Source organism: Hypanus sabinus, chromosome 24 (genome assembly GCF_030144855.1).
Source record: "Hypanus sabinus isolate sHypSab1 chromosome 24, sHypSab1.hap1, whole genome shotgun sequence".
Taxonomy (NCBI): Eukaryota; Metazoa; Chordata; class Chondrichthyes; order Myliobatiformes; family Dasyatidae; genus Hypanus; species Hypanus sabinus.
The window spans coordinates 37,454,314-37,515,261 of NC_082729.1; the positions used below are offsets into that span (position 1 = coordinate 37,454,314).

Consider the following 60,948-nt stretch of genomic DNA (forward strand, 5'->3'; position numbering starts at 1 on the left):
TCAGTCCCTCTCTCTGTCAGGGGGAGATCTGCAATCTGACCGGTGTCTCTCAGACCATCTCGCTTGGAGGGAGATCTGTGCACTGACGGGGATCTCTCTGTCCCTCTCTGTCAGGGGGAGATGTGTGCACTAACCGGGGTCTCTCTGTCCCTCTCTGTCAGTTGGAGATCTGTACACTGACAAGTGTCTCTCAGTCCCTCTGTATCTGGGGGAGATCTGTACACTGACCGGTGTCTCTCAGTCCCTCTCTCTCTGGGGAGATCTGTACACTGACCTGTGTCATTCAGTCCCTCTCTCTCAGGGGGAGATCTGTACACTGACTGGGGTCTCTCTGTCCCTCTCTCTCAGGGAGATCTGTACACTGACAAGTGTCTCTCAGTCCCTCTCTCTGTCAGGGGGAGATCTGCAGACTGACCGGTGTCTCTCAGACCATCTCGCTTGGAGGGAGATCTGTGCACTGACGGGGGTCTCTCTGTCCCTCTCTGTCAGGGGGAGATCTGTACACTGACCGGTGTCTCTCAGTCCCTCTCTCTCTGGGGAGATCTGTACACTGACCTGTGTCATTCAGTCCCTCTCACTCAGGGGGAGATCTGTACACTGACAAGTGTCTCTCAATCCCTCTGTATCTGGGGGTGATCTGTACACTGACCGGTGTCTCTCAGTCCCTCTCTCTTGGAGAGAGATCTGTGCACTGACATGTGTCTCTCAGTCCCTATCTCCCAGGGGGAGATCTGTACACTGTCTGGGGTCTCTCTGTCCCTCTCTCTCAGGGGAGTTCTGTACACGGACCGGTGTCTCTCAGTCCCTCTCTCTTGGAGGGAGATCTGTACACTGACCGGTGTCTCTCTGTCCCTCTCTCTCAGAGGAGATCTGTACACCGACTGTTGTCTCTCAGTCCCTCTCTCTTGGAGGGAGATCTGTATACTGACCGGTTTCTCTCAGTCCCTCTCCCTCAGGGGAGATCTGTACACTGACCGGTGTCTCTCAGTCCCTCTCTCTCAGGGGGAGATCTGTACACTGACAAGTGTCTCTCAGTCCCTCTGTATCTGGGGGAGATCTATACACTGACCGGTGTCTCTCAGTCCCTCTCTCTCTCAGGGGAGATCTGTACCCTAACCGGTGTCTCTCAGTCCCTCTCTCTCAGCGGAGATCTGTACACGGACCGGTGTCTCTCAGTCCCTCTCTCTCAGCGGAGATCTGTACACTGACCGGTGTCTCTCTGTCCCTCTCTCTCAGGGGAGATCTGTACACTGACAGGTGTCTCTCAGTCCCTCTCTCTCTCAGAGGGAGATCAGTACACTGACCGGTGTCTCTCTGTCCCTCTCTCTCAGGGGAGATCTGTACACTGACAGGTGTCTCTCAGTCCCTCTCTCTCTCAGAGGGAGATCAGTACACTGACCGGTGTCTCTCAGTCCCTCTCTCTCAGGGGGAGATCTGAACACTGACTGGTGTCTCTCAGTCCCTCTGTATCTGGGGGAGATCTGTACACTAACTGGAGTCTCTCAGTCTCTCTCTCTTGGAGGGAGATCTGTACACTGACAGGTGTCTCTCAGTCCCTCTCTCTGTCAGGGGGAGATCTGTGCACTGACCGGTGTCTCTCTGTCCCTCTCTCTCAGGGGAGATCTGTACACGGACCGGTGTCTCTCAGTCCCTCTCTCTTGGAGGGAGATCTGTACACTGACCGGTCCTCCTCAGTCCCTCTCTCTGTCAGGGGGAGATCTGTGCACTGACTGGGGTCTCTCTGTCCCTCTCTGTCAGGGGGAGATCTGTGCACTGACCGGTGTCTCTCAGTCCCTCTCTCAGGGGAGATCTGTACACTGACCCGTGTCTCTCAGTCCCTCTCTCTGTCAGGGGGAGATCTGTGCACTGACCAGGGTCTCTCTGTCCCTTTCTCTCGGGGGAGATCTGTACACTGACAGGTGTCTCTCAGTCCCTCTCTCTCTCAGAGGGAGATCAGTACACTGACCGGTGTCTCTCAGTCCCTCTTTCTCAGGGGGAGATCTGAACACTGACTGGTGTCTCTCAGTCCCTCTGTATCTGGGGGAGATCTGTACACTAACTGGAGTCTCTCATTCTCTCTCTCTCAGGGGAGATCTGTACACTGACCGGTGTCTTTCTGTCCCTGTCTCTCCGGCGAGATCTGTACACTGACCGGTCCTCCTCAGTCCCTCTCTCTGTCAGGGTGAGATCTGTGCACTGACTGGGGTCTCTCTGTCCCTCTCTGAAAGGGGGAGATGTGTACACTGACCGGAGTCTCTCAGTCCCTCTCTCTCAGCGGGAGATGTGTACACTGACAAGTGTCTCTCAGTCCCTCTCTCTGTCGGGGGAGATCTGTACACTGACTGGTGTCTCTCAGGCCCTCTCTCTCTGAGGGAGATCTGTACACTGACCGGTGTCTCTCAGTCCCTCTCTCTCAGGGGGAGATCTGTACACTGACCGGTGTCTCTCAGTCCCTCTCTCTCAGGGGCAGATCTGTACTCTGACAAGTGTCTCTCAGTCCCTCTCTCTCAGGGGAGATCTGTACACTGACAAGTGTCTCTCAGTCCCTCTGTATCTGGGGGTGATGTGTACTCTGACCGGTGTCTCTCAGTCCCTCTCTCTCTCAGGGGGAGATCTGTACCCTAACCGGTGTCTCTCAGTCCCTCTCTCTCAGCGGAGATCTGTACACGGACCGGTGTCTCTCAGTCCCTCTCTCTCAGGGGAGATCTGCACACTGACCGGTGTCTCTCTGTCCCTCTCTCTTGGAGGGAGATCTGTACACTGACCAGTGTCTCTCTGTCCCTCTCTCTCAGAGGAGATCTGTACACTGACAAGTGTCTCTCAGTCCCTCTGTATCTGGGGGAGATCTATACACTGACCAGTGTCTCTCAGTCCCTCTCTCTTGGAGGGAGATCTGTACACTGACAAGTGTCTCTCAGTCCCTCTGTATCTGGGGGAGATCTATACACTGACCAGTGTCTCTCAGTCCCTCTCTCTCTCAGGGGAGATCTGTACACTGACCGGTGTCTCTCAGTCCCTCTCTCTCAGCGGAGATCTGTACACGGACTGGTGTCTCTCAGTCCCTCTCTCTCAGGGGAGATCTGTACCCTAACCGGTGTCTCTCAGTCCCTCTCTCTCAGCGGAGATCTGTACACGGACTGGTGTCTCTCAGTCCCTCTCTCTCAGGGGAGATCTGCACACTGACCGGTGTCTCTCTGTCCCTCTCTCTCAGGGGAGATCTGTACACGGACCTGTGTCCTCTCTGTCCCTCTCTGTCAGGGGGAGATGTGTGCACTGACCGGGGTCTCTCTGTCCCTCTCTGTCAGTTGGAGATCTGTGCACTGACCGGTGTCTCTCAGTCCCTCTCTCTCAGGGGAGATCTGTACACTGACCGGTGTCTCTCTGTCCCTCTCTCTCTGGGGAGATCTGTACACTGACAAGTGTCTCTCAGTCCCTCTGTATCTGGGGGTGATGTGTACTCTGACCGGTGTCTCTCAGTTCCTCTCTCTCTGGGGGAGATCTGTACACTGGCCGGAGTCTCTCAGTCCCTCTCTTTCAGGGGGAGATCTGTACACTGACCGGTGTCTCTCAGTCCCTCTCTCTCAGAGGGAAATCATTACACTGACCGGTGTCTCTCAGTCCCTCTCTCTCAGGGGAGATCTGTACATTGACCGGTGTCTCTCAGTCCCTCTCTGTCAGGTGGAGATCTGCACACTGACCGGTGTCTCTCTGTCCCTCTTTCTCGGGGTTGATCTGTACACGGACCGGTGTCTCTCAGTCCCTCTCTCTTGGAGGGAGATCTGTGCACTGACGGGGGTCTCTCTGTCCCTCTCTCTCAGGGAGATCTGTACACTGACAAGTGTCTCTCAGTCCCTCTCTCTGTCAGGGGGAGATCTGCAGACTGACCGGTGTCTCTCAGACCATCTCGCTTGGAGGGAGATCTGTGCACTGACGGGGGTCTCTCTGTCCCTCTCTGTCAGGGGGAGATCTGTACACTGACCGGTGTCTCTCAGTCCCTCTCTCTCAGGGAGATCTGTACACTGACAAGTGTCTCTCAGTCCCTCTGTATCTGGGGGAGATCTGTACACTGACCGGTGTCTCACAGACCCTCTCGCTTGGAGGGAGATCTGTGCACTGACGGGGGTCTCTCTGTCCCTCTCTGTCAGGGGGAGATCTGTACACTGACCGGTGTCTCTCAGTCCCTCTCTCTCAGGGAGATCTGTACACTGAGAAGTGTCTCTCAGTCCCTCTGTATCTGGGGGAGATCTGTACACTGACCGGTGTCTCTCAGTCCCTCTCTCTCTGGGGAGATCTGTACACTGACCTGTGTCATTCAGTCCCTCTCTCTCAGGGGGAGATCTGTACACTAACAAGTGTCTCTCAGTCCCTCTGAATCTGGGGGTGATGTACACTGACCGGTGTCTCTCAGTCCCTCTCTCTTGGAGAGAGATCTGTACACTGACAGGTGTCTCTCAGTCCCTATCTCCCAGGGGGAGATCTGTACACTGACTGGGGTCTCTCTGTCCCTCTCTCTCAGGGGAGTTCTGTACACGGACCGGTGTCTCTCAGTCCCTCTCTCTTGGAGGGAGATCTGTACACTGACCGGTGTCTCTCTGTCCCTCTCTCTCAGAGGAGATCTGTACACCGACTGTTGTCTCTCAGTCCCTCTCTCTTGGAGGGAGATCCTGTACACTGACCGGTTTTCTCTCAGTCCCTCTCCCTCAGGGGAGATCTGTACACTGACCGGTGTCTCTCAGTCCCTCTCTCTCAGGGGGAGATCTGTACACTGACAAGTGTCTCTCAGTCCCTCTGTATCTGGGGGAGATCTATACACTGACCGGTGTCTCTCAGTCCCTCTCTCTCTCAGGGGAGATCTGTACCCTAACCGGTGTCTCTCAGTCCCTCTCTCTCAGCGGAGATCTGTACACGGACCGGTGTCTCTCAGTCCCTGTCTCTCAGGGGAGATCTGCACACTGACCGGTGTCTCTCTGTCCCTCTCTCTCAGGGGAGATCTGTACACGGACCGGGTGTCTCTCAGTCCCTCTCTCTTGGAGGGAGATCTGTACACTGACCGGTGTCTCTCAGTCCCCTCTCTCTGTCAGGGGGAGATCTGTGCACTGACCGGGGTCTCTCTGACCCTCTCTGTCAGTGGAGATCTGTGCACTGACCGGTGTCTCTCAGTCCCTCTCTCTCAGGGGAGATCTGTACACTGACCGGTGTCTCTCTGTCCCTCTCTCTCTGGGGAGATCTGTACTCTGACAAGTGTCTCTCAGTCCCTCTGTATCTGGGGGTGATGTGTACTCTGACCGGTGTCTCTCAGTTCCTCTCTCTCTGGGGGAGATCTGTACACTGGCCAGAGTTTCTCAGTCCCTCTCTCTCGGGGAGATCTGTACACTGACCGGTGTCTCTCAATCCCTCTCTTGGGGAGAGATCTGTACACTGACAGGTGTCTCAGTCCCTCTCTCTCTGGGGGAGATCTGTACACTGGCCGGAGTCTCTCAGTCCCTCTCTTTCAGGGGGAGATCTGTACAACTGACCGGTTGTCTCTCTGTCCCTCTCTCTCTGGGGAGATCTGTACACTGACAAGTGTCTCTCAGTCCCTCTGTATCTGGGGGTGATGTGTACTCTGACCGGTGTCTCTCAGTTCCTCTCTCTCTGGGGAGATCTGTACACTGGCCAGAGTTTCTCAGTCCCTCTCTCTCGGGGAGATCTGTACACTGACCGGTGTCTCTCAATCCCTCTCTTGGGGGAGAGATCTGTACACTGACAGGTGTCTCTCAGTCCCTCTCTCTCTGGGGGAGATCTGTACACTGGCCGGAGTCTCTCAGTCCCTCTCTTTCAGGGGGAGATCTGTACACTGACCGGTGTCTCTCAGTCCCTCTCTCTCAGAGGGAATCATTACACTGACGGTGTCTCTCAGTCCTCTCTCTCAGGGGAGATCTGTACATTGACTGGTGTCTCTCAGTCCCTCTCTCTGTCAGGTGGAGATCTGTGCACTGACCGGTGTCTCTCAGTCCCTCTCTGTCAGGGGAGATCTGCACACTGACCGGTGTCTCTCTGTCCCTCACTCTCGGGGTTGATCTGTACATGGACCGGTGTCTCTCAGTCCCTCTCTCTTGGAGGGAGATCTGTGCACTGACGGGGGTCTCTCTGTCCCTCTCTCTCAGGGAGATCTGTACACTGACAAGTGTCTCTCAGTCCCTCTCTCTGTCAGGGGGAGATCTGCAGACTGGACCGGTGTCTCTCAGACCATCTCTCTTGGAGGGAGATCTGTGCACTGACGGGGGTCTCTCTGTCCCCTCTCTGTCAGGGGGAGATCTGTACACTGACCTGTGTCTCTCAGTCCCTCTCTCTCAGGGAGATCTGTACACTGACAAGTGTCTCTCAGTCCCTCTGTATCTGGGGGAGATCTGTACACTGACCAGTGTCTCTCAGTCCCTCTCTCTCTGGGGAGATCTGTACACTGACCTGTGTCATTCAGTCCCTCTCTCTCAGGGGGAGATCTGTACACTGACAAGTGTCTCTCAGTCCCTCTGAATCTGGGGTGATGTACACTGACCGGTGTCTCTCAGTCCCTCTCTCTTGGAGAGAGATCTGTACACTGACAGGTGTCTCTCAGTCCCTATCTCCCAGGGGGAGATCTGTACACTGACTGGGGTCTCTCTGTCCCTCTCTCTCAGGGGAGTTCTGTACACGGACCGGTGTCTCTCAGTCCCTCTCTCTTGGAGGGAGATCTGTACACTGACCGGTGTCTCTCCGTCCCTCTCTCTCAGAGGAGATCTGTACACCGACTGTTGTCTCTCAGTCCCTCTCTCTTGGAGGGAGATCTGTACACTGACCGGTTTCTCTCAGTCCCTCTCCCTCAGGGGAGATCTGTACACTGACCGGTGTCTCTCAGTCCCTCTCTCTCAGGGGGAGATCTGTACACTGACAAGTGTCTCTCAGTCCCTCTGTATCTGGGGGAGATCTATACACTGACCGGTGTCTCTCAGTCCCTCTCTCTCTCAGGGGAGATCTGTACCCTAACCGGTGTCTCTCAGTCCCTCTCTCTCAGCGGAGATCTGTACACGGACCGGTGTCTCTCAGTCCCTCTCTCTCAGCGGAGATCTGCACACTGACCGGTGTCTCTCTGTCCCTCTCTCTCAGGGGAGATCTGTACACGGACCGGTGTCTCTCAGTCCCTCTCTCTTGGAGGGAGATCTGTACACTGACCGGTGTCTCTCAGTCCCTCTCTCTCTCAGAGGGAGATCAGTACACTGACCGGTGTCTCTCAGTCCCTCTTTCTCAGGGGGAGATCTGAACACTGACTGGTGTCTCTCAGTCCCTCTGTATCTGGGGGAGATCTGGTACACTAACTGGAGTCTCTCAGTCCCTCTCTTTCAGGGGGAGATCTGTACACTGACCGGTGTCTCTCAGTCCTCTCTCTCAGAGGGAAATCATTACACTGACCGGTGTCTCTCAGTCCCTCTCTCTCAGGGGAGATCTGTACATTGACCGGTGTCCTCTCAGTCCCTCTCTGTCAGGTGGAGATCTGCACACTGACCGGTGTCTCTCTGTCCCTCTCTCTCGGGGTTGATCTGTACACGGACCGGTGTCTCTCAGTCCCTCTCTCTTGGAGGGAGATCTGTGCACTGACGGGGTCTCTCTGTCCCTCTCTCTCAGGGAGATCTGTACACTGACAAGTGTCTCTCAGTCCCTCTCTCTGTCAGGGGGAGATCTGCAGACTGACCGGTGTCTCTCAGACCAACTCGCTTGGAGGGAGATCTGTGCACTGACGGGGGTCTCTCTGTCCCTCTCTGTCAGGGGGAGATCTGTACACTGACCGGTGTCTCTCAGTCCCCTCTCTCTCAGGGAGATCTGTACACTGACAAGTGTCTCTCAGTCCCTCTGTATCTGGGGGAGATCTGTACACTGACCGGTGTCTCACAGACCCTCTCGCTTGGAGGGAGATCTGTGCACTGACGGGGGTCTCTCTGTCCCTCTCTGTCAGGGTGAGATCTGTACACTGACCGGTGTCTCTCAGTCCCTCTCTCTCAGGGAGATCTGTACACTGAGAAGTGTCTCTCAGTCCCTCTGTATCTGGGGGAGATCTGTACACTGACCGGTGTCTCTCAGTCCCTCTCTCTCTGGGGAGATCTGTACACTGACCTGTGTCATTCAGTCCCTCTCTCTCAGGGGGAGATCTGTACACTAACAAGTGTCTCTCAGTCCCTCTGAATCTGGGGGTGATGTACACTGACCGGTGTCTCTCAGTCCCTCTCTCTTGGAGAGAGATCTGTACACTGACAGGTGTCTCTCAGTCCCTATCTCCCAGGGGGAGATCTGTACACTGACTGGGGTCTCTCTGTCCCTCTCTCTCAGGGGAGTTCTGTACACGGACCGGTGTCTCTCAGTCCCTCTCTCTTGGAGGGAGATCTGTACACTGACCGGTGTCTCTCTGTCCCTCTCTCTCAGAGGAGATCTGTACACCGACTGTTGTCTCTCAGTCCCTCTCTCTTGGAGGGAGATCTGTACACTGACTGGTTTCTCTCAGTCCCTCTCCCTCAGGGGAGATCTGTACACTGACCGGTGTCTCTCAGTCCCTCTCTCTCAGGGGGAGATCTGTACACTGACAAGTGTCTCTCAGTCCCTCTGTATCTGGGGGAGATCTATACACTGACCGGTGTCTCTCAGTCCCTCTCTCTCTCAGGGGAGATCTGTACCCTAACCGGTGTCTCTCAGTCCCTCTCTCTCAGCGGAGATCTGTACACGGACCGGTGTCTCTCAGTCCCTGTCTCTCAGGGGAGATCTGCACACTGACCGGTGTCTCTCTGTCCCTCTCTCTCAGGGGAGATCTGTACACGGACCGGTGTCTCTCAGTCCCTCTCTCTTGGAGGGAGATCTGTACACTGACCGGTGTCTCTCAGTCCCTCTCTCTGTCAGGGGGAGATCTGTGCACTGACCGGGGTCTCTCTGTCCCTCTCTGTCAGTTGGAGATCTGTGCACTGACCGGTGTCTCTCAGTCCCTCTCTCTCAGGGGAGATCTGTACACTGACCGGTGTCTCTCTGTCCCTCTCTCTCTGGGGAGATCTGTACACTGACAAGTGTCTCTCAGTCCCTCTGTATCTGGGGGTGATGTGTACTCTGACCGGTGTCTCTCAGTTCCTCTCTCTCTGGGGGAGATCTGTACACTGGCCAGAGTTTCTCAGTCCCTCTCTCTCGGGGAGATCTGTACACTGACCGGTGTCTCTCAATCCCTCTCTTGGGGAGAGATCTGTACACTGACAGGTGTCTCTCAGTCCCTCTCTCTCTGGGGGAGATCTGTACACTGGCCGGAGTCTCTCAGTCCCTCTCTTTCAGGGGGAGATCTGTACACTGACCGGTGTCTCTCAGTCCCTCTCTCTCAGAGGGAAATCATTACACTGACCGGTGTCTCTCAGTCCCTCTCTCTCAGGGGAGATCTGTACATTGACTGGTGTCTCTCAGTCCCTCTCTCTGTCAGGTGGAGATCTGTGCACTGACCGGTGTCTCTCAGTCCCTCTCTGTCAGGGGGAGATCTGCACACTGACCGGTGTCTCTCTGTCCCTCTCTCTCGGGGTTGATCTGTACACGGACCGGTGTCTCTCAGTCCCTCTCTCTTGGAGGGAGATCTGTGCACTGACGGGGGTCTCTCTGTCCCTCTCTCTCAGGGAGATCTGTACACTGACAAGTGTCTCTCAGTCCCTCTCTCTGTCAGGGGGAGATCTGCAGACTGACCGGTGTCTCTCAGACCATCTCTCTTGGAGGGAGATCTGTGCACTGACGGGGGTCTCTCTGTCCCTCTCTGTCAGGGGGAGATCTGTACACTGACCTGTGTCTCTCAGTCCCTCTCTCTCAGGGAGATCTGTACACTGACAAGTGTCTCTCAGTCCCTCTGTATCTGGGGGAGATCTGTACACTGACCGGTGTCTCTCAGTCCCTCTCTCTCTGGGGAGATCTGTACACTGACCGGTGTCTCTCCGTCCCTCTCTCTCAGAGGAGATCTGTACACCGACTGTTGTCTCTCAGTCCCTCTCTCTTGGAGGGAGATCTGTACACTGACCGGTTTCTCTCAGTCCCTCTCCCTCAGGGGAGATCTGTACACTGACCGGTGTCTCTCAGTCCCTCTCTCTCAGGGGGAGATCTGTACACTGACAAGTGTCTCTCAGTCCCTCTGTATCTGGGGGAGATCTATACACTGACCGGTGTCTCTCAGTCCCTCTCTCTCTCAGGGGAGATCTGTACCCTAACCGGTGTCTCTCAGTCCCTCTCTCTCAGCGGAGATCTGTACACGGACCGGTGTCTCTCAGTCCCTCTCTCTCAGGGGAGATCTGCACACTGACCGGTGTCTCTCTGTCCCTCTCTCTCAGGGGAGATCTGTACACGGACCGGTGTCTCTCAGTCCCTCTCTCTTGGAGGGAGATCTGTACACTGACCGGTGTCTCTCAGTCCCTCTCTCTCTCAGAGGGAGATCAGTACACTGACCGGTGTCTCTCAGTCCCTCTTTCTCAGGGGGAGATCTGAACACTGACTGGTGTCTCTCAGTCCCTCTGTATCTGGGGGAGATCTGTACACTAACTGGAGTCTCTCAGTCTCTCTCTCTCAGGGGAGATCTGTAAACTGACCGGTGTCTTTCTGTCCCTGTCTCTCCGGCGAGATCTGTACACTGACCGGTCCTCCTCAGTCCCTCTCTCTGTCAGGGGGAGATCTGTGCACTGACTGGGGTCTCTCTGTCCCTCTCTGTCAGGGGGAGATCTGTGCACTGACCGGTGTCTCTCAGTCCCTCTCTCAGGGGAGATCTGTACACTGACCCGTTTCTCTCAGTCCCTCTCTCTGTCAGGGGGAGATCTGTGCACTGACCAGGGTCTCTCTGTCCCTTTCTCTCGGGGGAGATCTGTACACTGACCTGTGTCTCTCACTCCCTCTCTGTTGGAGGGAGATCTGTACACTGACCTGTGTCTCTCATTCCCTCTCTCAGGGGAGATCTGTACACTGACCCGTGTCTCTCAGTCCCTTTCTCTGTCAGGGGGAGATCTGTGCACTGACCGGATCTCTCTGTCCCTCTCTGTCAGGGGGGATCCGTACACTGACCGGGTTCTCTCTGTCCCTCTCTCTCAGGGGAGATCTGTACACGGACCGGTGTCTCTCAGTCCCTCTCTCTTGGAGGGAGATCTGTACACTGACCGGTGTCTCTCAGTCCCTCTCTCTGTCAGGGGGAGATCTGTGCACTGACCGGGGTCTCTCTGTCCCTCTCTGTCAGTTGGAGATCTGTGCACTGACCGGTGTCTCTCAGTCCCTCTCTCTCAGGGGAGATCTGTACACTGACCGGTGTCTCTCTGTCCCTCTCTCTCTGGGGAGATCTGTACACTGACAAGTGTCTCTCAGTCCCTCTGTATCTGGGGGTGATGTGTACTCTGACCGGTGTCTCTCAGTTCCTCTCTCTCTGGGGGAGATCTGTACACTGGCCAGAGTTTCTCAGTCCCTCTCTCTCGGGGAGATCTGTACACTGACCGGTGTCTCTCAATCCCTCTCTTGGGGAGAGATCTGTACACTGACAGGTGTCTCTCAGTCCCTCTCTCTCTGGGGGAGATCTGTACACTGGCCGGAGTCTCTCAGTCCCTCTCTCTCAGGGGGAGATCTGTACACTAACAAGTGTCTCTCAGTCCCTCTGAATCTGGGGGTGATGTACACTGACCGGTGTCTCTCAGTCCCTCTCTCTTGGAGAGAGATCTGTACACTGACAGGTGTCTCTCAGTCCCTATCTCCCAGGGGGAGATCTGTACACTGACTGGGGTCTCTCTGTCCCTCTCTCTCAGGGGAGTTCTGTACACGGACCGGTGTCTCTCAGTCCCTCTCTCTTGGAGGGAGATCTGTACACTGACCGGTGTCTCTCTGTCCCTCTCTCTCAGAGGAGATCTGTACACCGACTGTTGTCTCTCAGTCCCTCTCTCTTGGAGGGAGATCTGTACACTGACTGGTTTCTCTCAGTCCCTCTCCCTCAGGGGAGATCTGTACACTGACCGGTGTCTCTCAGTCCCTCTCTCTCAGGGGGAGATCTGTACACTGACAAGTGTCTCTCAGTCCCTCTGTATCTGGGGGAGATCTATACACTGACCGGTGTCTCTCAGTCCCTCTCTCTCTCAGGGGAGATCTGTACCCTAACCGGTGTCTCTCAGTCCCTCTCTCTCAGCGGAGATCTGTACACGGACCGGTGTCTCTCAGTCCCTGTCTCTCAGGGGAGATCTGCACACTGACCGGTGTCTCTCTGTCCCTCTCTCTCAGGGGAGATCTGTACACGGACCGGTGTCTCTCAGTCCCTCTCTCTTGGAGGGAGATCTGTACACTGACCGGTGTCTCTCAGTCCCTCTCTCTGTCAGGGGGAGATCTGTGCACTGACCGGGGTCTCTCTGTCCCTCTCTGTCAGTTGGAGATCTGTGCACTGACCGGTGTCTCTCAGTCCCTCTCTCTCAGGGTAGATCTGTACACTGACCGGTGTCTCTCTGTCCCTCTCTCTCTGGGGAGATCTGTACACTGACAAGTGTCTCTCAGTCCCTCTGTATCTGGGGGTGATGTGTACTCTGACCGGTGTCTCTCAGTTCCTCTCTCTCTGGGGGAGATCTGTACACTGGCCAGAGTTTCTCAGTCCCTCTCTCTCGGGGAGATCTGTACACTGACCGGTGTCTCTCAATCCCTCTCTTGGGGAGAGATCTGTACACTGACAGGTGTCTCTCAGTCCCTCTCTCTCTGGGGGAGATCTGTACACTGGCCGGAGTCTCTCAGTCCCTCTCTTTCAGGGGGAGATCTGTACACTGACCGGTGTCTCTCAGTCCCTCTCTCTCAGAGGGAAATCATTACACTGACCGGTGTCTCTCAGTCCCTCTCTCTCAGGGGAGATCTGTACATTGACTGGTGTCTCTCAGTCCCTCTCTCTGTCAGGTGGAGATCTGTGCACTGACCGGTGTCTCTCAGTCCCTCTCTGTCAGGGGGAGATCTGCACACTGACCGGTGTCTCTCTGTCCCTCTCTCTCGGGGTTGATCTGTACACGGACCGGTGTCTCTCAGTCCCTCTCTCTTGGAGGGAGATCTGTGCACTGACGGGGGTCTCTCTGTCCCTCTCTCTCAGGGAGATCTGTACACTGACAAGTGTCTCTCAGTCCCTCTCTCTGTCAGGGGGAGATCTGCAGACTGACCGGTGTCTCTCAGACCATCTCTCTTGGAGGGAGATCTGTGCACTGACGGGGGTCTCTCTGTCCCTCTCTGTCAGGGGGAGATCTGTACACTGACCTGTGTCTCTCAGTCCCTCTCTCTCAGGGAGATCTGTACACTGACAAGTGTCTCTCAGTCCCTCTGTATCTGGGGGAGATCTGTACACTGACCGGTGTCTCTCAGTCCCTCTCTCTCTGGGGAGATCTGTACACTGACCTGTGTCATTCAGTCCCTCTCTCTCAGGGGGAGATCTGTACACTGACAAGTGTCTCTCAGTCCCTCTGAATCTGGGGGTGATGTACACTGACCGGTGTCTCTCAGTCCCTCTCTCTTGGAGAGAGATCTGTACACTGACAGGTGTCTCTCAGTCCCTATCTCCCAGGGGGAGATCTGTACACTGACTGGGGTCTCTCTGTCCCTCTCTCTCAGGGGAGTTCTGTACACGGACCGGTGTCTCTCAGTCCCCTCTCTCTTGGAGGGAGATCTGTACACTGACCGGTGTCTCTCCGTCCCTCTCTCTCAGAGGAGATCTGTACACCGACTGTTGTCTCTCAGTCCCTCTCTCTTGGAGGGAGATCTGTACACTGACCGGTTTCTCTCAGTCCCTCTCCCTCAGGGGAGATCTGTACACTGACCGGTGTCTCTCAGTCCCTCTCTCTCAGGGGGAGATCTGTACACTGACAAGTGTCTCTCAGTCCCTCTGTATCTGGCGGAGATCTATACACTGACCGGTGTCTCTCAGTCCCTCTCTCTCTCAGGGGAGATCTGTACCCTAACCGGTGTCTCTCAGTCCCTCTCTCTCAGCGGAGATCTGTACACGGACCGGTGTCTCTCAGTCCCTCTCTCTCAGGGGAGATCTGCACACTGACCGGTGTCTCTCTGTCCCTCTCTCTCAGGGGAGATCTGTACACGGACCGGTGTCTCTCAGTCCCTCTCTCTTGGAGGGAGATCTGTACACTGACCGGTGTCTCTCAGTCCCTCTCTCTCTCAGAGGGAGATCAGTACACTGACCGGTGTCTCTCAGTCCCTCTTTCTCAGGGGGAGATCTGAACACTGACTGGTGTCTCTCAGTCCCTCTGTATCTGGGGGAGATCTGTACACTAACTGGAGTCTCTCAGTCTCTCTCTCTCAGGGGAGATCTGTACACTGACCGGTGTCTTTCTGTCCCTGTCTCTCCGGCGAGATCTGTACACTGACCGGTCCTCCTCAGTCCCTCTCTCTGTCAGGGGGAGATCTGTGCACTGACTGGGGTCTCTCTGTCCCTCTCTGTCAGGGGGAGATCTGTGCACTGACCGGTGTCTCTCAGTCCCTCTCTCAGGGGAGATCTGTACACTGACCCGTTTCTCTCAGTCCCTCTCTCTGTCAGGGGGAGATCTGTGCACTGACCAGGGTCTCTCTGTCCCTTTCTCTCGGGGGAGATCTGTACACTGACCTGTGTCTCTCACTCCCTCTCTGTTGGAGGGAGATCTGTACACTGACCTGTGTCTCTCATTCCCTCTCTCAGGGGAGATCTGTACACTGACCCGTGTCTCTCAGTCCCTTTCTCTGTCAGGGGGAGATCTGTGCACTGACCGGATCTCTCTGTCCCTCTCTGTCAGGGGGGATCCGTACACTGACCGGGTTCTCTCTGTCCCTCTCTCTCAGGGGAGATCTGTACACGGACCGGTGTCTCTCAGTCCCTCTCTCTTGGAGGGAGATCTGTACACTGACCGGTGTCTCTCAGTCCCTCTCTCTGTCAGGGGGAGATCTGTGCACTGACCGGGGTCTCTCTGTCCCTCTCTGTCAGTTGGAGATCTGTGCACTGACCGGTGTCTCTCAGTCCCTCTCTCTCAGGGGAGATCTGTACACTGACCGGTGTCTCTCTGTCCCTCTCTCTCTGGGGAGATCTGTACACTGACAAGTGTCTCTCAGTCCCTCTGTATCTGGGGGTGATGTGTACTCTGACCGGTGTCTCTCAGTTCCTCTCTCTCTGGGGGAGATCTGTACACTGGCCAGAGTTTCTCAGTCCCTCTCTCTCGGGGAGATCTGTACACTGACCGGTGTCTCTCAATCCCTCTCTTGGGGAGAGATCTGTACACTGACAGGTGTCTCTCAGTCCCTCTCTCTCTGGGGGAGATCTGTACACTGGCCGGAGTCTCTCAGTCCCTCTCTTTCAGGGGGAGATCTGTACACTGACCGGTGTCTCTCAGTCCCTCTCTCTCAGAGGGAAATCATTACACTGACCGGTGTCTCTCAGTCCCTCTCTCTCAGGGGAGATCTGTACATTGACTGGTGTCTCTCAGTCCCTCTCTCTGTCAGGTGGAGATCTGTGCACTGACCGGTGTCTCTCAGTCCCTCTCTGTCAGGGGGAGATCTGCACACTGACCGGTGTCTCTCTGTCCCTCTCTCTCGGGGTTGATCTGTACACGGACCGGTGTCTCTCAGTCCCTCTCTCTTGGAGGGAGATCTGTGCACTGACGGGGGTCTCTCTGTCCCTCTCTCTCAGGGAGATCTGTACACTGACAAGTGTCTCTCAGTCCCTCTCTCTGTCAGGGGGAGATCTGCAGACTGACCGGTGTCTCTCAGACCATCTCTCTTGGAGGGAGATCTGTGCACTGACGGGGGTCTCTCTGTCCCTCTCTGTCAGGGGGAGATCTGTACACTGACCTGTGTCTCTCAGTCCCTCTCTCTCAGGGAGATCTGTACACTGACAAGTGTCTCTCAGTCCCTCTGTATCTGGGGGAGATCTGTACACTGACCGGTGTCTCTCAGTCCCTCTCTCTCTGGGGAGATCTGTACACTGACCTGTGTCATTCAGTCCCTCTCTCTCAGGGGGAGATCTGTACACTGACAAGTGTCTCTCAGTCCCTCTGAATCTGGGGGTGATGTACACTGACCGGTGTCTCTCAGTCCCTCTCTCTTGGAGAGAGATCTGTACACTGACAGGTGTCTCTCAGTCCCTATCTCCCAGGGGGAGATCTGTACACTGACTGGGGTCTCTCTGTCCCTCTCTCTCAGGGGAGTTCTGTACACGGACCGGTGTCTCTCAGTCCCTCTCTCTTGGAGGGAGATCTGTACACTGACCGGTGTCTCTCCGTCCCTCTCTCTCAGAGGAGATCTGTACACCGACTGTTGTCTCTCAGTCCCTCTCTCTTGGAGGGAGATCTGTACACTGACCGGTTTCTCTCAGTCCCTCTCCCTCAGGGGAGATCTGTACACTGACCGGTGTCTCTCAGTCCCTCTCTCTCAGGGGGAGATCTGTACACTGACAAGTTTCTCTCAGTCCCTCTGTATCTGGGGGAGATCTATACACTGACCGGTGTCTCTCAGTCCCTCTCTCTCTCAGGGGAGATCTGTACCCTAACCGGTGTCTCTCAGTCCCTCTCTCTCAGCGGAGATCTGTACACGGACCGGTGTCTCTCAGTCCCTCTCTCTCAGGGGAGATCTGCACACTGACCGGTGTCTCTCTGTCCCTCTCTCTCAGGGGAGATCTGTACACGGACCGGTGTCTCTCAGTCCCTCTCTCTTGGAGGGAGATCTGTACACTGACCGGTGTCTCTCAGTCCCTCTCTCTCTCAGAGGGAGATCAGTACACTGACCGGTGTCTCTCAGTCCCTCTTTCTCAGGGGGAGATCTGAACACTGACTGGTGTCTCTCAGTCCCTCTGTATCTGGGGGAGATCTGTACACTAACTGGAGTCTCTCAGTCTCTCTCTCTCAGGGGAGATCTGTACACTGACCGGTGTCTTTCTGTCCCTGTCTCTCCGGCGAGATCTGTACACTGACCGGTCCTCCTCAGTCCCTCTCTCTGTCAGGGGGAGATCTGTGCACTGACTGGGGTCTCTCTGTCCCTCTCTGTCAGGGGGAGATCTGTGCACTGACCGGTGTCTCTCAGTCCCTCTCTCAGGGGAGATCTGTACACTGACCCGTTTCTCTCAGTCCCTCTCTCTGTCAGGGGGAGATCTGTGCACTGACCAGGGTCTCTCTGTCCCTTTCTCTCGGGGGAGATCTGTACACTGACCTGTGTCTCTCACTCCCTCTCTGTTGGAGGGAGATCTGTACACTGACCTGTGTCTCTCATTCCCTCTCTCAGGGGAGATCTGTACACTGACCCGTGTCTCTCAGTCCCTTTCTCTGTCAGGGGGAGATCTGTGCACTGACCGGATCTCTCTGTCCCTCTCTGTCAGGGGGGATCCGTACACTGACCGGGTTCTCTCTGTCCCTCTCTCTCAGGGGAGATCTGCACACTGACCGATGTCTCTCTGTCCCTCTCTGTCAGGGGGAGATCTGCACACTGACCGGGTTCTCTCTGTCCCTCTCTCTCGGTGGAGATCTGTGCCCTGACCGGTGTCTCTCTGTCCCTCTCTCTCACGGAGGTAGGGGGAGAGGAGGTGATCTATACAGTGAACATTTTTTCTCATGATCGTTTGTGGTTTCTGTTCGACCCAGCAGCAGATGCAATTTGTCGGCTCTGCTGTAATCCTTACCGACACAGGTCCCCTGTTGACTCATCGAGAAGCCGTCCTTGCAGGACCCTGCTGTCTGTACGCAGCGGAACGATCCTTCGAGATTGACGCACCTATCGTGGCCGGAGCAGTTGTGAGCCCCTGAGGCGCACTCGTCCACATCTGTCCGATGTGGTGGGGGTAGGGTGCGGGAGTGGGTATGGGGGGAGAGGCGGGGAAGAGTGGTAGGGAAGGGGTATTAAAGATTCAGAGGAAAGAAGAGCATTATTTTCACACGGACATTGTAACAAGCGGTAAAACGTGTTGTCTTGTCCCCAGGCAGCGCATTCCATACCCCACCACACTCAGACCTCTGACATCCACCCCCTCATACTTCCCTCCAATCACCTTAAAATGGTGCCACCTCGCATTAACCATTTCCACCCTGGGATAAAGCTGCTCGCAATGTATCCTAGCCATGCCTTTTATGGTCTTGTACACCCCTATCAAGCCACCTCCCACTTCAAAGAGAAAAGTCCTAACTCATTCAACCTATAAGACAAGCTCTCTAATCCAAGCAGCAGGCTTGTACATCTCCTCTGCACCTTCTCTAAAGCTTCCACATCCTTCCTATAACGAGGAAACCAGAACTCAACACAATACACCAAGTGTGGTCTGACCAGGGTTTTACAGAGCTGCAACATTACCTCACAGCGCTTGGACTCAATCCCCTGATTAATGAAGGCCAGCACACCGTACGCCTTCTTTACCACCTCCTTGACTTTGGGGGATCGATGGAAGTGGACCCCAGGATCCCTCTGTTCCTCCACACTGCTGTCATTAACCCTGTATCCGCCTTCAAATTCACCCTTCTGAAGTGAATCACCTGACACTTTCCCGGGTTAAACTGCATCTGCCACTGCTCAGCCCAGCTCTGCTTTCAGTCTGTGTCCTACAACAGCCTTCCACACAGTCCACAGCCCCACCCACCAACCTTCGTGTCATCTGCAAACTTACTAACCCACCCTTCCACCATCATTCAAGTCATTTATAAAAATCACAAAGAGCAGGGGTCCCAGAACAGATCCCTGTTGAATACCAGTGTCCCCCCACCTCCAGGCAGAATACACTCCTTCAAAAGTACAAAGTTCCAAGCAGGTTTGTTATCAAAATACATCTATTTCAATACACACTACCTTGAGATTCATTTTCTTGCAGGAATTCACAGTGGATCAAAGAAATGTAATAGATTCAAATGCATTCAAGAGCATTCAAAGAAGCAATGCCCTAAAGACGGCGAACTGTGCAAATGCAATAAAGAAATGATTATCACAGAGAACAGGGGTTGTCGAGTCCATAGGTTATGAAATCAAGTCATTGAGGTTCCAGTGACGTCATGGTAACTTAAGTCACTAGCTCCTCCTGAAAAATGCGTATTAAGCCCCATTATCCCATCAAATATAATATTTTTTGAAAAATATTTGAACTCAAAAGAGGAGCAAGAATGGGGAAAAGCAATGGAAAACAAGTGACTCTGCTGAGCCTGCGTCCGAGAGGAGTGCAGCGAGCAGCTCTCCGACCCGAGGCGGCTGCCGGGCCTCGTTCAGGCGAAGCGGCGAGTATCTTCGAAATCCTGAAGGAAATAATGGAGGTCCAGAAAGATATAAAGCAGCAGCTCCGTGATATTAAGGCAGAGCTCGCCAGCGTTAATCAAAAGATAGCAGTGGCAGAGACACGAATCGAGAAGGTGGAAGATCGCGTTCAAAACGTGGAAAGGATACTGAGCAAGACAATCAAAATCATACATCACCAAGAAGGTAAACTGCCTGATCTGGAGGGAAGATCACGGCGGAAAAATATCAGAATCTACAACGTTGCCAAAGGAGCGGAGGGCTCATCTATGATGGAGTTTGTCGGAAAGTTACTGCGGGACGTGCTGGATATTCCCCCGGTTATGAAGCTGGAAGTCGAAAGAGCCCACCGCGCGTTAGTCCCAAAACCTACCCAGGATAGAAAGCCATGCTCAATAATAATTAAACTCCTGCGGTACAGCACCAAGGCACAGATTCTATAAAGGGCCTGGAGTAAGAAGTGTTTTACGACGATAGATTAATATATTTCGACCAAAATTACCCCCTCCACACCCCCCGCGGTCCTGCAGAAACGAAAAGAACACTCTGAAGTAAAGCGAGTACTAAAGCAAAACAAGATTAGATTTCAAACTTCATACCCTGCTAAACTTCGAGTGTTTTATGATAACGGGACGCAGTTGTACCAGACAGTGAAAGAAGCGACTACAGACATGAAAGCCGGGGGTTGCCCGAGACGGGAGGAGGCCGAGAGAAATATATCAGGAAGAGACCGGGAGTTTCCCGAAGACAGTCCTCACCCCCTCCAGAAGAGCCATAAGGTCTGGCTAACTTCAAAAATGTTGAGAAGTGAAACGGAAGCAAAAGTACACTGTGATATACCTATCTCGAGAAATACGTATTATAATGTGGATTTTATATTATTTAGTTGTTATTCTTCATTCGCTCACTTACTCCTTTTTCCCCACCAAAATGAGAATATATATATCTGTACATATATGTGTGTGTGTGTGTGTATATATATAAGGAGTACACAGGGAAATCTTTACTGTGTAATGGATTTGTTCACTGACTTTTATGAATACTGTAGTGGGGACCCTCAATTCACAAGTAGGAGGGTTATCCCGCACAGCTAGGCATTTCCTCCAGCTCAACGCAGAGTCATCTATGAGAGACCTCAGCCTTGGAATCACACGTTCGTTGCCATTTTTGTTGTTATTTGCTTTTCTTGGTTCTTACTTGTTCAGGGAGTAGATCGATTAAGTTTTATTCTAATTTCAATGATACATTGACAGATAAATACAGATGGCTAAGGACAAGGTAAAATTCGTTTCTTTTAATGTCAATGGGCTATCAAATCCAATCAAACGTAAGAGAATTTTACTCATTTTGGAACAACTTGACTCATACTGGGAAAAATGGCTTAACTACATAATGCCTCATAGGCCTGATTTTATTCTCACAAATCAATGAATCTGTTGTTTAAAAAAAAGATCACTCCCTACTTGTACATAGTTCTTTCCTTTTGCTTGTTTTTTCTTTCCACTCTTTTCTATGAGTGTATACCTCAGATAAATGCTTTGTGGAGATTTGTGATATACATGATTATATGATATATAGGTACAATGTCTGAAATACATCTTATGGAAATGTTTGTTTGATGATGAACTTCAATAAAAAAATAAGTTACAAAAAAAAAAGATCAGTTTAGTGTTGGGATGAGTGAAGTTATCCACACTCACTCAGGAGCCATAAGGCATTGGAGCAGAACCAGGCCATTCAAACCATCGACTTTGTGCCATTTACTATCTCTCTCAACCCCATTCTCCTGCCTTCTCCCCGTACCCTTTGATACCCTGACTAATCAAGAACCTATCAACCTCTGCTTTAAGTATACCCAATGACTTGGCCTCCACAGCTGTCTGCAGCGATGAGTTCCACAGATTCACCACCCTCTGGCTAAAGAAACTCCTCCTCATCTCTGTTCTAAAGGGACGTCCCTGTTTTCTGAGGCTGTGCCCTCTGGTCCTGGACTTCCCCCATTAGACTCTCTCCACATCTGCTCTATCTAGGCATTTCAATATTTGGTAGGTTTCAATGAGATGCACACCCCCAATTCCTCAAAAACCAGCGAGCACAGACAGAGTCATCAAACACTCCTCATAAATGAATTAACCCTTTCAGTCCTGCGATTCCCTGGACCCTCTCCAATGCCAGCACGTCTCCTCGTGGACAGGAGGCTTGAAACTCTGACTGCGGTCTGACCAGTCTCCTGTAAAGCCTCAGCATTTCCATTCCTGAACATAGTGGAGTAGTCCTGATTCCCGAATCCAAGTTGCCCTGGATCCCGTGCCTCCCAAATTTCAGAATGGCGGAAGTTTATCACGTTGTGGGAAGGGGACGGCGGGAGCTTTACGAAAGGCTTTGGGGGGGGGGGGGGGGGGCGTGCATTACCTTCACAGGACGTTCCGTCTGCCAGCAGCTGATAACCCGGCAAGCAGGTACACACGTGGGAATGTCCGAACGGAGAGCAGATATGGGAGCAGCGAGCCTGCCCTGGGAACACGACATCAGTCATTAAAAATGCGCTACCCTGCCACGGGGAGGAGGGGGAATGGGAATGAGTCAAACCCCCAACCCACGAAAATCCCCGCTTTCACATTCCGAGGAGGCCCTTCAATTCCCGATAGACAGCGAGGAGGGGGCGAAGAGGGAGGGAGGGCAGGCAGAAGGATGGGGCAAATGGAGGGTTACCACAGGAGGGGCAACGGGGAAGGGGTGGGATTGGGGGACGAGCTGACCTTACCTGCACAGACATCTTCCTCCCCTGGTGACAGACCCCCTTGTCCTCTCTCCCCTCCTCCTCTGCCCGCCTCTGCCAGGGAGAGAGATTCAGTCACTGGCACACAACCATATCATGGCCGAGACGATGGCCCTGGGCTCCACCCCCTCCTGATGGGGGCTGAGTGGGGTAGGGGGTGGGGGAAGATACCTCCTCTTGATTCTGGCTGCCGCACCCACTCAGCCTGAGACACACGAGGGCTCACTAACGGGCTGAGAGGGAGGGGATTTCGCCCAGGGAATGGTGGGGGTCTGGCCAAAGAGCTTCAGGTGACCCCATGCTCAGACCGGACGGCTTGAGTTAGGAGGACAGAGTGGGGCTGATTTCCCTGGAGCGAAGATGGGGGTGGGGGAACTGTACTGGGATGCATTAAATCAAAAGGGGCAAAGGTGAATGGTTGGTCACCACATTTTCCCCTAGTGTAAGGGAGTCTGATAGGGTGGACAAGGTGTATAGGGTGTGCTGGCCTTCATTAATCGGGGGATTGAGTTCAAGAGCTAAGAGGTAATGTTGCAGCTCTATAAAACCCTGGTCAGACCACACTTGGACTGTGTTCAGTTCTGGTCAATTCATTATGGGAAGACTGAGGAAGATTTAGAGAGGGGGCAGAGATTTACCAGGATGCCGCCTGCATTAGAGAGCTCGTCTTATGAGGAGAGGTTGAGCGAGCTTGGTCTTTTCACTTTGGAAAGGAGTATAATGAAAGGTAACTTGATGGAGATGTACAAGATGGTAAGAGTGGAATGAAAGGGTTAATACAAGAGGGCATGTTGATTGGAGGAAAGTTTGGTTTTTTTCACACAGAGTGGTGGGTGTGTAGAGCACCCTGCCAGGGGTGGTGATAGGGGCAGATACTTTAGGGACATTTTAAAGACTCTTAAGACACCTGGATGATAGAAAAATGGAGGGTTATTGGGAGGGAAGGATAGATTAGTCTTAGAGTAAGTAAAAGGGTTAGTACAACATTGTGGGCCGAAAGGTCTGTACTGTGATGTCTGGGTCACACAACCCTGTCCCCATACCGCGGGCCTCCAAATAAACACAGCCCCTTCCCGCGTACCTTCTTGTCCTGCCTACCTCCAGGACGGGCCCCTCCCTCTCCCCTCACCCCCTCACTCACCTTCTGACACTCCCTCCTGCGGCCACCTTGCCTCCCGACGGTTCCCGGTTGAGGAGGTCTTGTCCGGGCGCTGGTCTCCGGAGGGGCGTGGGTCGGCCCGACGGCGGCAGCAGGCAGAGGCGGCCTGCGAACAGGCGGCTCCGAGCCGATGGGGCCAGTCGCAGGGCAGACCGCGAGAGGCCGAATCCAGGCCAAGCCAGCAGCACTTGCAGCAGCGCTAGCAGGGGGAGAGATGGGCTGAGTGGCCAGACATGCCTTGTTCCACCTCTATACCCTTTGCTTTCCAGGCCCAGCCCAGGGCAGGGAGAGAGGGAGTGAGGGGTAGGCTGGAGGTAGAGGGAGGGGGAAGAAACAGGAAATGAGAGGTCGGAGGAAGGGAGGAGGAGGAGGAAAGGAGGGAGGGGCGACAGAGGGGTCAATTTTGTGTTTTATATTTGTAATTAATTTAGATCACTTTGTAGAGATTTGTTGTCACTTTGATACCGGTCTTTTTCTGTTGATCAGTATAAAAAAAACTAATTAAATCCACTGTAACTCAATGTTGTAAAACAATAAAACATGAACATTTCTGGGGGTGGGGGAATACTTTTTATCGGCACTGTACCCTAACTGAACCCCAGCCTGTACAGTACTGGTCGGGACCACAGCCCTGATCACCTCCCCCCGCCCCCCGCCGTGGGCACTGGAGCTGGGGCGAGGTGCGGGGAAGGGGGCTCACCTTAAATGAATCTGATCCGCAGCCTCCTGTCTCATCCCGGAGACAGCGGTCCCCGCTCTGCGCGGCCTCCACGCCCGCCCGGCACCTGGCCTCGTCGAGCGCCGACAGACAGCACAGCTCCTGCAGCTCCCTGGGTGGGTGACCCACAGTCCGGAGCAGAAACACGTCCAGTACAGCGGGGAGAGGCAACACAGACCCGGACACGAGCACACACTCACAGAGCGCGCTCACATGGACACACTCAGACAAGTGAATGGCACACTCAGGCTTATGCGCGCTGAAATTATATTCTCACACACGTATGTCATCGCAAACACTGACATCACACTCACGCGCAGATTTCACACTCAGACGTTACACTGTCACACACCTACATTACCCGCTATTAGACGTAACATGCAGATACACAATCACACACACTGAGACACATAGATCCTCACACACACTGAGACACACACATTCTCACACTCAGACACACACATTCTCGCCGAAACACACTCAAGACTCCCACAGAAACGCAGATCCCCGTGCCAAGACCAAGGGTCTTACAGGAAAATACTCAGATATTCACAGATTCGGAGAGGCGCGCAGACACGCTCACGTACACACAACAGACAAATAAACAGAGATACACCCGGGAACAAGCACCGAGTTCCGAGGGGACACGTACACATTCTTAAACACTGGACTGACAGCTACAAGCAGGGATGCGCAGGTGGACCTCCACACGGATGTGTAGTCGCATGCACACACATTCTGACAGCACCAGTGAAGCGAAGGAATTACCTGCAGAGCTCCGAATCCGCCGGGGGGGCCGACTCCCTGGGGCACTTCCCGTCTGCGGAGGCCCGGCGCCGTCCGGCGGTACAGCAGGAGGTGAGGGACTCCGGGAGTCCGGCTGAGGAGAGGAGGGCACAGGAAAGCTCGGATCGCAAACGACCCGTTTCACTGTCAGCTTCGGAGTACGTACGGGGAGTGAGTGTGAATTCCAATCGGAAAGCGGTGGGAGCCTGGAGCAAGCCCAGAGGCAGCGGTAGAGGCAGATACCATAAGATTTAGGAGCAGAATTAGACCATTCGGCCCATCGAGTCTGCTTCACCATCGCCGATCCATTTGCCTCTCAGCCCTATTCTTCTGCCCTCCCCCTGTAATCGTTCACGCCCTGGCCCATCAGTCTCCATTTTGTACACACACAATGACCTGCGGCAACAGATCCCACAGATTCACCACCGGCTGAAGAAATTCCTCCTCAATTCCGTTCTAAATGAACGTCCTGAGGCCGCGCCCTCCGGTCCTGGACTCCCCCGCCATAGGAGACATCCACAGGAGACTTTCAATGAGATTCCCCCTCATCCTTCCGAATTCCTGCGAGAGTGACTCATACCCCTGAACCACCTCGGAACCCTCTCCAAAGTCGGCACAGACTTTCCAGAGTCAGGGGCCCAAAGCTGCCCACAATACTCCAAGTGAGCCCATGCCGGTACCTTATAAAGCCTCAGCATTAAATCCTTGCTTTTCTGCCTGGTCCTCTCGACACCATATAGGTGGGGATCAAGTGGAGGGGGAGATCTGGGTTCCTTAAGGTTGTTATAGCCGGGGGTGGTAATGGGGACAAGCTCCCACTACCTATTAAATGCCCCCAATGGCGTACGTCTCAAACAGCCTCTGACAACCCTCTAGCCCCTGGCCTTCATGTGTGGCTCAGCAGAACAGTTTCTACTGGCAGGAGAAGGGGCAAAGGCTGGTTAGTGGCGCCTTCAAACCCGTCACTTCGGGCAGACGGGGCTCGTCAGCCGCGGTCGGCAGCTCATCGAAGGAAACTCTGATCTCAAACCTCCGCCACCTTGCCGCTATACCCACTCACGGGGAATGTTCAGGGAGCAAACCCCGAGGGGAAAATCCAGAGCTAGAGTCTCTAATACTCTTCAACGCTGACGGGCAACTCCGCGACGCCGCTGGTGCCGAACTGTATCGGCCTCTGCCGTTCCTTTGGATGCGCGGAGAGGGGGAGCCCGCTACACGGGTAATAGCTTGCTCTCTGTACCGCCCTGCCCTGGCTTGTGTACCTCGTAGACAACTGGGACACAACATCCATAGCTGACCATGACCAGGTCATCGTGCGCAGGCAGAACAGATTTAGCTAAATTAGCAGGGTTCCTAGCACGTACGTTGTGGGCCGAATGGCCTTTTCCTGCGCCGTACGTTCATGTTAAAGGGACAAGCTCAGATGGGAATCTTATTTGGTGCGAACGGGACGTGTTCTGTGCTGTACGAGTTGAGAGACTGTACTTGCTGTAGTTTAGAAGAATGAGGAGGGAGATCGCATTGAATATCAAAAGACTTAGAAAGAGTGGACATTTAAAGGAAGCTTCCTATAGTTGGGAGTCTAGGATCAGAGGGCACTGCCTCAGAATAGAAGGACGTCCCTTTGAAACAGAGATGAGGAGAAATTTCTTTAGCCAGAGGGTGGTGAATCTGTGGAATTCATTGTCGCTGACGGTCGTGGAGGCCGAGTCACTGGGTGTATTTAAAGCGGAGTTTGATAAGTTCTCAATCAGTAAGGGCGTCGAAGGTTATGACACTAAATCAGGGCCGAATGGCCTAGTTCTGCTCCTGCGTCTCATGGAAGGGTGGTTGGGGAGATCCACAGATCCCAGAGTCAGGAAGTTTCTCCTAAACCCAAGGCAAGAGTCGGCCGTGGGTCTCGTGTCCCAGCTGCTTACATGATGCGCAAGCCAGGGCGGTGCAGTATGGAGACCAAGCTGCTGCCCCCTCTCCCCCCTCCACATAGCAGAGACCGATGGAGTTTGGCCCCAGCGGCATCGCAGGAGTTGCCAGTCGGCCTTGAACTCAGCGCAGGACTGTCTTCGGGACTCCGGTTCTGGGCTTTTCCACCAGGTTTATACCTGAAGCTTTCCCCACGAGCGGGTGCAGCCGCAGGGCAGCTGGCGTTTGAGATCAGAGTTTTCCTTCTCCTGGCTCAGCTGCCAACCGCGGCTGACGAGATCCATCTGCCCGAAGCGACTGGCTTTAAGGCGCCAGTAACCGGCCTCCTGTCAACAGAAATGGTTCCACCGGGCTTAGTAGCTGAGACACGTAAAGGTTGTCAGAGGCTATTTGAGACACACACCATTGGGATAGTGAGAGGTCATCCCCACTACCTCCCCCACCTATGACAATCTCAAGGAGTTTATCTAACCCCAGCCCAATCTGATGTCCCTCTCCCCAATCTTCCTCATCAGATGCCTCCTCCTCCTCCAACTGCAACCTCAGCTGACCCTTCAGAAATGATGGAAGGTTTGACCTGGGGTGATCAGGAGTACAGAGAAGGTTCACCAGATTGATTCCTGGGATGGCAGGACTTTCATATGAAGAAAGACTGGATCGACTAGGCTTATACTCACTGGAATTTCGAAGATTGAAGGGGGATCTTATTGAAACGTATAAAATTCTAAAGGGATTGGACAGGCTAGATGCAGGAAGATTGTTTCCGATGTTGGGGAAGTCCAGAACGAGGGGTCACAGTTTAAGGATAAAGGGGAAGCCTTTTAGGACCGAGATGAGGAAAAACTTCTTCACACATAGAGTGGTGAATCTGTGGAATTCTCTGCCACAGGAAACAGTTGAGGCCGGTTCATTGGTTATATTTAAGAGGAAGTTAGATATGGCCCTTGTGGCTAAAGGGATCGGGGGTATGGAGAGAAAGCAGGTACAGGGTTCTGAGTTGGATGATCAGCCATGATCATACTGAATGGCGGTGCAGGCCGAAGGGCCTACTCCTGCACCTATTTTCTATGTTTCTGTGTTTCTATGATCCCACCAGAGGCAGGCTCCGCACTCTCATTTCCTACCCTTTGCGGTATGAATGAGCCCCAGCTTAATGTGGCTGTCGCAGAGACAATCCAGGAGTAAAAGCCAGCCTCCCCAGTCCCCCGTTACCTCTCTCACGGGAGACTGCCACCTGGGCAGGGTCTGCCTGCTTCTTCTCCAGCCTCGTCTCCTCCCCGTCTGCTCTGGCCGTCACCTTGGAATCTGCGGCTGGAAACACACGGTCAGCTCACCCCGACCCCTTTGTTACGAATGTCTCTCTCCTTCCCTCCCCACACCCCATCCCCCTCAGCGGCCGCCCTTTCTGCCTCTCCGCCCCACAGAACAACACAGCACAGACCCTTCGGCCGTTGATATTGAGTCGATCCTTCAGCCTACTCCCAAACCAACCTAACCCTTCCCTCCCACAGAGCACTCCATTTTCTATCTTAGCTGCCTGAATAAGAGGCTTCTAAATGACCCTAATGTATCTGCCTTTACCACCATCGTGTTCCATGCAAACACCAGTCTCTGTGTGAATAATAAAAACCACCTCTGACATCCTCTTCCCCGATCACTTTAGAATTATTCCCCCTGATATTAGACATATCCTCCCTGGGAAAGCGTCTCTGCTATCTTTTCTATTCTATCAAGTCACCTCTCGCCCTCCGTCACTCCAAAGAGAAAAGTCCCGGCTCACTCAACCTCTCCTCTTTTAAGACCTGCTCTCTAATCCAGACTGCATCCTGGTGAATCCCCTCTGCACCCTCTCTAATACAGACAGCATCCTGGTGAATCCCCTCTGCACCCTCTCTAATCCAGAGAGCGTCCTGGTGAATCTCCTCTGCACCCTCTCTAATCCTGGCAGCATCCTGGTGAATCTCCTCTGCACCCTCTCTAATCCAGGCAGCGTCCTGGTGAATCTCCTCTGCACCCTCTCTAACCCGGGCAGCATCCTGGTGAATCTCCTCTGCACCCTCTCTAATCCCGGGCAGCATCCTGGTGAATCTCCTCTGCACCCTCTCTAATCCCGGCAGCACCCAGGTGAATCTCCACTGCACCCTCTCTAATCCAGGCAGCGTCCTGGTGAATCTCCTCTGCACCCTCTCTAATCCAGACAGCATCCTGGTGAATCCCCTCTGCACCCTCTCTAATCCCGGCAGCATCCTGGTGAATCCCCTCTGCACCCTCTCTAATCCCGGCAGCATCCTGGTGAATCCCCTCTGCACCCTCTCTAATCCCGGCAGCATCCTGGTGAATCCCCTCTGCACCCTCTCTAATCCCGGCAGCATCCTGGTGAATCTCCTCTGCACCCTCTCTAATCCCGGCAGCATCCTGGTGAATCTCCTCTGCACCCTCTCTAATCCCGGCAGCATCCTGGTGAATCTCCTCTGCATCCTCTCTAATCCCGGCAGCATCCTGGTGAATCCCCTCTGCACCCTCTCTAATCCCTGCAGCATCCTGGTGAATCTCCTCTGCACCCTCTCTAATCCCGGCAGCATCCTGGTGAATCCCCTCTGCACCCTCTCTAATCCCGGCAGCATCCTGGTGAATCTCCTCTGCACCCTCTCTAATCCCGGCAGCATCCTGGTGAATCTCCTCTGCACCCTCTCTAATCCCGGCAGCATCCTGGTGAATCCCCTCTGCACCCTCTCTAATCCCTGCAGCATCCTGGTGAATCTCCTCTGCACCCTCTCTAATCCCGGCAGCATCCTGGTGAATCCCCTCTGCACCCTCTCTAATCCCGGCAGCATCCTGGTGAATCTCCTCTGCACCCTCTCTAATCCCGGCAGCATCCTGGTGAATCTCCTCTGCACCCTCTCTAATCCCGGCAGCATCCTGGTGAATCTCCTCTGCACCCTCTCTAATCCAGGCAGCATCCTGGTGAATCTCCTCTGCACCCTCTCGAACCCGGGCAGCATCCTGGTGAATCTCCTCTGCACCCTCTCTAATCCCGGCAGCATCCTGGTGAATCTCCTCTGCACCCTCTCTAATCCCGGCAGCATCCTGGTGAATCTCCTCTGCACCCTCTCTAATCCCGGCAGCATCCTGGTGAATCTCCTCTGCACCCTCTCTAATCCCGGCAGCATCCTGGTGAATCTCCTCTGCACCCTCTCTAATCCCGGCAGCATCCTGGTGAATCTACTCTGCACCCTCTCTAATCCCGGCAGCATCCTGGTGAATCTCCTCTGCACCCTCTCTAATCCAGGCAGCATCCTGGTGAATCTCCTCTGCACCCTCTCGAACCCGGGCAGCATCCTGGTGAATCTCCTCTGCACCCTCTCTAAAGCTTCCACATCCTTCCTAACATAAGGCGGCCAGATACTCCCAAGTGTTGTCTAACCGGGCTTTTTTGAGCTGCCCTCTCTCCAAAATCTTCTCCCTCCCACCCCAACTCTTGAGTTAATACCCATCTAATTGTGTCCCCCATTAATTTCTCTTAATGAATTCCCAATACTCTCTATAAGGACACCCTCCCCCCAATTCTGGACAACGCCTGTCCCTTCTTGTGCCCCTTCACCGCCCCTCTGTAATTACAAACTTAAGCCTCACCTTACAAAATCTTCTCCCTATCCTTCCTTGCCCTCACCTCCACCAGACGTCACCCGTATGTAATCATGTGAACCCCCCCCCCCGTGTTTCCCTATTTCTTCATCCCTTCCTGCACAATACTCTTTTAATTAGCACTCTCTTCCCCTCCTTCCATTGTGTATTCTGTATTCACAATTCATTCCCTCCATTCATCTCTCTAATGGTGCCCCTCCCACAACATCCAGAATCTTCTCCACACAACCCCCCCATCGGTCTTGACACCCGTCCATAATAATAACCTTCAACCACGTCTTCTCCGCACTCACCTCCAGCCGCCTCAGCTGCCGGCTGCCTCTGGTCACTGGGGACCGGCCCATCATCGCCCCGTTGGCCCCTGCAGCCGTGGTCCGAGGCACAGGAGAAGGAGCCAGAGGCGAGACAATGGCACAGGGTGCAGGGGTCGGGTCGGAAAGAGTGCCCGACGGGATGGAGCCGCCCTCCGCTGAAGCAGCCCAGCAGGGCGCACCTGGGGCAGCCACCCCGGGGACGGTGGACCCGGGCGCAGTTTTGGGGAAGAGGGAGACAGGGGACGGGGCTGTCGCAGGCGAGTTCGCCCCCTTCCTCCGGGCACCGGCAGAACGCGCCGCGGGAGCCAGAAGGGAAGGACGCGCCGGCGGGGACAGTCCCCCACTGAAAGCCAGCCCGCAGGCACTCGTAATAGGCGAGGCCCCGGCAGGGGCAGCCCCTCTGCAGGCAGCGGGAGCAGCACTCGCCGTCCTCCAGCTTCTCCTCAATGCAGCCCTGCAGTTCTGCGCACTCCACCCCTGTGCAGTCCAGCCCCGCCTGGGCCGACGACAGGGCTAAGGCGGCGCACAGGAAGATCCCACTGCGCAAGGAGCTCATTGTTTGGTTCCAGGAGGGGATCTGCAGGGAGAGAGAAGAAGATTGTCACAAACAGTCCCAGAGAGAAATTCCCTCCACACCGACCCATCACACACTCCCGGGGTCAGACACAGAGTGAACCTCCCACCACACCGTCCCATCTCACACTCCCGGGGTCAGACACAGAGTGAACCTCCCACCACACCGTCCCATCTCACACTCCCGGGGTCAGACACAGAGTGAGGCTCCCCCCACACCGACCCATCACACACTCCCGGGGTCAGACACAGAGTGAGGCTCCCCCCACACCGACCCATCACACACTCCCGGGGTCAGACACAGAGTGAATCTCCCTCCACACTGTCCCATCTCACACTCCCGGGGTCAGACACAGAGTGAGGCTCCCCCCACACCGACCCATCACACACTCCCGGGGTCAGACACAGAGTGAAACTCCCCCCACACCGACCCATCACACTCTCCCAGGGTCAGGACTAGAGATCACTGTTATGTTTAGTAAGTTCTAAACATTAAAGTAATTTAGAGGAAGACACAACAGTCGGAAAATGCAGGTATAACCTCGTTTATTTTAAGCGAGGCACGCACCTATCACGCGGCAGCGCGATGACGTATAGAATTCGCATATTTATATGTATAAACTGTAATGAATTACTTAAAGAACAAGATTACTTAATCAACCAGCATATAGACAAGATTACTCAAATATCTGCGATATTAAATTCACAACGCTCCCTTTCAGTAACTATAAACTCCAACTGAGTAGTGAAGCATCTCAACTATTTATATAGTATACTGTGGCGACCCATTTCCTGGCACATCCGAACCGGCTCACAATTAGCCAGCGTTCCGGCTAAGGAAGATAGCCTACGGGGGTTTGCGAGCACAGAGGTTTGGAGCCTCTGCGCCACGGGGGGCAGGTTGAGGGAGGCTTCAAAGTGAGGCTGGGGATTTCGAATAAAGTTTTTCCTTCGACTGCAGTTACCGACTCCGTGTCGTAATTTTAGCGCTGCTTGTAGCACACCGCTACAATTGGTGACCCCGACGGTCCAAACGATTTTTGGACCAGAAATGACCGACGCCGCCTCTATTCATGCGGTTTCGTTGAAACTGCCGGGTTTCTGGACACAGCGCCAGGACCTATGGTTCCAGCAAGCCGAAGCCCAATTCCACGTTCGCCAGATCACCTCAGAAGACACCCGCTACTACTAAGTGGTGAGTTCCCTCGACCAGGACACAGCGGCCCAGGTCGCGGAGTTCGTACAGTCGCCCCCGGCAGACGGCAAGTACACGGAATTCAAAGCCCTGCTCCTCAGGACTTTCGGACTCTCACGGCGCGAGCGGGCTGCCCGTTTACTGCACCTGGATGGCTTGGGCGACAGACCTCCATCGGCTTTAATGAATGAGATGTTGTCTCTGGCCGACGGACACACATGCCTCATGTTTGAGCAGGCATTCCTGGAGCAGCTGCCCGAGGACATACGCCTGCTGCTGTCCGACGCGGATTTCAGTGACCCCCGGAAGGTGGCAGCCCGGGCGGACTTGCTGTGGAACGCCAAAAAGGTGAGCGGGGCGTCCATCGCACAGATCACCCAGCCACGCTCCCAGCAGCAAACCAGTCCAGGCCCGGCCGCAGAGCCCGCTAACCCCCGGCCCAATGAACACTGGTGCTTCTACCACCAGCGGTGGGGTGCAGAAGCCCACCGTTGTCGCCCGCCCTGCAAGTTCCCGGGAAACGCCAGGGCCAGCCGCCGCTGATGGCTACGGCGGCTGGCCATCGGGATAGCCTCCTGTATGTGTGGGACAGAAGGTCGGGTCGCCGGTTTTTGGTCGACACTGGTGCCGAGATCAGCGTTTTACCTCCGACGAGTTACGACACCCGCAGAAGGGCACCGGGTCCCCCCCTGAGGGCCGTGAACGGCAGCACAGTAAGGACCTATGGCACCCGTCAGGTGCAGCTACAGTTCGGCTCCAGCCAGTTCACGTGGGACTTTACACTGGCCGCCGTAGCCCAACCGCTTCTGGGTGCGGATTTTTTGCGGGCTCACAGCCTACTGGTCGACCTGCCCAGGAAGAGACTGGTCCACGCCGGGACCTTTCAGACGTTCTCCCTGGGTGCAGCCCGGTTGCCAGCCCCTCACCTCGGCTCCATCACGCTGTCCGACAACGACTTCACCAGGGTCCTGGCGGATTTCCCATCGGTTCCGGCACCGCAGTTCACGGCAGCCATGCCCCGACACGGCGTACAGCACCACATCCCGACCCAGGGACCACCCCTCCACGCCCGTGCTCGGCGGCTCCCCCCGGACAAGCTCCGACTGGCGAAGGAGGAGTTCCAGAGGATGGAGGAATTGGGGATCATCCGGCGGTCTGACAGCCCATGGGCCTCCCCCCTGCACATGGTGCCCAAAGCGACGGGAGGCTGGAGACCGTGCGGCGACTACCGCAGGCTGAACGAGGCTACAACACCGGACCGCTACCCTGTGCCGCACATTCAGGACTTTGCAGCAACCCTGCACGGCGCACGGATCTTCTCCAAGGTAGACCTCGTCCGGGGATACCATCAAATCCCGATGCATCCTGACGACGTCCCCAAAACGGCTCTCATCACTCCGCTCGGCCTTTTTGAGTTCCTCCGCATGCCGTTCGGCCTAAAGAATGCCGCACAGACATTCCAGCGGTTAATGGACGCGGTGGGACGGGACCTGGACTTCGCATTCATCTATTTGGACGACATCCTCATAGCCAGCAGCAGTCGTCAGGAGCATCTGTCCCACCTCCGTCAACTCTATGCCCGACTGAGTGAGTATGGTCTTACAATCAACCCCGCCAAATGCCAGTTCGGACTCGATACCATTGACTTCCTGGGCCACAGGATTACTAAAGACGGGGCAACCCCTCTGCCCGCTAAGGTAGATGCGGTCCGCCTCTTTCCCCGACCCACCACGATCAAAGGCCTTCAGGAATTCGTAGGTATGGTCAATTTCTACCACCGCTTCCTCCCTTCAGCTGCCCGGATCATGCGCCCCCTGTTCGCCCTGATGTCGGGTCCGAGCAAGGACATTACCTGGGACGAGGAATCCGCCGCCGCTTTCGTTCAAACGAAGGAAGCTTTGGCGAATGCCGCAATGCTAGTACATCCCAGAATGGACGCCCCTACCGCCCTCACAGTGGACGCATCCAACACGGCAGTCGGTGGGGTGCTGGAGCAACTCATCGCAGGTCGCTGACAACCCCTGGCGTTTTTCAGCAAACACCTGCGGCCACCCGAGCTCAAGTACAGTGCTTCCGACCGAGAACTGTTGGCGCTCTACCTGGCAATCCGGCATTTCAGGTACTTCCTAGAAGGTCGGCCCTTCACCGCGTTCACGGACCACAAACCGCATACCTTTGCGTTTACGAAAGCGTCCGACCCCTGGTCGTCCCGCCAGCAACGCCACCTGTCCTACATCTCTGAATACACGACGGATGTCCGGCACGTCTCGGGTAGGGACAATAACCATATAACCATATAACAATCACAGCACGGAAACAGGCCATCTTGGCCCTCCTGGTCCGTGCCGAACCCTTAATCTCACCTAGTCCCACCTACCCGCACTCAGCCCATAACCCTCCACTCCTTTCCTGTCCATATACCTATCCAATTTTACCTTAAATGACACAACTGAACTGGCCTCTACTACTTCTACAGGAAGCTCATTCCACACAGCTATCACTCTTTGAGTAAAGAAATACCCCCTCATGTTTCCCTTAAACTTCTGCCCCCTAACTCTCAAATCATGTCCTCTAGTTTGAATCTCCCCTACTCTCAATGGAAACAGCCTGTTCACGTCAACTCTATCTATCCCTCTCAAAATTTTAAATACCTCGATCAAATCCCCCCTCAACCTTCTACGCTCCAATGAATAGAGACCTAACTTGTTCAACCTTTCTCTGTAACTTAAGTGCTGAAACCCAGGTAACATCCTAGTAAATCGTCTCTGCACTCTCTCTAATTTATTGATATCTTTCCTATAATTCGGTGACCAGAACTGCACACAATACTCCAAATTTGGCCTTACCAATGCCTTGTACAACTTTAGCATTACATCCCAACTTCTGTACTCAATGCTTTGATTTATAAAGGCCAGTGTTCCAAAAGCCCTCTTCACCACCCTATCTACATGAGACTCCACTTTCAGGGAACTATGCACAGTTATTCCTAGATCTCTCTGTTCCTCTGCATTCCTCAATGCCCTACCATTTACTCTGTATGTTCTATTTGGATTATTCCTGCCAAAATGTAGAACCTCACACTTCTCAGCATTAAACTCCATCTGCCAACGTTCAGCCCATTCTTCTAACCGGCATAAATCTCCCTGCAAGCTTTGAAAATCCATCTCATTATCCACAACACCTCCTACCTTAGTATCATCGGCATACTTACTAATCCAATTTACCACCCCATCATCCAGATCATTTATGTATATTACAAACAACATTGGGCCCAAAACAGATCCCTGAGGCACCCCGCTAGTCACTAGCCTCCATACCGATAAACGATTATCCTCCACTACTCTCTGGCATCTTCCATCTAGCCATTGTTGAATCCATTTTATTACTCCAGCATTAATACCTAACGACTGAACCTTCTTAACTAACCTTCCATGTGGAACTTTGTCAAAGGCTTTGCTGAAGTCCATATAGACGACATCCACTGCCTTACCCTCGTCAAAATTCCTCGTAACTTCTTCAAAAAATTTAATAAGGTTTGTCAAACATGACCTTCCACGCACAAATCCATGCTGGCTACTCCTAATCAGATCCCGTCTATCCAGATAATTATTAATACTATCTCTAAGAATACTTTCCATTAATTTACCCACCACTGATGTCAAACTGACAGGTCTATAATTGCTAGGCTTCCTTCTAGAACCCTTTTTAAACAATGGAACCACATGAGCAATACGCCAATCCTCCGGCACAATCCCCGTTTCTAATGACATATTAAAGATCTCCGTCAGTGCTCCTGCTATTTCTACACAAACTTCCCTCAAGGTCCTGGGGAATATCCTGTCAGGATCCGGAGATTTATCCACTTTTAAATTTCTTAGAAGCGCCAGTACCTCCACCTCTTTAATTGTCATAGGTTCCATAACTTCCTTACTTGTTTCCCACACCTTAGACAATTCAATATCCTTCTCCTTAGTGAATACCGAAGAGAAGAAATCATTCAAAATCTCTCCCATCTCCCTCGGTTCCACACATAGCTGACCACTCTGATTCTCTAAGGGGCCAATTTTAACCCTCACCATCCTCTTGTTTTTAATATAACTGTAGAAACCTTTCGGATTTACTTTCACCTTATTTGCCAAACCAACCTCGTATCTTCTTTTAGCTTTTCTAATCTCTTTCTTAAGATTCCTTTTACATTCTTTATATTCCTCGAGCAATTCCTTTACTCCATGCTGCCTATATCTATTGTAGACATCCCTCTTTTTCTGAACCAAATTTCTAATATCCCTTGAAAACCATGGTGCTCTCAAACCTTTAACCTTTCCTTTCACCCTAACAGGAACATAAAGATTCTGTACCCTCATAATTTCACCCTTAAATGACCTCCATTTCTCTATTACATCCTTCCCATAAAACAACTTGACCCAATCCACTCTCTCTAAATCCCTTCGCATCCCCTCAAAGTTAGCCTTTCTCCAATCAAAAATCTCAACTCTAGGTCCAGTCCTGTCCTTCTCCATAATTATATTGAAGCTAATGCTATTGTGATCACTGGACCCGAAGTGCTCCCCAACACATACATCTGTCAGCTGACCTATCGCATTCCCTAACGGGAGATCCAACACTGCCCCATCTCTAGTCGGTACTTCTATGTATTGTTGCAAAAACTATCCTGCACACATTTCACAAACTCTAAACCATCCAGCCCTTTTGCAGAATGAGCTTCCCAGTCTACGTGTGGAAAATTAAAATCTCCCACAATCACCACCTTGTGTTTACTACAAATATCTGCTATCTCCTTACACATTTGCTCTTCCAACTCACACGCCCCATTAGGTGGCCTATAATACACTCCTATCAGTGTTACTGCACCTTTCCCATTCTTCAATTCCACCCAAATGGCCTCCCTAGAGGAGCTCTCTAATCTATCCTTCCAAAGCACCGCCATAAGATTTTCTCGGACAAGCAGTGCAACACCTCCTCCTCTGGCCCCTCCTACTCTATCACACCTGAAGCAACTAAATCCAGGAATATTTAGTTGCCAATCACACCCTTCCTGCAACCATGTTTCACTAATAGCTACAACATCATAATTCCAGGTATCAATCCACGCTTTAAGCTCATCCACCTTTCTTACAATACTCCTAGCATTAAAATAGATACATTTAAGATACTCTCCACCCCCTCCTCTCTTTTCATCCCTAACAATGCATTCAAATTTATTATCCTTTTCTTTCTTCTCCCCTACATCTTCGGGCTGAGCGCATCCCTTCTCCATCACCTGCCTTTCCTCCCTCACACACTGTCTATTTACTTGCTCCACTGGTGAACTAACCTCCTCTCCCATAGTCTCCTCAAATAGTCTCCCGCCCCCCCCCCATCTTACTAGTTTAAAGTCGGCCCTGTAGCCCTAGCAAACCTCCCCGCTAGTATATTGGTCCCCCCAGGATTCAAGTGTAACCCGTCCTTCTTGAACAGGTCACTCCTGCCCCAGAAGAGGTCCCAATGATCCAGAAACTTGAATCCCTGCCCCCTGCTCCAATCCCACAGCCACGCATTCATCCTCCACCTAATTCCATTCCTACTCTCACTGTCGCGTGGCACAGGCAGTAATCCCGAGATTACTACCTTTGCGGTCCTTCTTCTTAACTGCCTTCCTAACTCCCTATACTCTCGTGTCGTGGCGGACGCGCTCCCTCGCCCTAACATTCATGCCCTTTCCCAAGGGGTAGACTTTAAGGCGCTGGCAGAGGCGCAGCAGGCAGACGAGGAGATCCCGAGTTACAGAACCGCAGTCTCCGGTTTGCAGCTCCAGGACCTCCCCGTGGGCCCAGGTGAGAGGACCCTACTCTGTGACGTCGCCACCGGCCAGCCCCGTCCCGTCGTCCCGACAGCCTGGCGGCGCCGTGTTTTCGACTCCATTCATAACTTGGCGCATCCCTCCATCCGGACAACTGTCCGGCTGGTCTCCAGCAGGTTCGTTTGGCACGGACTCCGCAAACAGGTCAGTGAATGGGCCAAAACGTGCATGCACTGCCAGACGGCCAAGGTGCAGCGGCACACCAAAGCCCCACCGCAGCAGTTCCATCTGAGGTGGTGTCGGAGGCTCACCGACACCACCTCCGAATCTTGCGCCCGAGCCCTGATCACCACCTGGATATCTCACTTTTGTGTACCGGCCCACATTACCTCCGACAGAGGCGCCCAGTTCACCTCCAGCCTGTGGTCAGCTATGGCCAGCCTTTTGGGGACTCAGCTGCACCACAAAACTGCCTACCACCCACAGTCGAACGGGCTAGTGGAGCGTTTCCACCGTCACCTGAAGTCGGCCCTCATGGCCCGCCTGCGAGGAGCCAACTGGGCGGACGAGATTCCCTGGGTCCTACTCGGCATCCGCACAGCGCCCAAGGACGACCTGCACGCCTCGTCGGCCGAGTTGGTATACGGCGCGCCCCTGGTCGTCCCCGGGGAGTTCCTACCAGCCCCAGGGGGGCAAGAGGAAGATCCCGCAGCAGTCCTGGGCAGACTACGCGAGAAGCTCGGTAACCTGGCCCCCATACCCACTTCACAGCACGGACGGAACCCGACCTGTGTACCCAAAGACCTGCAGAACTGTAAGTTTGTGTTTGTACGAAGGGGCGGGCATCGGCCACCGCTGCAGCGGCCCTACGAGGGGCCGTTTATGGTGCTCAGGAACAACGGTTCCACGTTCGTGCTGGACGTTGGGGGGAAAGAGGAGGTTTTCACGGTGGACCGACTCATGTGGACCTGGCGCAACCGGCCGAGTTTCCGGCACCTCGGCGCAGAGGCCGACCTCCCAAGCAGGTTCCGGCCCAGACTGTGGACATCGCCGGTTCTGAGGGGGGGGTTATGTGGCGACCCATTTCCTGGCACATCCGAACCGGCTCACAATTAGCCAGCGTTCCGGCTAAGGGAGATAGCCTACGGGGGTTTGCGAGCACAGAGCTTTGGAGCCTCTGCACCACGGGGGGCAGGTTGAGGGAGGCTTCAAAGTGAGGCTGAAGATTTCGAATAAAGTTTTTCCTTCGACTGCAGTTACCGACTCCGTGTCGTAATTTTAGCGCTGCATGTAGCACACCGCTACAATACTACCTTATACACCAGCTATATACAGACATCCGCAGTGCAGACGTGTTTTAAAATTGTCACATTCACGCTTAAAGATTTAACCGCCATGGGTTCTTTTTTACTCTTTTAGGATTACGTCTCTCCTGACAATCGGCTTGGCAGGTGAGACCAGCTGCGAAACAATCTCGGGTTCTGGATTGTCTCGGAGACGGTACCAAGTGGTTCCTGACAGTTCTGGACAAGCTGTCATCTCCTTTCCTCTCTCTGGATCTCCTTCGACCCTTTCGTAGAGAAGATTCAGTGTTCAATCTCTGAATCCAATCAAGACATTGACCTTTTCCGAATTATTTTCAAAACCTTTGATTTGCTGTTAAAGCACAGGTGATTACTATTTTTTTCTTTATTTCTTTACTAATCAGCTTCGTTTTTGGTAGTGGGTTAGATTTTTTTATATAATAAAATTACTATATTTCAATGTTACGAATTAATTAATCTGTATGAATATAGGGTAAGGAGTCTTTATATGTGATTTAGTACAATGTATTGATACATATATATTTTTCTTATACTCTGTTTTCTTATATGTAAAATAATAAAAATATTGGAAAAAGAGACCCCTTTCTTTTTCTTTCTCGCGTTCTTTCTCTCTTTCATACCTTTCTCTTGCTCATTCTCTCTCTCTCTCCATCTCTTCCCTCTTTTTTTCTTCTTCTAGTTTGTGCATCTTGAGAAGGTGCATGTAGTTCACTGGAGTATTCTCTTACAGATTCCTCTGTTGGTCTTTATGATCTGATCTCTCCTCTTGCCACAACATCTGTTGAATCCTCTGTTTTCGTATCTCCATTGACTCCTTTCTTTTTGGCCTTCCGTTCACCCAGCTGGGCTTTGGTCTTTCCATCTGCTTTTACAAGCAGCTTCTTGTTGAAGTTCATGCGTTAACCTCAATGCCCACGGAGTAGACACTGGTTCTTTATACTCACAAAAGCTGAATGCGTGCAGATTTCCTGAAGCTCCTTGAACCCTCCTCCAGCTAAAAACCGAGCCACAGTTTGCAAGTAGCTGTCTGATTAACAGACACTTTCTCAGCAATGCTGCCCACAAAAACTGTTGTTGTTGGCCCGCGGCTTTCATCACTTGCACGCTTCTTGTGAGCAGTATGGTCCTTCCTTGTTCCATAGGCTTTCCAACCAGAGGCACAGAGGTCGGCACCAACACCTGTTTCCCCTCTGTTATAAACATAGAAACATAGAAAATAGGTGCAGGAGTAGGCCATTCGGCCCTTCAAGCCTGCACCGCCATTCAGTATGATCATGGCTGATCATCCAACTCAGAACCCTGTACCTGCTTTCTCTCCATACCCCCTGATCCCTTTAGCCACAAGGGCCAAATCTAACTTCCTCTTAAATATAGCCAATGAACCGGCCTCAACTGTTTCCTGTGGTAGAGAATTCCAGATTCACCACTCTCTGTGTGAACAAGTTTTTCCTCATCTCGGTCCTAAAAGGCTTCCCCTTTATCCTTAAACTGTGACCCCTCGTTCTGGACTTCCCCAACATCGGAAACAATCTTCCTGCATCTAGCCTGTCCAATCCTTTTAGAATTGTATGCGTTTCCTAGAGACGGTGAAAGAGGGAGAGAGAGGGAAGTTGGGATAGAAAGCGAGAAAGGGTTAGAGAGTGTGAGCAAGGGAGAGAGAGCGGCGTAGAGATGGCGGTGGCACCATCCAGTACATTTCTCAATTTGCTTCCAGTTGGCTTCATTGCGGGGGAAGTGACATTGGATCTCCAATCAAGTTGTGGTTGTTTGAGCCCATCACGCCCCCAGAACCGTCTGTTTTACCGCATACAAGACAAATGTTTCAACAGTTCCATTTGTTATCAATGTACAACCTGAAATTCTTTGCTCTTCACAGACATCCACGGAAAGAGAAGGGTGCAGCAAGGAATGAGCGACAGTAAAACATTAGAGCCCCAATGCCCTCCCACATCCACAGATGAGCTGTTTGTATTTCACAGTTACGAGTGTCATTCCCACAGGAATTACTTTGCCGTTCACTTCCGGTGTGAGCCATATTGCTTGTCCATTGTTACTTTTCACACGGTAAATCTTCAGGCTACACAGTCCTGTGTCACTCCCGTCGCTATCAGATTTTTCGTCAACAGCGTGCAGATCAGTGATTTTTTTTTAAACTACGATTTGACTTTTTAGCTTTTCCTCTTCCCGGAGCAGTCCGTTTATTTTTCCGCCCGACATGCCCCTGGCATGCAACCTAGATATCCGCACTATCTGCCAGTTTCGCCTTTAATTCTGCATTTGTTTGGTGCGTCTGAGCCGCTGTCGCAACGGTAACACAACTTGTTCGGCTAAGACCATTTTTGTTTAGACGATGTAAATTTGTTCACGCTCGCTTTCATTCCTGTCTGCAACTCAACAGCATCCCTGTCCGCTGTTTCCATTCCAACAGAGATTTCCACTGCTTTTCAAGTTGCTTTTTATTGTCGTTTCGACCATAACTGCTGGTACAGTACACAGTAAAACGAGATGTGTGTTGTGCTTCAGTTTGGTCCCGTTTTTGAATGCTTTGTTTTAAGATTCCACGAACTGAACGATCTCTCAGTGCATCGTGTCCTCCCTCCAGAAAAACGCGTGCCGTGGTGCGTGTTTTACTCGCCGATGCTTTCGCTGCGTGCTTTATTTTGTTTTAATTCGAACGTCTCGCCGTGCTCTAACAGGTTAGTAGCCGTCTGGGTTCATTTCAAAAACACCTCGTCGCCAATGTTACGTTTTGCAATTTCAAAACATTAAACTAATTCAAACGAAGCCTGAAATACGGGTGAACCTCCAGTTTATGTTAAGCGATGCGCGCTTATGTCCCGTGGCGGCGTGATGACGCATGCAATTCACTTATTGGTCCATATAACTCGCAATGAATGATGTAAAGAACAGGATTGCGGAGCGCAGGAGATATATATATATAGGATGATTATAGGTTGACTTCTATTCAGAGCCTGTTCCTGTTTTGTTTTTAACATTTCAGTTATATTTGAATTATCTTGTATGTACATAGTAATAGAAGGACGTCTCTTTGGACCAGAGATGATTACTTAGGGCGTCCAAAGGTTACGAGGAGAAGGCTGGAGAATGGTGATGAGAGGGATGGTAAATCAGCCATGATGGGATAGGAAAGGACTCGATGGGCCGAAAGGGCTATTTCTGCTCCTGTCTCACAAACACGCACGCTGTTTCACTCACACACGTTCGAGGGCTCGTGCTCTCAAACCGCACACTCTCGCATGCACTCACACGCAGTGTGTAGATCAATCATTTACACACCCCCAGCGTGTTCTCGTAAAAACGTTTGCGCCCGCAGGAACAAGCTGCCCCCACACGCTCTCCCTCACCAATTCATGCACTGTCACAAACACACTCTCGGTCTGACACGCGCACGCACTCTCAAATGTGCAGGCACGCGAGCCCAATGTCAAGGTCGCGTTCACTCTCAAGAACACACTCACACACGCTCACACTCAAATCCATACACACACTCACAAATATGTACACACTCGAACATACACACACAAACATACACTCAAGAACACGAACCCACTCTCAGATGTGTACGCACAAGCGGACTCAAGGACTCCCAAGCCGCACTCACTCGCGAAAAAAACACGCACGCAGAAACAGTCCCTGACATACAGAGGAGCGCGTCTCTAAAGCGAGCACATTCCCTCACACTGACGTGCTCCCTCAAACCCCACCACAGTGACTCTCAAACGCCGCCCATGTTCACAAACACGATGTCTTCTAACAAACGTGGGCACCCTTCCTCTCTTCCCCTCACGCACACTCACTATCACACTCTCGCTGCCTCCCTCTTCCACTCACGCCTCCCTCCTCTCTCTCTCTCCCTTTCTTTTATACCTTTCTAGCCCCCCTTGCGCGCCCCTCTCTCCCTTGCTCGCTCTCTCTAACCCTTTCTCGCTTTTTATCCCAACTTCCCTCTCTCTCTCCCTTTCGCTCACCCTTTCTCGCTATCCCTCTCTCTGTCTACTCTCTCTATTACTCATCTCCCTCCCCCCTCGATCGCGCGCGCCCGAGCCCTCTTTCCCTATTTCGTGCGTGCGCCTTTGCCCTCTCGATCGCCCTCTCTCTTTCAAAGCTCACCCTCTTTCCTCCCCCCCCCCTGTATTTTAGGCATTCTCCCTCCCCCTATTTCTCCTTCGCTTGCCCCTCCCCACCTCCTCCTCTCTCCATTCCCCTCTGGAGAGCACGAATCCAAACCCCCTTTGCGCACGCGCGCTCGCCCTCTCTCGCACGCCCCCTTCCCCCGTCTCGTTCACTCACCCCTCTCTTCTGCCTCTCACGCTCGCTTCCTCCCTCTCCGTCCTCGCCTTCCCCTCTCCCCCTCGCTCGCACGCCCTCACTCCATCCCCTCTCTCCCGAACCCACTCTCGCTCGCCCCCTCTCCCCCCTTTCACTCGCTCGCTTCCTCCCTTTCTCATTTGTTCTCTCGCTCCCCTCCCTCCCTCCCACAGGCCACCCCGACACTCTCGTTCGCCCCCCTCTCTATTACGCTCTTGCTCGCCTCTCTCCATTTCTCTATATATCCTTCCCTCTTTCGCACTCTTTCCATAACACTCTTGCTCGCCCCTTTGTTCACCCACCCTTTGACCCTCTCACTTTCTCGCTCTTTCCCTGCCCCCTCTATGTCACCCCTCTCGCTCGCCCCCTTTCACGGCCCACTCACCTTCTCTCTCTCTCTCTCTCTCTCTCTCTCTCTCTCTCTCTCTCTCTCTCTCTCTCTCTCTCTCTCTCTCTCTCTCTCTCTCTCTCTCTCTCGCTCTCTCGCTCGCCCTCTCTATCCCTCTCTCTATTCCCTCCTCTCTTCCTGTCTCGTTTGACCTCTCTCTCCCTTACTCTTGCCCGCTCGCCCCCTCTCTCTCGCTTGTCCTCTCTCTACCCCTCTCTTTCACTCGCCCCCTCTCTCTCTCGCTCAACCCCTCGTTTTCTCTCGCTCACAGCCCCCTCTTCCATCTCTCTCTTGATCCCTCGCACCCTCACCCTCTAACGCTCTTTCGTTCATTTGCTTCCTCCCTTTCTCGTTTGCTCGCTCGTTCCCCTCCTCCCTCTCGCTCGCCCGCCCTCTCCATTTCCATCCTGCTCGCTCTCTATCCCTTCCGCGCTTTCTGCTTCTCTCTCTATCCCTCTCTTACTCGCCCCTCTCATTTTCTCTCTTGCTCGCCCCCTCTCTCTATCCTTCTCTTACTCGCCTCTCATTTTCTCTCCCGCTCGCCCCTCCTTCTCTCCTGCGTGCTCCCCCACTCTGTCACTTTCTTGTTCGCCCTCTCCTTCTCTCGCTCACCATCCGTCCCTCGTATATAGATTTAGTTCTCTCTCTATCCCTGTCTCCACTCCTCTCGTTCGCTGCCCCCACCTCGCTCGCCCCCTTTCGCGTGCGCGCTCTCTCTCTCCAACCACCCCTCCCTCTCTTCTGCTCGCTCAATCTCCCTTCTCTCTCGTTCGCTCGCTAGCTCCCCTTCCATCGCTCTCGCCCCCTCCCCTCACTTCCACTCACTCTCGCAGTGAGGATGTCCCCGTCTCCAGTACTCGGGGGTAAACATCATACGGGCCTCAAGTCTACTTCCGGGTGCCCACTGCCTCGCCAGCTCGCAGCCCGTCATCTGTCCCCGTCCAGATGTGGGGGCGCACCCCTCTCCCGGGGTGGGAACAGGACTCAGAGAGGCAGAAGGCCAAACGTCTCCCGCCGATGCCCTCCGGGAGCGTGCACACGCACACTCCCTTGTGAGAGGGCAGCGGTAAATGCCCCCCTCACGCAGATAAACAAAGCTGCTAACACCAGCCCGGTCCTCCGTACGAAGCGCCCTCCGGAGAGTTTGGGAGAATTTTTTAAAGACGAGAAAGAAGAGATACCTTTCTTACTGAAAGCTTGTCCCTGCGGTGGACTCTCGATCGGTCAGGGCGTGCAAGGTTACGTGGAGAAGGTTGGAGAATGAGGTGGAGAGGGAAATGATTCAGCCATGACGAACAGTCGGCGCGGACTCGATGGGCCGAATGGACGTGCTCAGGCCAGCACCACGGGGCATCGGGACGTCAGCGGTCTGACCGTCGCTGCTGGACTCTCGGCATGAGGGATCACGAGCCGAGACATTTGATACTCGCTCCAGCTCCCGCCTGCAGCCGAACAAACAACGAGCACCTCCCCATATCCACGGGAGGAACTCCCACCTTAACCCTTTCACTGCACGGTTCAATTATGCGATATCTTTCCTGTTGGTGTGGAGGGAGTTTCACTCTGTGTCTGACCCCGGGAGTGTGTGATGGGACGGTGTGGAGGGAGATTCACTCTGTGTCTGACCCTGGGAGTGTGTGATGGGACGGTGTGGAGGGAGCTTCACTCTGTGTCTGACCCCGGGAGTGTGTGATGGGACGGTGTAGAGGGAGTTTCACTCTGTGTCTGACCCCGGGAGTGTGTGATGGGACGGTGTGGAGGGAGATTCACTCTGTGTCTGACCCTAGGAGTGTGTGATGGGACGGTGTGGAGGGAGATTCACTCTGTGTCTGACCCCGGGAGTGTGTGATGGGACGGTGTGGAGGGAGCTTCACTCTGTGCCTGACCCTAGGAGTGTGTGATGGGACGGTGTGGAGGGAGATTCACTCTGTGTCTGACCCTGGGAGTGTGTGATGGGACGGTGTGGAGGGAGCTTCACTCTGTGCCTGACCCTAGGAGTGTGTGATGGGGCGGTGTGGAGGGAGCTTCACTCTGTGTCTGACCCCGGGAGTGTGTGATGGGACGGTGTGGAGGGAGCTTCACTCTGTGCCTGACCCTAGGAGTGTGTGATGGGGCGGTGTGGAGGGAGCTTCACTCTGTGTCTGACCCCGGGAGTGTGTGATGGGACGGTGTGGAGGGAGCTTCACTCTGTGCCTGACCCTAGGAGTGTGTGATGGGGCGGTGTGGAGGGAGCTTCACTCTGTGTCTGACCCCAGGAGTGTGTGATGGGACGGTGTGGAGGGAGCTTCACTCTGTGCCTGACCCTAGGAGTGTGTGATGGGGCGGTGTGGAGGGAGCTTCACTCTGTCTGACCCCGGGAGTGTGTGATGGGGCGGTGTGGAGGGAGCTTCACTCTGTGTCTGACCCTGGGAGTTGTGATGGGACGGTGTAGGCTCTGTCTGTGTGGGTAGTTTGTACAGGATGTCTGTGATCTGTTGAACTTCTCCCTTCATGCCTTGCTCTGCGCTGTACCCAGCGGTGTAAAAATGTATAGGTCAGAAGCTCCGGTATTTTCTCTAATGCCAGAGGCTGTTTCGGGGTTAATTAACCTCTATCGTCCCCCATCGTACTTTACCTGGCGGCTGTTACTAACGTGTCACAACAAGCACCCAAAAATGTTTTGCACAGCAAGAAGCGATTCGCTCTGTCAGCTCAGTGCTGTGGATATACCCAGTGTGGACCACCTGAATGAAGTGCTCGTTTCTAGCACTTCCCTGTCTCTATGACCACCACCCCCACCCCCTCCCCTTGTCCGTAACTATACTCCGGTAACCCTTACACACCTCCCCGTAACCATCCCCTCCAGTCCCTACTCCCCTCCACTCTCTCTGACCCCATTCCAGCCCTTACACCCCTCCCGGTGTCCGTAACCCCGCTCCTCGGGCCCCTACACCCCTCCCGGTGTCCGTAACCCCGCTCCTCGGGCCCCTACACCCCTCCCGGTGTCCGTAACCCCGCTCCTCGGGCCCCTACACCCCTCCCGGTGTCCGTAACCCCGCTCCTCGGGCCCCTACACCCCTCCCGGTGTCCGTAACCCCGCTCCTCGGGCCCCTACACCCCTCCCGGTGTCCGTAACCCCGCTCCTCGGGCCCCTACACCCCTCCCGGTGTCCGTAACCCCGCTCCTCGGGCCCCTACACCCCTCCCGGTGTCCGTAACCCCGCTCCTCGGGCCCCTACACCCCTCCCGGTGTCCGTAACCCCGCTCCTCGGGCCCCTACACCCCTCCCGGTGTCCGTAACCCCGCTCCTCGGGCCCCTACACCCCTCCCGGTGTCCGTAACCCCGCTCCTCGGGCCCCTACACCCCTCCCGGTGTCCGTAACCCCGCTCCTCGGGCCCCTACACCCCTCCCGGTGTCCGTAACCCCGCTCCTCGGGCCCCTACACCCCTCCCGGTGTCCGTAACCCCGCTCCTCGGGCCCCTACACCCCTCCCGGTGTCCGTAACCCCGCTCCTCGGGCCCCTACACCCCTCCCGGTGTCCGTAACCCCGCTCCTCGGGCCCCTACACCCCTCCCGGTGTCCGTAACCCCGCTCCTCGGGCCCCTACACCCCTCCCGGTGTCCGTAACCCCGCTCCTCGGGCCCCTACACCCCTCCCGGTGTCCGTAACCCCGCTCCTCGGGCCCCTACACCCCTCCCGGTGTCCGTAACCCCGCTCCTCGGGCCCCTACACCCCTCCCGGTGTCCGTAACCCCGCTCCTCGGGCCCCTACACCCCTCCCGGTGTCCGTAACCCCGCTCCTCGGGCCCCTACACCCCTCCCGGTGTCCGTAACCCCGCTCCTCGGGCCCCTACACCCCTCCCGGTGTCCGTAACCCCGCTCCTCGGGCCCCTACACCCCTCCCGGTGTCCGTAACCCCGCTCCTCGGGCCCCTACACCCCTCCCGGTGTCCGTAACCCCGCTCCTCGGGCCCCTACACCCCTCCCGGTGTCCGTAACCCCGCTCCTCGGGCCCCTACACCCCTCCCGGTGTCCGTAACCCCGCTCCTCGGGCCCCTACACCCCTCCCGGTGTCCGTAACCCCGCTCCTCGGGCCCCTACACCCCTCCCGGTGTCCGTAACCCCGCTCCTCGGGCCCCTACACCCCTCCCGGTGTCCGTAACCCCGCTCCTCGGGCCCCTACACCCCTCCCGGTGTCCGTAACCCCGCTCCTCGGGCCCCTACACTCCTCCCCGTCTGTAACCCATTCCTCGGTCACCTACGTCTCTTCCACTCTATGTGACTCCTTCCGGTCACTACACTCTTCCCCGTCTCTATATCCCCCTCTTCCGGCCCCAACACCCCTTCCACTCTCTGTGACCCCTCCCCCCGCACTCGGGACCCTACACCCCTCCTCATCTCTGTGACCCCCTTCCAGCCGATAATGTGCCCCTCCCAGTCTCTGTAACCTCCTCTGGCCTCTACATCCCTCCCGTCTCTGTAACCCTTTCTGAACCCTCAGCCCTCCCGGTTTCTGTGAACCCCCCCCCCCTTCCAGCCGATACACCCCTCACCACCTCTGAAACCCTCCAACCTCCCCATGTCTGTAACCCTTTCCGGGCCCTGCACACCTCCCTGTCTCGGTAATCCACTTTGGTCCATTGTTTTTGTAAACCCCCACCCGTTCTTATATTCTCCCCCCACCTCCCACACACACACACACGGGCTCTGCCTGGGTCTAAAATCGCCCGTCCCGCAGTGCCGCGCTTCATCCTCGCCGCCTCCACCCGCAGCGCGACGCTCCGATTCCCCTTTTGACAGCAGAACTCGTCCTCGCTGGTGTTTGGAAGAGTGGGAGGGGGTCTCACTGAAACCTATCAAATATTGAAAGGCCTCATCAGAATGTTTCCTATAGTGGGTGAGGCGAGGTCCAGAAGAGGGCACAGTCTCAGAATAGAGGGACGTCCATTTAGAACCGAGATGAGGAGGAATTTCTTCAGCCAGAGGCTGGCGAGTCTGTGGAATTCATTGCCAGCGGAGACCAAGTCAGTTAGTATACCTAAAGCAGAGATTGATAGTCAGGGCATCAAAGGTCACGGGGAGAAGGCAGGAGAACGGGGATTGAGAGGGATAATAAATCTGCCATGATGGAATGGCAGAACAGACTCGATGGGCCGAAAGGCCTGGTCCTGTGCCCATGTCTTTTCGGGGAGACTGCAGCGACCTGCTGCTGGGGAACCCATCTCTAGCTTTTCGGTCTGGACGAGTCCTCCACATCGAAAGGTCAGTTCTCTCCCCTGTTCGGAGCTGGTTTCTGTTTACAAAACAACAAAAAAAAACAAGTTTAGTGCGAGTGCTACAAGAACGATTAGATAACTCAGCCTCGGTGAAATTAATTGTCCAGAATGCATCGTGTTCCCTGCGACGCCCAATGTCCCAGGAACACCTTCCCTGGTGGCCACCGACACGGGTACAGTACCGTGCCCAAACCTTGGCACATCCAGGATATTTCGCTCGGGTGCCGGAGATTGCACAGGTCCGTAATCCCCGGAACCTCATTCTCTCGCCTTCTCCCCATCACGCTTGGCAGCTCGACCGCTGAAGAATTCCACCGAGTCACCGTCCTCTGGCGAAGGAAATTCCCCCTCAACTCTGTTCGGAATGGACGTCTTTGTAATCTGAGGCTGGACCCTCTCGGTCCTGGACTCTCCCACTCTAGGAAACCACTTCTCCACATCCACTCGATCTGGACCTACCCGTATTCAACAGGCTTCAGTGAGATCTCCGCCTCATTCTTCTAAACTCCTGGGCCATCAAACGCTCTGTACGCATCATTCCCAGGATCACTCTCTGGACCCTCTCCACTGCCAGGGCATCTTTTCTCAGATAAGAGGCCCACATTTAAGAGGGTGGGACAAAAATGTAATCAATCAGGCGTGGGCGGAGATCACGCCAGTGGGCTCCGCACATCGGCACTCCGACAGTCCGATCGGGGGGTGTGGGGGCAGTTCATTTGGGGCTTCCTTCCGCCGGTTCTGGGAAAGGAGGCAGAAGAGGGATGGTAGAAAAATGAAGGGTTATGTGGAAGGGAAGAGTTAGATTGAGTAGGTTAAAAGTTTGGCACAGCATTGTGGGCCGAATGGCCTGTTCTGTTCTATGTATATTGAAACACACAGTGAAATGTGTTGTTTGCATCAACAACCACCACAGTCTGGATTGTGCTGGGGGTGGGGGCGTGGGGGGGGGGGGGCGGCGGCCTGCAAGTGTCACGCCACGGGCTCCTTCCTCTCTTCTCATCGCCTCGGTAAAGCGGCCAACTTCATCCAAGACCCCGTGTCCCCTCTCCCACTGGCCCGAAGACACGCAAACCCGAAAGCGGGTCGCACCAGGCTCAAAGTGGCTTCTCGGATACCTCAGGAAGGCAATGCCTATCATTAAGGACCCCCGTCACCCACGCTTTTCTCATTGCCCGGAAGGAGGTATGGAATCAGCTTCTGCCCTACGATTCCTAAATGGACATTGGACACATGAACTCTTTGTTGTTGAGTCGAGTCCGACTCTCATGGACCACGGGGTCCACAGTGTTTTCATGGCCAGGTAAGGGAGTGGATCGCCGGGCCTTTCTTCCGCACAGATCCTGCTGATGCCCAGGCTGGGGCCCAGCGGGGTTTGAGCGCCTTGAGGTCCAGCGCTGATGCCACTGCACCAGCCGGCCCACGTGAACACTACCTCATTAAAAATATATATCTGCTTTTGCACTATTTTAATCTATTTAATATACTGTACATACTTACTGTAATTAAGTTATATATTTATTTCTATATTATTATGAATCGCATTGAACTGCTGCTGCTGCTATTTCACAATTTTCACAAAATACGCCGGTGGTAATAAACCTGATTCTGAATTCAGTTTAATTCCCCTCAGGGGAATTCCTCAAGACTGCACGACAGGTTCGTCCCTCTATTCTGAGACTGTGCCCTCTTGTCCCAGACTCCCCCAAGTCCCTTCAACACGCGATCGGTTTCAATGACAGTCCACCCTCGCTCTTCTGAACTCCAGCCAGCGCAGGTCAAATGTTAACCCCCTCTTTTCCGGAATCATTCTCGGGAACCTCTTTTTCAACCTCTCCAATGCCAGCACATCCTTTGTTAGATGAACTGCTCACCACATTCCCCGTGGAAGCTGCCTGGCTGCTCTGACCTGCCCCCAACAGGAGACCCTGGGAAGACCAAGCACGGTGGCTTTGAATTTCTTTCTTTGGTCCATGCCGACCACAGTTCCTATTCATGCCCGTCCCAATTGCCGCACCTCTTTAAAACTTACCCATCTATGTAGCTACCCAATTGACTTTTAAATGTTGTTATAGTACCTGCATCTCATCAAAAACTTCGACAAACTTCCAGAGATGCACAGTGGAAAGGATATTGACTGGTTGCATCTTGGCCTGGTATGGAAGCACTAAAGCCCAGGAAGGGAAACGCCTCACAAGAAGGAGTGGATACGGCCCATCCCATCACAGGCAAAGCCCTCCCCACTGCTGAGCACACCCAGAAGGAGCACCGTCAAAAGAAAACAGCAGCCATCAACCTGCCATCCAGGTCATGTTCTCTTCTCGCTGCTGCCGTCAGGAAGAAGGTACAGGGGTAGAGGAGCCTCAGGTCCCATACCAGCAGATTCAGGAACAGTTGTTACCCCTCAACCATCAGGTTCCTGAACCAGAGGGGGTAAGTTCACTCACCCCAACACTGAACTGATTCCACAACCGATGGTCCCACTTTCAAGGACTCTTGTTGACAGTATTATTTATTAACTATTTATATTTAAGCAGTTAGTCTTGTTTTCCACATCAGCTGCTTGCCCATCTCATTGTGTACCTTCCCATTGATCATACCGTCCTTCTTTCTCTATACTATGAACACCTGCAAGAGAATGAATCTCAGGGTAATACAGTGGATTCTGGATAATTGGGACAGCCCCTTATTTGGGACAACTCGTAAAGAACACGATATCACTACATTTCCACTATTTATTTAATTTATTTTTAATATACAATAGACAATAGACAGTAGCTGCAGCCAGCACCGCCATTCACCGTGATCATGGCTGATCATACACAATCAGTACCCCATTCCTGCCCTCTCCCCATATCCCTTGACCCCACTATCTATAAGAGCTCTATCTAACTCTCTCTTGAATGCATCCAGAGACTTGGCCTCCACTGCCTTATGGGGCAGAGCATTCCACATATCCACCACTCTCTGGGTGAAAAAGTTCTTCTGCATCTCTGTTCTAAATGGCCTACCCCTTATTCTTAAACTGTGGCCTCTAGTTCTGGTTTCACCCATCAGCGGGAACATGCTTCCTGCCTCCAGTGTGTCCAGTCCCTTAATAATCTTATGCGTTTCAATCAGATCCCCTCTCATCCTTCTAAAGCCCAGTCGCTCCAATCTTTCAACATATGACAGTCCCACCATTCCGGGAATTAACCTTGTGAACCTACGCTGCATTCCCTCAATAGCAAGAATGTCCCTCTTCAAATTTGGAGACCAAACCTGCACACAATACTCCAGGTGGGGTCTCACCAGGGCCCTGTACAGCTGCAGAAGGACTGTAAGCATATTGCACTGCACTGCTGTCACAAATAGACAAATTTCGTGACATGTGAAAGTGATTCTGAAAAGCTCACGAAGGAGGCTCGACAGGTGACCTTCACCCAAGGCCAGCCGAAGCCCCCTGACCTTTCCACAGCCTGGGATTCAGAGGCCTAAATGCTCTTCCAGTCATGTCGGGCCAAAGAACGCTGGTGGAACGGAAGCTCTGCTGCTTCAGAGGAGGAAGTGATGGAGGGCACCCCCTTACCCTTCAATGAATTCATTAGGCATAGGAGCAGAATTAGACCATTCAGCCTGAGTCTGCTCCGCCACTCGATCATGGCTGATTTACTCTCCTTCTCAACCACATTCTTCTGCCTTCTCTGTCAACTACAACAGCTTCTCCAACCAAAGGCAGGCACCAAACCTCCTGGAGAGGGGGGAAAACAAGAAGAGCCTGTCCTTTCTCATTTCCTTGTTCAAGGACGGGTACCTCCCTCTAGCTCCTGCCAGCTTGCGACAGATTGACTGGGACATCAAGTTTCCAGTCAATTCTCCAGCAAGCTCACAGCTCACAGTGACTGGGATACAGTGTAGAGGGAGCTTCACTCTGCATCCGACCCCTTGAGTGTGTGATGGGACGGTGTGGGGTTAGTTTCACTCTGCATCCGACCCCTTGAGTGTGTGATGGGACGGTGTGGAGGGAGTTTCACTCTGTGTCTGACCCCGGGAGTGTGTGAGGGGACGGTGTGGAGGGAGTATCACTCTGTGTCTGACCCCAGGAGTGTGTGAGGGGACGGTGTGGAGGGAGTTTCACTCTGTGTCTGACCGCAGGAGTGTGTGATGGGATGGTGTGGAGGGAGCTTCACTCTGTGTCTGACCACGGGAGAGTGTGATGGGACGGTGTGGAGGGAGTTTCACTCTGTGTCTGACCCCGGGAGTGTGTGATGGGACGGTGTGGAGGGAGTTTCACTCTGTGTCTGACCACGGGAGTGTGTGATGGGATGGTGTGGAGGGTGTTTCACACTGTGTCTGACCCCAGGAGTGTGTGATGGGATGGTGTGGAGGGAGCTTCACTCTGTGTCTGACCCCAAGAGTGTGTGATGGGATGTTGTGGAGGGAGATTCACTCTGTGTCTGACCCCGGGAGTGTGTGATGGGACGGTGTGTACGGAGTTTCACTCTGTGTCTGACCCCGGGAGTGTGTGATGGGATGGTGTGGATGGAGTTTCACTCTGTGTCTGATCCTGGGAGTGTGTGATGGGACGGTGTGGAGGGTGTTTCACACTGTGTCTGACCCCAGGAGTGTGTGATGGGACGGTGTGGAGGGAGTTTCACTCTGTGTCTGACCACGGGAGTGTGTGATGGGTTGGTGTGGAGGGAGCTTCACTCTGTGTCTGACCCCGAGAGTGTGTGATGGGACGGTGTGGAGGGAGATTCACTCTGTGTCTGACCCCGGGAGTGTGTGATGGGACGGTGTGGAGGGAGATTCACTCTGTGTCTGACCCCGGGAGTGTGTGATGGGACGGTGTGGAGGGAGATTCACTCTGTGTCTGACCCCGGGAGTGTGTGATGGGACGGTGTGGAGGGAGATTCACTCTGTGTCTGACCCCGGGAGTGTGTGATGGGACGGTGTGGAGGGAGATTCACTCTGTGTCTGACCCCAGGAGTGTGTGATGGGATGGTGTGGAGGGAGATTCACTCTGCCTGACCCTTGCTGTCCCTCCCTAGCAAGTGTCCCATGTATAACTCTCACGAGTTAAATCATACAGCGCAGCTGAGTGTAGCAGGTTTGCTTGAGGGTTCACACATCACTGGCCTACCTCCACATCGAGGGAAACTGCTCCTGACAACGGAATTACGAAATGGAATGCCCGCTGCCATGTACCGAGAGCGACGATCCCTTGCAGCAGCAAAAACCAAGTTTGTCAGAACTTGCTCTCTGTCTCTTTCTCACTGACAGGGTCTCATTATCATAAAAGACCAACTCTTTAGGAAATTAACCCTTTCAGAAAGGCGGACACAACAGAAAGCACTGGTATGATCCACAAAGATGTTGCCGGGACTGGAGGAGTCAAGTTATAATGAGAGACTGGGTTGGAGTTGTAGAGCACTCCAGCACAGAAACAGACCCTTCAGCCCATCCTGTCCCTGCTAACATATTTTCCTGCCTAGTCCTATCGACCCACACCCCTCCCATCCATGTACTGATCCAAACTTCTCTTAAATGCTGACATCGAACCTGCATCCACCACTTTCACTGGCAGCTTGCTCCACGCTGAGTGAGGACGTACTGCCTCAGGTTCCCCTTAAATATTTCACCTTTCACCCTAAACCTGTGACCTCCAGTTTAGTTCCACCCAACCTCAGTGGGTGCATTTACCCTATACATATACCTCTATCAAATCTCCCCTCATTCTCCCACCCTTCAGTCCTAACCTATTCAATCTTCCCCTGTAACTCAAGCCCTTGAGCCCTGGCAACATCCTTGTAAATTTTGCCTGCATCCTTTCGATCTTATTGATGTCTTTCCTGTAGGTAGGTGACCCGGACTGCAGACAACATTCAAATTAGGCTCCAGCAACATCTCATACAACTTCAACATAACATGCCTTCTCCTGTACTCAATGCTCTTGAGTCTGGGGCTATTTATCCCAGGAGCACGAAGGAGGCTGAGAGATAACATCTTCGAGGCTTATAAAAATCAGATAGAGTGGACGTGGAGAGGAAGCTTCCTGCGGTGGGGTAGTCCAGCATCAGAGGGCATAGCCTCTGAATACAAGGACAGAGATGGCATTTCTTTAGCCAGAGAGTGGTGAATCATTGCCACAGATGCCCATAGAGGTGATGCCATTGGGTATATCTAAAGTGAAGGTTGATAGAGCCTTGATTAGTGATGGTGTTAAAGGTTACGGGGAGAAGGCAGGAGATATGGGTTGTGAGGGGTAAGTTAGCCAATATGAAATAGTGGAGCGCAGTTGATGGGCCAAATGGCCTAACTCTGCTCTGATGTCTTATGAGAGGGCACAGACACAATCTTTTCCCTCAGTGCTGGGCATAGTTTAAGGTAAGAGAAGAGGAAAATACTTAAAAGGGATCCGAGGAGCAGATTTTACTATACAGAAGATTGGAGGTCAAATGGGATTAGTTCAAGTGGACAACTTGGTCAGAATGCACAAGTTGGGCTGATGGAGGCAGGCCTGTGTCTCCAACTTCAGCAGGTTGTGTAGTGTCTGTGTGAAGTCAAATAGCATCTATTTGGAGAGGTCCAGAATACAAAAGCAAGGATGTAACATGCAGGTTTGAGAAGGCATTGGTCAGACCGCATTTGGACCACTGTGGGTGTTCTAGGCCCCATACACAAGAAACAATGTGCTGGCGTTGGACAGGGTCCAGAGAATGAGCCCAGTGATGAAAGGGTTAATATATGAGGAGCATTTAGACCATAAGACACAGGAGCAGAATTAGGCCATTTGGCCCATCGCATCTACTTTGCCATTCAATCATGGCTGATCCTTTTTTTCTATCTTCTCCTCAACCCTATTTCTCAGCCTTCTCCCCATAACCCATGTCCAATCAAGAACTTCTGCCTGAAATACACCCAATGACCCGGCCTCCACAGCTGCATGTGGCCACAAATTCACCACCCCTTGGCTGAAGAAATTTCTCCACATCTCTGTTTTGAAAGGGCGCCCCTCTATCCTGAGGCTGTGCCCTCTTGTCCTAGACTCCCCCACCATGGGAAACATCCTTTCCACATCTACTCTGTCCAGGCCTCTCAACATTCAAAGGGTTTCAATGAGATTCCCCCCTCATCCTTCCAAATTCCAGCGAGTACAGACCCAGAGCGGTCAAACGTTCAACATATGATAAGCCTTTCATTCCTGGAATTATCCTTGTGAACCTCCTCTTGTCCCTCTCCAATGCCAGCACATCTTCTCTTTTTATTCGAAGTATTTTTATTAACAAAGAGAAAAAGCAGAACATATGTTATAATGCAACCAACCATTTTATACCAGTTACAAAAAGAAACCCCTCACCCCTTAATAAACAAAAATAGATACAAAAACCTAGTGTACATATAGAGCACCTTACACATTCAAGTAATTTTTTCAGCATTCATATTTTTGACAAACCTTAAAAAAGTTTGCCAAGTTGATGTTATATCTTGAGACTGCCCCCTGACCAAATAGTGGATCTTCTCAAATTTTATAAAGTACGTGATATCTTTGATCCAATGTCCATACATTGGAGGGGAAGAGTCTTTCCATTTGCACAAGATGAGCCTTCTGGCAGAAAGTGAACAAAAAGCGATGAGATCGGTTTGGAACTTACTGAGGTTCACATTCTGAGAAGGCACTCCAAATAGTGCTATTGAGCAAGATGGTGTAATTAATTGTCCAAAAATTTTTGAAAAAGTTTCAAAAACCAGACCCCAGAAATTTTGGACATGACCAAAACATATGGCAGAGTGCAGCCAGGAATTGTTTACACCTGTGACACAGTGGGTCAAGATCTTTATTAACCTTAGCCAATCTAACTTTAGACCAATGACAACGGTGCACAATTTTAAACTGAACAACACACAGAGGATGAATAAATTCTATGTATTGATTTTTGTCATATGTCATCTGGAATTTGTTCCTCAATATCCTCTTCCCATTTATGTTTTAATAAATCAAAATTCTCATGATTAACTGGATTAAGTAGCTCATAGATTTTGCTTACAGATTGTTTCACATCAATTTTGTACTTAAGGACTGAATCTAAGAGCGATGAACGGGGGGGGGCAGTAGGGAAAGCACTCGAGATGAGGGGGCATAAAGCTGTAAAGAGTTGTAAATATCTATAGTAGTGTGTCCTAGGGATATCAAATTTCTTAACTAGCTGTTCAAAAGAGGCAAAATTTCTGTCAATGTACAATGAAGTGATACCGTGTTTAGACCAAATATCAAACACTACATTCATTATTGATGGGGTGTACATGTAATTTTTTGCTACTGGTGCAGCGAGTGAGAGGTTATTAAGTGTAAAATGACGTCTGAATTGGAACCAAATTTTAATGGAGTACATCGCAACTAGATTCAGTGTAAAACTAGATACAGGTTGTGACAGTGGTACTTTAGCATATATTACCAACAAAGAGGTAAATTGTAAGGATGACTTCTCCATAATCACCCAGCTAGGAGCAGCAATATCATCTCTTGTCCAATATAAAATTGCTCTTCTATTAGCTGACCAGTAGTAACATAGAAAATCTGGAAGTACCAAACACCCCCATCTTACGAGGCCTTTGTAGTATTTTTCCCTTTACTCTGGGCTGTTCTTTATTCCAAATAAAACTTGAAATTTGACTAAATAGGTTTTTGAAGAAAGCCTTTGTTAGAAAAATTGGGAGGCTTTGGAACGTGTATAAGAATTTGGGCAGGACAGTCATTTTAATTGTATTAATCCTCCCACTAAGGGAAAGAGATCAAGAATTGCAACGTTCAAATTCTTGTTTAAGATTGGAAAGGTGTTAATAGTTGGCTTTATAAAGGTCATTGTAATTATGTGTTATCCAGACCCCCAAGAATTTGAATTTCCTATAGCTGATTCTAAAGGGGGTCACAGGAAAAGAAATATCCAAACTTGTGGTCCCATTTTGGATTAGTTCACTCTTTTGAAAGTTTATAACCAGATATTTGACCGAATTTGGTGAGAAATAGTGATAGATTTGGGAGACTTTGAGTTGGATCTGAGTTATACAACAGCATATCATGCGCGTACCGTGACACTTGATGTTCCAAAGCTCCCGTCTGCATACCTTTGATACTAACTGATGTTCTCAGGGCTATAGCGAGTGGCTCAATTGCCACAGCAAAAAGGAGTGGAGATAAAGGTCATCCTTGTCTTGTGCCATGTCACAGTTCAAAAAAGGACAATATACAATTATTAGTACACACTGCTGCCAGTGGGGACAAGTAAAGTACCATGGAACACAACGGCACAGTACAAGCCCTTCAGCCCTCCATGTTGTGCTGACCCATATAATCCTTCAAAAAAGTACGAAACCCACACTACCCCACAACCCTCCATTTTTCTTTATTCCATGTGCCTGTCCAAGAGGCTCTTAAATAGCCCTAATGATTTAGCCTTCACCACCATCCCTGGCAAGTCATTCCAGGCACTCACAACCCTCTGTAAAAAAAAACTCACCCCTGATGTCTCCCCTAAACTTCCCTCCCTTAATTTTGTACATATGCCCTCTGGTGTTTGCTATTTGTGCCCTGGGAAACAGGTACTGACTATCTACCCTATCTATGCCTCTCATAATCTTGTAGACCTCTATTAAGTACCCTCTCATTCTTCTACGCTCCAAAGAGAAAAGTCCCAGCTCTGCTAACTTTGCTTCATATGACTTGTTCTCCAAACCAGGCAACGTCCTGGTAAATCTCCTCTGCACCCTCTCCATAGCTTCCACATCCTTCCTATAATGAGGTGACCAGAATTGAATACAATACTCTAAGTGCGGCCTCACCAGAGATTTGTAGAGTTGCAACATGAACTCTCTACTCTTGAACTCAATCCCCCTGTTTATGAAGCCTAGCATCCCATAAGCCTTCTTAACTACCCTATCAACCTGTGCAGTGACCTTGAGGGATGTATGGATTTGAACCCCAAGGTCCCTTTGTTCATCTACACTCTTAAGTAACTGACCATTAATCCTGTACTCAGTCTTCTAGTTTGTCCTTCCAAAATGCATCACCTCACACTTGTCCGGATCGAACTCCATCTGCCATTTTGCTGCCCCAACTCTGCAGCCTGTCTATATCTTCCTGTAACCTTCGACAACCTACAGCTCCATCCACAACTGCTCCAATCTTTATGTCATCCGCAACCTTACTCACCCATCCTTCCACCTCTACATCCAGGTCATTTATAAAAATCACAAATAGCAGGGGTCCCAGGACAGATCCCTGCGGCACTCCACTAGTCACCGACCTCCAGGCAGAATACTTTCCTTCCACAACTACCCTCTGCTTTCTTCCTTTAAGCCAATTTTTTATCCAAACAGCCAAGGTTCCACTTATCCTATGCCTCCTGACTTCCTGGATGAATCTCTCTTGAGGGACCTTGTCAAATGCTTTGCTAAAGTCCATGTAGACCACATCCACTGCCCTACCCTCATCAATTTCTTTTATTACCTCTTCAAAAAAACTCAATCAGGCTCGTGAGGCACGATCTTCCCTTCACAAAGCCATGTATTCTATCCATGAGTAGACTGTACTTCTCCAAATACTCGTAGATCCTATCCTTAAGAATCCTTTCCAGTAGTTTGCATACCACTGACATAAGACTCTCCAGTCTATAGTTCCCAGGTTTCTCCCTATTACCTTTTTTAAACAAGGGAACTACATTTGCCATTCTCCAGTCCTCCAGCACTTCCCCTGCAGCTAAAGAGGATTCAAAGATCATAGCTAATGCTCCTGCGATCTCTTCTCTCAATTCCCACAACAACCCGGGGTGTATCATATCCAGTCCTGGGGATTTATCAATCTTACTGTTTTTAAGAAGATCCAGCACTTCTTAATTCCTTAATCTCCACATTGTCCAGCACACAGGCGCACTCTACTTCGACCTCACCCTGATCAAGATCCTTTTCACTTGTGAATACTGAAGCAAAGTATTTATTTAGGACCTTCCCAACCTCCTCCACTTCCAGGCACGTGTTGTCCTCTTTATCCTTTAGCGGTCCCACCTTCGTTCTCGTCATCCTCCTATTCTTCACATATGCATAGAATGCCTTGGGGTTCTCCTTAATCCTACATGCCAAGGCCTTCTCATGCCCCCTTCGAGCTCTCCTAAGTACTTTCTTTAGCTCCTTCCTGGCTACCCTATATTTCTCATAAATCCCTCCTACTTCCTGCTTCTTATATCTAACATATGCTTCCTTTTTCCTCTTGACGAGTTGCCTCACACGTTTCGTCAGCCACGGTTCCCTTTTCCTACCATTTTTTCCTTACCTCAGTGGGACAAACCTATCCTGAACCCAGCTCAAGTGGTCCCTAAACTTCTCCCACATTACTTCTGTGCTTTCCCCTTTGAACATGTTTCCAATTTACTCTCACTAGTTCCTGCCTCATCCCTTCAAAGTTAGCCCTTCCCCAGTTAAGCCCTTTACCATTTTGTCTGATTTTATCCCTTTCCATAGCTATGCTGAAATTAAGGGAGTTACAGTCACTTCAA

The 60,948-nt window shown here is 52.6% G+C and overlaps 1 protein-coding gene across 1 annotated transcript; it reads right to left on the minus strand.

The window, feature by feature from the left end:
• Positions 1-17,528: 17,528 nt before the first annotated feature.
• On the minus strand, positions 17,529-45,593 carry LOC132380749 (fibulin-2-like). Its single transcript, XM_059949740.1, has 9 exons — positions 45,352-45,593; positions 30,540-31,137; positions 27,814-27,912; positions 24,661-24,772; positions 23,875-24,004; positions 23,157-23,373; positions 22,001-22,069; positions 21,649-21,750; positions 17,529-17,788 (listed from the first exon to the last, which is right to left on the minus strand). The coding sequence occupies exons 2-9, from the start codon at positions 31,114-31,116 to the stop codon at positions 17,529-17,531; spliced, it is 1,566 nt and encodes a 521-aa protein (XP_059805723.1). The 5' UTR covers positions 31,117-31,137; positions 45,352-45,593.
• Positions 45,594-60,948: the final 15,355 nt, after the last annotated feature.

Excerpts from the sequence above, each read along its gene's own strand:
- LOC132380749 (XM_059949740.1), bottom strand. The coding sequence starts at position 31,116 with ATGAGCTCCTTGCGCAGTGGGATCTTCCTGTGCGCCGCCTTAGCCCTG. Across the intron at positions 27,913-30,539 it reads GGCAGCTGAGGCGGCTGGAG|CCGCAGATTCCAAGGTGACG; the intron begins GTGAGTGCGGAG and ends GTGTGTTTCCAG. Across the intron at positions 21,751-22,000 it reads GGAGGAAGATGTCTGTGCAG|GGCAGGCTCGCTGCTCCCAT; the intron begins GTAAGGTCAGCT and ends TCGTGTTCCCAG.